At 34.9% G+C, this 72089-nt stretch overlaps 1 long non-coding RNA gene across 1 annotated transcript; it reads left to right on the top strand.

Annotated features, from left to right (window-relative positions):
* Positions 1–28413: 28413 nt before the first annotated feature.
* On the top strand, positions 28414–66768 carry LOC307185680. Its single transcript, XR_013828144.1, has 3 exons — positions 28414–28473; positions 60267–60504; positions 66454–66768. It is a non-coding gene; the product is annotated as an uncharacterized lncRNA (long non-coding RNA).
* Positions 66769–72089: the final 5321 nt, after the last annotated feature.

Raw genomic sequence — 72089 nt, 5'->3', positions numbered from 1 at the left:
ACTTTTATTTGACACTTACAAATTTATGATTGGTGTTATTTCCTTTCTGCAAATGAAGAAACCAAAATTCATAGAGTTAAGCAACTTGTTCAAAGTTAACCAGAGTATTAAATGGAAGAACCAAAATTTGAACACAATCTCTCTCACTCTAAAGCCCTTAATAATGTCCTCAGTGTCATCAATTTAGCCAAACAGAGAACCCAACACAAATTAGTTGTCATCTGGAATTTCTATTAAATATTTTTGTGATAAGAACAATATTCCGTTACCCATTTGGGGGGAACTAAAGCGCACTCACCTTCTGTGGCAAAAATGATAGCACGATTATATTATCCACATTTTACTGCAATAATGTTGTGAAACAAGCAAACCTCAACATTTCAGCAGCTTATATCAACAAACATTTACTTCTCACTCACACTAGCTTTTTTAAATTTAAAAGAGTGGTATGGATTGGCTGAAGCAGCTCTGTTCTCATGTTGATGCAGATATACTTTACCTATCTCACTTTCTGGGGCCAGCAGCCGCATGGAGCATGCATGCTCTTCCCCAGGCAGGTGGCAGAAGCACAAGGCCTCCAAGGAAACCATCATGCCTTTTAAAGCCTGCAGTTAGAATAGGCATACTGGTGCATTAATTGGCCAGAACAAATCACATGGAAGCTTACATCAGTGGATCAGGGGCCTGTACAACTTTTGTGGTGGTGGCAGAGGGGAAGGGAAGAGTATTTACAGAACACTCACATAATCTACCATAAATATCAGCATATTTTATATATTAGCTATTATATCTGAAAACATGGCTCTTTTGCATTTTAAGTATAGTAATTTCTTACAATTATTATTACTGAAAAAGATATGTTTGGATTTTTAGAAAACATGGAATCCTCAAAGGCTGTAAAAAGCTACCCACATCCCCATTTTGCTGAAGAAAGCACTGAATTTTGTTCATATTTACTTACTCTCATGAATTTATGTTTTGTTTTGTTTTTTTGCGGTACGCGGGCCTCTCACCGCCGCAGCCTCTCCCGCTGCGGAGCACAGGCTCCGGACGCACAGGCTCAGCCGCTCCGCGGCACGCGGGATCCTCCCAGACCGGGGCACGAACCCGCGTCCCCTGCATCGGCAGGCGGACTGCCAACCACTGCGCCACCTGAATTTAACTTACACATTTATACAACTATCTAATCTATTTAAAAATTTGATGTAGTATCTTTTAATCCGCAGCCATGAAAAGCAAGACATGTGGACACACACAGCTCCATCTCTCCTATTCCTTGTCTTTTAATTTGAACAATAACAACCACAGAAAACCAATTACATTTTATACACACATAATTATCTGAGCTTAATAACTTGCAATTATGCAATTTAAGTGTAGGTTTAACTCACACAGTCAGCTCTTCTTATATAAGAGTCCTCTGGTCAGAAAAGCCAGGGTGGCTTCTCAGTTCTATTGTCTGGCTGCCTTATTCTCCTCTTTTACTCCTGCATGTCCAGAACTCTCTTCTGTCATTTCCTGTCACAGAGTACAGTCAGAGGGTTTGATCTTCCTGAAGACTCTTCCACTTGTCTTGGAATCCTCACCACTTTGGCACTCTGGTGACAGAGGAGAGTCAAGGGTCCCCTTCTTAAGCAAGCATAGGTGTGATAGGTGATTGTCCCCCAGTGAAGCCTCACAGTGAACAATAATAAAAGAACTCTGAAGCACAGTAGCAAAAGAGTCATTTTCTCAGGAAACATTCTTTTCACAGTTCCTACCATGATCAGAAATGAATCTGTATACCCAGAGGAAGAAGAAATCGACAAGATATATTAACATTTTCATGTTACCTGTAATTCGTGCTAAGGATTTTTTTAGTTGTGGTATGGATAAAGAAACTTTTTTCTATTGTCTCAGACCAAATTGATTAAATAAGAATGATTGGAGGAAATGAACATATAAAGGAAATGATTTTAGCTTACTAACTTGCATGTGATTTCACCTGAAATTCTAAAGGAATGATTCCAAAGCAGCAGGGCCTATGTGTACATCTGTTTTTCCCACCCAGGTTTCATTGAAAAACAATAGAAAAAGATAACTGTGTAGTCTTCTTTGCAAGTAGATGAAATGTTGGTGAATTTTGTGATAAATTTCTCAATGGTTTGCTGAATAGTTCCATATTCAACATCTGGCTCATTAAATATAAATATACTATATGATAGAATATAATTAGTGGATTATTCTGCATAAACCAATTAGATTCATTGTGCCTAGTATGTATCTAAATACTTGTATTTATTTTCAAATTTCATCTTTATGTTTGTGCCATAGAAAGATTTTTTAAAACAAAATATGACAAGTAAATACAAGGTTTTCAGATGGGTAAATATAAAACAACCTTTGCCAATATTCCTTGATAGAATTTTTATGGTAAACAATAAACAATTGCTTATGTATTCACATTCATGCTTCTACTAAATTCATTAAGCAACTTCTCTTAATCCTTTGTAGATATGAGAATTCCCTTAATTAAAAAAAATAATATATCAGACACTAATTAAATCATATTGTATTTTTGTTTGTACAAAGTTAAACAACACAACTATTTATTTTTTTCATCTTTTCCCAGTTTTATAATGTTGGGTTGGCCAAAGAGTTCATTTGGGTTTTCTGTAAGCTGTAACAATCCAATATTTTGTATATGATATATAAGTTAAAACCATAACAATGGAGAGAATCATTTGGGGATAATTGTGGCACAGTAGGGATAGATTTCAAAGGAATAAAAGTCTTGACATAAGGAGTTTTTGGTTGATAAAATACTTCCACACAGAAAATAATTAATAGAGATATGTTCTTTTTTTTTTTTTTTTTTTGGAATAACAGACTACTCCTATCTAGAGCCACATATAAACCAATATTTCCACAGTGGCAGTATTAGAGCTTCTACTTCAAGCTATAGGACTCAAACTGTTAGTTTAGGATTTTCTGATAAAAGCAAAGGTCACAGCCAATAAAATAAATCCTCATTAATTGATGAATTAATGATCTGACTTCTCAGTAGTCTGTTCAAGTTCATGAATTTGTCTCAGCATTACTGCCAAGATTTTTGACAGGAACTACTGATTGCTGTAAAACCTCCCTTATTAGGAACTCATAAATTATAGAATAGAGGAGATGAGATATTAGAAATAATTTAATTGGAATTCTAGCAAATACACTTTTTAAGCGAGGTAGTCTAAATGTAACTATCCTACGCAGTACTCCAGTGTGTATCTAATTATCTCTACAATGATTATTTCCCAGTTTCTACTCACAATATGGATTTTAATGTATTTCATACTGTATTTTTTATGTCAGCACTGTATAACCCATACATATTCAAGCATGGATCTACCACGTCTTTTTCTCTTTTCTTCTGTGATAGTGCTTGTTTGACTTTAATATTTTCTGTTCCAATGTATCAGGAATGAGGTTACTATCAACATTATGGGCAGATGATTGCTGTAGGGAGCTTTCTGATCCACTATAGAATGTTTAGCAGTATCTCTGCTTTCTACCCATTAGATGCCAGTGTTAAGACTCCACCCCACCCCACCCCCAATTTTTTTTAACATCTTTATTGGGGTGTAATTGCTTTACAATGGTGTGTTAGTTTCTGCTTTATAACAAAGTGAATCAGTTATACATACACATACGTTCCCATATCTCTTCCCTCTTGCGTCTCCCTCCCTCCCACCCTCCCTATCCCACCCCTCTAGGCAGTCACAAAGCACCGAGCTGATATCCCTGTGCCATGCGGCTGCTTCCCACTAGCTATCTACCTTACGTTTGTTAGTGTATATATGTCCATGCCTCTCTCTCGCCCTGCCACAGCTCACCCTTCCCCCTCCCCATATCCTCAAGTCCGTTCTCCAGTAGGTCTGTGTCTTTATTCCTGTCTTACCCCTAGGTTCTTCATGACATTTTTTTTTCTTAAATTCCATATATATGTGTTAGCATACGGTATTTGTCTTTCTCTTTCTGACTTACTTCACTCTGTATGACAGACTCTAGGTCTATCCACCTCATTACAAATAGCTCAATTTCATTTCTTTTTATGGCTGAGAAATGTATATATGTGCCACATCTTCTTTATCCATTCATCTGATGATGGGCATTTAGGTTGTTTCCATCTCTGGGCTATTGTAAATAGAGCTGCAATGAACATTTTGGTACATGACTCTTTTTGAATTTTGGTTTTCTCAGGGTATAGGCCCAGTAGTGGGATTGCTGGGTCATATGGTAGTTCTGTTTGTAGTTTTTTAAGGAACCTCCATACTGTTCTCCAAAGTGGCTGAACCAATTCACATTCCCACCAGCAGTGCAAGAGTGTTCCCTTTTCTCCACACCCTCTCCAGCATTTATTGTTTCTAGATTTTTTGATGATGACCATTCTGACTGGTGTGAGATGATATCTCATTGTAGTTTTGATTTGCATTTCTCTAATGATTAATGATGTTGAGCATTCTTTCATGTGTTTGTTGTCAATCTGTATATCTTCTTTGGAGAAATGTCTATTTAGGTCTTCTGCCCATTTTTGGATTGGGTTGTTTCTTTCTTACTGAGCTGCATGAGCTGCTTGTAAATTAATCCTTTGTCAGTTGCTTCATTTGCAAATATTTTCTCCCATTCTGAGGGTTGTCTTTTGGTCTTGTTTATGGTTTCCTTTGCTGTGCAAAAGCTTTGAAGTTTCATTAGGTCCCATTTGTTTATTTTTGTTTTTATTTCCATTTCTCTAGGAGGTGGGTCAGAAAGGATCTTGCTGTGATTTATGTCATAGAGTGTTCTGCCTATGTTTTCCTCTAAGAGTTTGATAGTTTCTGGCCTTACATTTAGGTCTTTAATCCATTTGGAGTTTATTTTTGTGTATGGTGTTAGGGAGTGATCTAATCTCATACTTTTACATGTACCTGTCCAGTTTTCCCAGCACCACTTATTGAAGAGGCTGTCCTTTCTCCACTGTACATTCCTGCCACCTTTATCAAAGATAAGATGTCCATATGTGCGTGGGTTTATCTCTGGGCTTTCTATCCTGTCCCCACCCACAATTATGACAAAAAAAAGTGTCTTTCCAGACATTGCCAAATATTCTCCGGGGGGAGGGGCAAAATTGCCCTTGTTTAGAATCACTGCTACATACAGATTTTCATATTTGCCCTGATGCATATCATTTCCTTCCTTTCTCTACATTTATCAAACAAGTAGCTCATTGGTCACACACTCTATATACATAAAATGTTTGGCTGATATACTTGACTCTGATGTGACAGAGCCAGGTGAAGGGGAAGTTGACCAATTTTTATCTACCCTTTTTTCTTACCATTAAATTTCATTTTTTGCATATTATAGAATAAAGAGACTGAATATTACAAAGCCAAATTATGTAAGCTTCCATTGGGATAAAAGTCAAGTCATTAATTAGTCACATTCTTCATCACTACATCTGAGAAATGCAAGTAAAGAAGAGAAAATTATTCTACCATGTTTAGAAAGTTTATAACCTTAGGCCTCAGTGCAAAGCTTACTTCAAGCATTGCATACCATTGATTTCAATGAATTTAATCCCTACCGGTTACAGGCTTCATGAGTGCATTTCCATCTTTACAGGTGCTTCTCAGAATTAATTGCTACTTTATAGGTAATCACCATTTATATAATTAGATTAGAAAAGTTAGTAATTTAAAAGATGGCTAGAATTGAGGAGTGTCATTATGAAGAGTGATACTACCATCACGCTTCTTACATTTTCTTAAACCTCTTTAAGGAGTGTGAAAAAATGGTGAGCAAAGAAGTTATTAAAATAGTAGTCTGATTTCAAAGAGTTTCAACTTTAAGATAAAAGTCTAGTAAAATTTTACTTTTTAATTTCCTGATAATTAAACACTGTCTCTCATATGCTGGAACCACTTCTTTTCAAAGAAGTCTGTGGTATATATTAGTACTGTGATTTTATTTCTTTAAGGAGTTAATTGATGGGCACTATATACAGTAATAGCACCCCTGTCCATTATTGCCTCTGCACTGGCTCCTGTCTGATGGAACTTCCCTGTTGTCTTATCCACCTGTTCTAAACTGACATCCAAATGCTCTTTCCCCTAGGGCTTCTTTTCAAAATATTTGCTTAGAAAAAAATTGATGCTTACTCCCAGTTTTGATATTCTAGTGATATTCTTACTGAGATTTGGGGACATTACAATGTACTTTCAGAAGTGATTGAGCTTGTCTTACTTCCAGGATTTACTGTTAATACACCAACCTGGAATATATAATATGGAAAGATATTAGTTGATCTGAGGATGAATTAAAATCTATTGATATATGTATATATTTTTAACAGAAAATATATGAAATTATACCAATTAAAGTTTCAGAGTCCTTGTGCTTTTTCAAAGAGTAGGCTACCTCTATAAATCTAGGGATATACAAGTACAATAGTGAATAAATAAATGAAGAGGGGACTATAATATTTAAATTTCAGTAAATGAGATACTTGCCATTCTAACTGAACTGCTTAAACTGCTTTTATGTCTAATTTGTATTGAATTTTGCATCTATTGCTATCAGCCTGAACATATATTCTTTTTAAAATTTAGGAGAGAAATAACACTGAGATAAATAGGCTTTATGGACCTAGCAGTATTTTTATAATATATATTCATGATATATATATATAACTGTTTTTTTAGCTAATCAGTTAAAATATTGTTTTAGCAATTCAATTAATTCTTTGCTTTAGTCAGTCATCTTTTGAGATGTCAAACTTATCTTGCCCTGTATTTTGTAGGCTACTAACTTTATTCACCAGTAAGACCAATTTCACATGGGATTCAATGTACAGCCAAAGATGGAGTATGATTAAAGAAATAGGAAATTTTCCAAGTGTGTTACAGTATCATCCTCATCTATGAATAAGGTGCCAAAAATCACAACCATGAGTTATTTATCTGTTTAAAGTTCAATCTACTGAACACAACATTGAAAGACAAAAAGATATAATAAAATAGGGCTATATATTAACTTAGTAGTGTTCATTCTTGAATAAGCAGGTATAAGTGATCTATCGTGATAATAATCCTCCTGAAGTGTAGGAGAGGGCCATTTTGATGGTAATTTTAAATTGTTTGAAAATAGGAAAGGATAGATATTGCAGTGGAGTACCAAGGATAAATAGAAAGCAGAATGAGGCCTTTGTTGGTAGATTTAATGAAAAGAAAGTCAATGTTGTCTAAACAAGATGACTTTCTATTTACGATCTGATGTAGGACACAGTTCAAGCTGCTTATAATGGAATACAGGGCCCTCTATAAAAACCATTCTTCCTGGCTTTCTATTAGTTGAAGGGCACCAGGGAATCTACATCTTAACCTTATTTTGTACACCCCTCCGCCAACTTCAACTAACAGGGAGTTAATTCCTGAACGAGGAGTAGATATTTCCATGATAAAATGTACCTCAATTATCTTCTTTTTATTATATTTTCCAATTAATTTTTCTTTAATAATCTTGCAGAACAACTGAGATAATTTAGGATTTCACAATTTGGATAGGTGATTTTATACATCAATGTTTTAGATTATTACACTAACTTTTTGCTTCTGGCTCAAGCTGCGACATATGTATATACCTTACCTTATATAAAAATATAATTATTTACTTATATTTATTAAATTTTACTTATTTAATATTTCACACTTTGCAGTATTGCCTTCTTTGCCTTTGCCACATTTAAACAGTCAGGCATTCTTACTCATTATCTCAAGGAAAGAATATGAGAGGAAAAAGAAGCTAAAAGATGAGTTACTGTTGAAACTTTAATTTGTAAAAGCCTGTACCCAAAAAAGGATAAAAAGTATATAAAAATTTTTTTAAAAAATTAAGAGCTGTTATTCCTAACAAGGAGCTCCCTCCTCACACTGTCTTTCCACATAACCTAGAAGAGAATAGGAGTCCGTGAGCAGAAACAACATAGAATGAAGCAAGTGGTATTGAATGTTAGAGAAAAAGACTCTGTGCTCTTTTCTTTGGCCAAATCCCAGGTAAACTTTTGATATTCAAGCATAAAAGAGACCTGTTTCTCATTTCCTGTGAAGAGCCCTTGGGAGATGGTAGGAATGCAGACATCAGAAAAGCATGTGTAATGTCTGTCGCTGTATAAGACCTAAAAAGATTCAGAGATTATCCCAAAATTTTGCCTGCAGATACCTTGAAAATAGTAATTTCTACACAAATAATGGAGAACCAGTAAGAACAATGGTCATCTCAGGAGATGTTAGCATACACATTATCAATTGTACAATTATCTATTGAACCTCTATTATGTGCCAAACATTTTTACAGATTGTGAGACATAGCAGCAGTGATCAAAGCACTCAAAATCTCTGCCTTTGCAGAAATTGCATTCTAGTAACAGCTGGGTGACATTAAGAACCAGATATTCATACCTAACTCCTCAGCATGATGTAAACCTTCCTGAACTTGAATTGAACTCTCAGGGAAACAAGAATCTGTGCAAGTGAACACAGAGGATGGACTATGATAAAAATGACACCACACTTGGAGAAGTATGGGAATTAAATTGTAATTGAAAATCAAGAAAAAATTTAATTAATTATAATTAAATAATAATTATAGTTAATTAAATACTGGAGTTTTTGGACTGAGCATTATATCTATTTCTCATTATATACAGTAACTTTTGTGCTAGAAAATGTGTAAGACACTTCTATTATACATTATTTTATGATACTGCTGTTGTGATCATTTATTGAGCACATTCAACAAACAGTGCACGGGGTAGAGAAAGTACAATACATTCTTTCCAAATTTATAAACTTCTTTAACTTTTTCAAAAAATAAATGTGAACATTCAGGGCTTTCCTGGTGGCACAGAGGTAGAGAGTCCGCCTGCCGATGCAGGGGACACGGGTTCGTGCCCCGGTCCGGGGGGCTCCCGCGTGCCGCAGAGCAGCTGGGCCCGTGAGTCATGGCCGCTGGGCCTGCGCATCCGGAGCCTGTGCTCCGTAACGGGAGAGGCCATGGCAGTGAGAGGCCCGTGTACTGCCAAAAAAAAAAAAAAAAAGTCATTCATATTCAATCAAAGTAAAGAGATACAACATTCTTCAGGATCACTCAAACCCAAAGTACTAAGTATATGTACCATTAAGACACATTGCAGTGTAATAAAGCTTTCATATATACATTTTTAGATCAGCATAAGTTTGTAATCTGGAAACACTATCTTGTTCTGGAAAATGCTTCTAATTTGGTGAGATCAAATTTTATTTTAACCGTGGAAAGCATGTTAGTGACACTCTTTATCAAGAGTTGATATAACATAAAATGAAAAATTACTTCTTTTAACTGAGATATAATTCACAAACCATAAAAATTTTTAGTATATATTATAGATTGTGAAACCATCACCTTTATCTAATTCCAGAATATTTTATTAACACTACCAAAAAACCCAGATCTGTATCAATAGCAGTCACTCTCCATTCTGCCCTATGCCTATCCCCAGGCCACCACTAATCTACTTTGTCTCAATGGACTTTGTCTATTCTGGATATTTTATATAAATTGAATTATTCAATATGTGGACTTTTGTGACTAGCTTTTTTCACTTAGGATAATGTTTTCTAGGTTCATCCATATTATAACATGTATTAGTACTTCATTGCTTTTTATTTCATTAAGTGCATTTATTCCATTGTACTGATACCATGAGTTACTTATTATTCATCAGTTGATGAGCATTTGCATTCTTTCTATTTTTGAGCTATTATAAATCATGCTGCTGTAAACATCTGTGTACAAGTTTTTATATGGGCATATTTTGAATTCTCTTGGGTATATACCTTAGAGTAGAATTTCTGAGTCATAGGACAACTCTATGTTTAACTTTTTGAGGAATTGCCAAATTGTTTTCTATGGAAGCTGCACCATTTTACATTTCTATCAGCTATAGGTCAGAGTTTCAATTTTCCTACATGCTCATCCACATTTGTCATTTTCCATTTATTTGACTATAGCCATCCTAATGGGTATAAAAGGGTATCTCACTGTAATTTTGATTTGCATTTTGCTAATGGTTAAGTGTTTACTGACCATTTGTATATCTTTTTTGTAGAAATACCTTTCTAAATCTTTTGCCTATTTTTAAGTGCGTTATTTGCCTTTTCGTTTTGAGATGTAAGAGGTGTTTATATATTCTGGCAACTAGGCCCTTATCAGATATAGATTTGTCTTTTGACTTTCTTAATAATGCACTTTGATGCACAAAAGCTTTTAATTTCAATGAAGTCCAATTTATCTACTTTTATGTTGTTGCTTATGCTTTTGATGTCATATCTAAGAAACCATCAACCAATTAAGATCACCAAGATTGACAGGTATATTTTCTCCTGAGAGTTTTATAGTTTTAGCAATGTTTGTGGTTTTTTTGATCAACTTTAAGTTAATGTTTGTATATAGTGTGAGGTAGGGATCCAAATTCATTGTATTGCATGCTGATATCCAGATGTCCTAGAAACATACGTTGAAAAGACTATACTATCTTTATTGAATGATTTTGGCACCTTTGTTGAAATCAACTGACCACAGGTTTATCTCTGGAATCTCAATTCTATTTCATTGATTTTTTTTGTCTAACCTTATGCTGGTACCATGCTATCTTGATTACTCTAGTTTGTTAAGTTTTGAAATTGAAAAGTACGAGTCCTCCAGCTTTCTTCTGCAAAATTTATTTTTGTGAACCTGGGTTCCTTGAATTTTCAGGATCAGCTTTTCTATTTCTGGGGAAAATTAAAAGTGGGTAGCTGGAATTCTGAGTAGGATTGCATTAAATCTATAGATCAATATTTGGAGTATTGCTCTCTTAATTACATTGTGCCTTCTAATCCATAATCAAGGGATTTTTAAAAATTTATTTTGTTGGTATTTATTTTAACAATATTTTGTTTTAGTTTTCACTATATAAGTATTGCACTTGTGTTAAATTTATTCCTAAGTATTTTATTCTTTTTAATGCTAATGCAAGTGGAATTTTCATAATTTCATTTTCAGATTGTTTATTGCAAGTGTATCAAAATGTAGCATTTTATTATTGAGCTTGTGTCCTGCAATTTTGCTGAACTTGTTTGTTAGTTCTAATAGATTTTTATGAATTTGGGGAAGTTCCTATATATAAGACCATGCCACCTGCAAAAGGTATAATTTTACTTCTTTCTTTACAATCCAGGTACCTTTTATTACTTTTCCTTGCCTAACTGTCCTTGTTAAAACCTATAGTACATTGTTGAAAAGAGATGCTAAGAGTACTCAGCCTTGTCTTGTTTCTGATCTTCAGGGGAAAGCTTTCATTTTTTCACCAGTAAGTATGACTTAGCATTGAGGAAATTCCATTCCAGTTTCTTTTCTTTTTTTTTTTTTTTTAGTGTTTTTATCATTAAAGGGTTTGGATTTTGTCAAAATTTTGTATCTGTATCTATTGAGATAATCATGTTTTTTTTCCTCTTCATTCTACTAATATGTTGTATTTCAGTGATTCATTTTCTTACACTGAATCAACCTTACATTCCCTGGGTAAATATTAGTCAAGGTGTGTAAACCTTTTCATATGCTGCAGGATTTATGTTGCTGATTTGTATTGATCTGTTGGGAAGTTTTACTTTTACATTAATAGGGGATACTGGTCTCTAGTTTCTCTAATTGTAATGTCCTTATCTAATTTAGGTATTATGGTAATACTGACTTTTGAAATAGGTTAGGATGTGTTCTATTCTCTTCTATTTCTTAGAAGAGTGTAAAAAGGATTAAGATAATTCTTCATTAAATATTTGGTAGAATTCACCAGTAAAATCATCTGTCCTTCTAATTTTAAAAAAATGTATACATTAAGATTTACTCTTTGTGCTATAAATTTCCGAGTTTTGACAAATATGGAGTGTCATGTATCCACCACTAAATTATTATACAGAATAGTTTTATTGTTCTCAAAAATCCCTTTTCTTCACTTGTTCAACCCCCTTTCCTCATTCTCCTCAGCCACTGATATTTTTACTATTTATATAGCTATGCCTTTTGCAAAATTTTATATAAACAGCGTGTTGCCTTTTCAGATTGGCAATATACATTTAAATTGCATCCAGGTTTTGGTATAGTTTTATAGATCTTTTTTTTTTTTTTTTTTTTGCGGTATGCAGGCCTCTCACTGCTGTGGTCTCCCCCCGCCGCAGAGCACCGGCTCCGGACGCGCAGGCTCAGCGGCCATGGCTCACGGGCGCAGCCGCTCCGCAGCATGTGGGATCCTCCTGGACCCGGGCACGAACCCGTGTCCCCTGCATCGGCAGGCGGACTCTCTACTGCGCCACCAGGGAAGCCCAGGTCCTTTGTTTTTATCACTAAATATTATTTAATTGTATGGATGCAGCACAGTTTGTTTGTCCATTCACATTGAAGGATATCTTGGTTCCTTCCAGTTTTTGATGCTTTTGAATAAAATTGCTATAGCTACTCATGTGCAGGTTTTTCTGTGGCTATCAATTTTTAAGTAAGTTTGGTACTACCTAGGAGTGTGATTGCTTGATCCTATGGTACAATTATGTTTAGCTTTATATTTTTTTTACTAAAGTGGATGTACCAGGCTTAATTCCCACTATTAGTGAGAGTTTCTATTGTTCCACAATCACACTGGCAATTGGTATTGTTAGTTTGTTGTTGTTGTTGTTCTGATTTGGATTTTAGCCATTCTAATATGCATGTAGTAGTATTCATTGTGCTTTAATTTGCAGTTCCCTAATCATAAATGATGCTGAGTATTTTTTTTTGATGCTGAGTATTTTAATATGTTTATTTATTTATTTTTATATGTTCATGGTGATTTATAAATTCAGGTCTTTTGCCCATCTTAACTTTTTTCCCACTTTTTTTTGAATTTTAAGAGTTCTTCTATATTTTAGATATGTGCTTTGGTTTTATTATCCATAAAATTGGGATTGATAATTATAATCTCCTCATTGATTGGTTTAGTTGAGAAAATGCAAAGATTTAGTGGAGACACTATATACTGTAAGTGCCAAATAAATCTATTTGTCTGGGAACAGCTTTGTTCACATCTTACCTTTCCAAAGCCTACCACAGAAACATAAATAAAAATGGGTCAAATTAATTAAAATGCATGTCTAAAATAGGTGGGATTCAGGCTTATTTGTTTGGTCAGAACCTTTATATACACTCTACATTCACATCAACTGCTTCTAGCTTAAACACAGTAAAATGTAAAACAAAATGTATGATCATGCACACATGCAAACATGTTTTCTCCTAATAGTCTTATACAAACCATTTGTTTTCATTCTTCTATTATACCATTTATTTATCATTCTATAATACAAACATTCTAAAATATTGATGGAAGAAATTTTCACACATTGAGGTACAGGGAAGTCATTCTGGCTTGTATCTGCTTTGGCTTGAATTTCATGCTAACTAGAATAGCCTGTCTTATGGCCTGTCAAACAGGTATTGCACATCTTTAACCATTAAAAAAAAAAAATGTTTTTACCAGATTTTGTGGAATGTCCACATTGAAGATAGGGATAAATGCCCCCCTTTCCTATGATGTCAGTGGTAGTACTCCTTCGAACATGAGGTTCCCTTCCCAGACACTAAGGTCATGCTGGCTCACTGTGTATATGCTAATCTATCTCTTCTGAAACCTTAAAGGAACGTACTCCTGTCATGTTTGATATTTGTTCTTTGTTCTGACAAGTTGTAAAACTATGGTTCATGCATCCAAAATGGAGCCCGGTGGCCATTTTGGTTATGGTTTCAGACACATATCTGCATCACTGAGAACTTGAATTTTCTAGACTGTATCAATCAAGGACTCTCCCAACCGATTTTCCAAACAATATCTGCTAGAAGCTGCTAGCTGTAACCTTATGGTCTCAAGCTCTCCCGTTGTAATTATGCAACAGTTTTAGACTCCAACCAATCCTTGCTTAGCAAGCATCCTTAAATTCTTGCCAGCTCCAGTCTTAATTCTTGACCAACAAATTGTATAACTTTGTGGTTTTTGCCTCCCCCATTTTGCAACCGGATAGAACACAATTCAAATGCTTCTTGATTCCATGTCTCCTGGGCTATAGTTCTCAGTTTGGTTTGAATACAACTCTTTTCTAGTCCTAGTATAGATTGCTTGTTGATTATTTGCATTGACAATATGCAATGGTTTCCTCTGTGTAAGTATAATTTCCAGCAAATAGTATGTTTTAGTATATGTTCTTATACTAAAATTCATAATATCATTGTGAAAAAATATTTGAGAAATACCCTGAATTCCTGAACTTTCAAAAACATATTTCTAAACACTATTTTTCTAATAAAAAGTTGCTAATAAACATTAGTTATTCCTTAGCTCTATGCTGTTTTGCAAATCTTGAATCTTAATATTTAAGCATATCTTGAACCAATTACACATAAATTATTTTAGAAGTTTTAATGTACATAGTTGTCTCCCCAATAAATTAGGTACAATCACAAGGTTAGAACTCAATAAAAAGAAGCATTATAGATCAAAGAAAATACACAATTAAATCAAGTATCTGATTCCTAGCCTGTATTGGCACTATAGTAAATAAATATTTGGCAAAAAATAATTTGAATCGGTTTGGTGAGGCTGCTGGTTCTTAACTAAACAAGTAGTTTGTGTGAAATCCTTCATGAAAGCATGTTAAAACACACATATTAGGGCTGAAAAGATACTGGGAGGTAATCTAACATAGTATCTTCATTTTGGATATTTAGACATATGGAATCTGTGAATTAAATAATTTCAAAGGCTTAGTCCATGTCCAAAATTAAAGAATTAATTGCGGAAATGGTAGTAGATCTATAATCTCCTCTTACTCATTTTGTCCTTGGAAAGATGACTTCACAACTCAAATACTCTTACTAGCTTATACTTTCAGGCTAATAAGAAAGAAGATGTACTCACCCAACAGGTAATTATGTTGCTTTGCTTGATATAGATGGTATTCTAAAAAATAAAAGTGAAGAAAAATTTTTCTTCAGTTAAAGCAAAAACAGAAACTTTTGATTTTCCTTTTGAAAGATGAAATCTAATAAAAATAGAAGGAGCATAGGACCAACTGCAGAGTGGTGTACAGGTTGTGAGTATAGATTCTAGAATCAGAAATATTTCTGAAAAAATATTGAGCTGCCAATAGCTCTGAGAATTTGCTCATAACTTAATCACATTAAGCTTCTGTGTCCTCACCTGTAAAATGTGGTTAATAATAGTATGATTATGTAGGATTTTGTGAATATACAGTGAGAAAAAATGCATACATATCTAGAGCATAGTTCATGCTTTAAGTGAATGCTGCTTCTTAATGTGTTTTAAGTTAAGCAATCTTTCTTACATCTTACATAAAGGAGGAAACTCAAGAACTTATTTCTGATGTGTGCATGTGTATGCATGTGTACATAAATAGAAATAGAGGCCAAGAATAATTTTCAGTGTTGACCTACTCAGCATAGTAAGAGAGTTGACTGCATTGAAGATTACAGAGGAAACATATTTTGGACAGATTGCTAAGAAGTGGAAGAAATGGGGATAAGTTTTAGGTGAAAAATAATAAATTCTAGATATAATTTGGAAACCTTTGTTTGATAGAGTGTTTCCACAGACAGAAAAAACACATAAGTTTAGTAAAGGTGGTACATAAAAAGGAAGCTTGAATTAAACTCTAAGTGGATCAATCTTTATTTTTCTGTTAAATGTAGTATGTGTATGGGAATCTATTTTGTTCCAGAAAGCTGCTGAATATATAGCAGTTATCAGAGCAAATATGGTCCGTGTCCTCAAGATCTTTTTAATTTATGAAAGAAGAATACACTAAACAAGTACTGTAATATAAATATCCTGAAATTTAGAGAGGGAAGTGTTTTCAAGCTGTGTAATGGACATACCCCAAAATATTCTTTAAACACTAATTTATTTCCTGTTTCATATAAATATATTTATATCAGTAAGTTTGTATTTATTCTGTCAATTTTGAAAATATTTATAGCAAGATGCCCTACTGAAGATTTAACTTCTGTTGTTACTGTTTGAATGTTTTACCATTACCACAAGCACATAGCAAGAAAGTTACCTTGGATATATTTGGGAAGGTAAAAGAGAAGTGATGCTGTTCCAAGTTTAGAGGTCAGTCTCCTTGCTGGAAAGGTAAAAATGCTTTGGGGTAAAAGACTTATGCAGAAACCACATAGACAGCATCCCTAGGACCACCAGCATCTTATAGACATGTACACGGGATTAAAAGGAGCTAAAAGAGCACAGAAATGTGAATAGGAGAGGGACACTGTGGGAAGAACTTAACCAAGGAATCAGATATATAAAGAGACTCAGCAGATCTGTACAACCCCTCAGGTCAACTCCTCTGAGCATCAGTGGTGAGATCTTTGCAGCCTCGACAAGACCAGTAGAGCCCACTGAACAGACTTCAGAGGATCCCCATTTAAGTCCTCAGGACTGGCTTCTTTTCAGCCCTTCATATGTTTCCACATTATGAGGAAATCTAAGAAGGCCAAAAGCAAAGAGAGTGATAGTAGAATTTCAGCTCTTCAGACCCATTAGAGGGAGCTTCAGTTTGTGTAGTAAAAAAAAAAAGCATATGTGATATTATTAGAATGCAGCATTCACTGTGCAGATCATTTATGATATATTTTTCTCAAGGTGTTTTACCACAGGTTCATTTTATTCAAATGTCCACAGTTCACAATTGGTGGACTTAGATATCCAAAAAGAAATATCTCTATTTACTACAAACTACTTCAAAATGAATCCAGAAGCCTCAGTCCTTAGAAAGTGGCTAAGCCATTAGACACAAAAGACTAATACTTGTAAAAGTGCCTTCCTTTTGTCATATATGTTTACAGTTCTCTGCCACTTTCTTTCAAAAAAAGAAAAATGACATCATAAATAATTTACTGTTCTTGGAGCCAGAATAGTCCTTAAAAGAATCATCTGATACAATCACTTGCTTTATTCTGTCTGATAAACAAATATTTATTGAGCTTCTTCAAGATTCTGAGCACCCTGCTATAGACACATAGCAGACAAAATTTTTTAGCTCTGAAAATATTTTCTTATCCCATTTCATAGGTAAGGAAACTGAGGTTTGGATAAATTTAGTGACTTTATCAAGTCTGAGAGGCTACAAATAATTGAATAGAGACTAGAACCCAGTTCTTACTCCTAGTGCTGTGTGATTGTCAATACACTACTCTGCTTTGCAAATGTAATCTTAAAATAAGTTCAGTGTTTCATTCAGTGATTTTGATATTGCCTAATACTGTTTATTGATTATACTGAATTAACTCCTATATATAAAAGGATAATGTCTTGCTATTTTTTTAAAACTTCTCAAAGTCAACAGAACAGTGTGCATATGTATACATTATATATATGCATCTATTTGTATGTATATACACACACATTGCAACACATATATCCATCCTATGATATGATAGAGTGAAATTTCAGGAGAGTATACAAAGACCTTCTTTCACTACTGTGGATGATAAATGGTAGAAATCTTATCAAATCACAGGTATGCAGGAGCATTTTACCACAAACAGCTACTAAATGGGACAGAAGAATTGTTATGGACGTTGAGAGAGTAGCAACACTAATAAATATTATACATTAAACCTCTAAAAGGTAATGAAGCTAAACATTGCCTGTTATTCTCTTCAGGCAAGATTCAAGTTGGAAGCTACTACCTTATCATTTAAATGCCTTGTGCTGTATACTCTAAACCATAGGCAATCTCCAACAGTGAGATCATTTTTAGGCAATAAAAATTATTTGAATAAAATTACTTAAGCAAGTGAGCATCTGTGCCTTTATCTAAATGACCAAATGCTAGAAATTGAGGAAAGGAGCCAAGATGCTTTTTCTTAAAAAGAGGCAAAACAGACAAAAAAACACAACATAGCATTTAGACACAGAAAACTGGCTTGTTACTTTTACGTTCCTTGGAAGTTTTTTTTTTTCTTTTTCAGCTCATTTGTATCTCTGTCTCTTGCTTCTGAAATAATTTGCTACTGTAAAGTTATTTTTGTCTTAATAAGATAATCTTCAAATATTATGTAAGAACAGTATGTTTAATCATATTTTCTGTAAAAGTGTGCTCTTTTCCTTTATAAAATCTTTGTACATATACTTCTTGACTTTCATATTCAAAAAGTATACACACATATTTTAGGGTACGTACTATTTTAATTAATAGTGATTTACTTTAATGTATTTTTCTCAGAAAATATTCTCACAGTACCAGAAAACTGAAAAAAATACTTTTTACTTATTAGTGATATCTAAACCTGATACTTCTTTGCATTCTCTTGTAGGTAAATGATGTCAAACTAAGATTATTCATAAACTAAGATTATTTATAAACTAAGCTTGTGTCTAAATAACAGAGAAAGATAGAAGACACATAACCTACAAATAGTAGACATTAAATTATATTCTAAGACCACAAAATTACACAATGATAGAAATTTTTTGCACCTTGAACTTCAATTTGATACCTCATTATATAGGGCAAACAGTAGGGAATTATAAGGCCAAAACTCAAAATACAACATTTCATTAAAATTGTTAGAAAAATAAAAGTTAAAATATTTTTTAAAAATAAAAGAAGAACCCTAATTTGCCCTTTCTTAGCTAACTTGCTGGGATGTTTTGGATGTAAATGAAATAACCAAAAGTCAATGCAAAACATAGTTATTTTATTCTCAAATCATTTTATACTGCCTGGAGAAAGTACTTCTGAAAGACTTTTTTTTAAATTGTAGATGAACATTTTTAATAACCTAAAAAGAAATGCATCATATGTGGGACCTGATCAGCAGAAGAGAGGGTCAGAGCATGTCCAGACAATAGTTAGAAAAAGATTAGCCCAGAAAGAGAATATGGCTGTTTCAAAGATATCCAAGAAGTAAATAACTGATGGGAATTCAAGCAATGGGTGCTCAGCATGAAAAATTATAACGACTGTTGAAAAGTAGAGCAAGAAATTCACATATCTCATAATTGGCACAAAGGAAGATCCTGTTAAGCCACAGACTAGCATTCTATCTACTACCATGGAGACTTTGGGAATCATATTCTGGGTCAGAATTTTTAACTTTTGTCTCAAGTACATTTGTTACCATGCACCAGTTCTGATAGAAATCATAGTTCTTAGTAGGCAGTCATGTTGTATACTACATGATTTTTTTCCTGGGACTTACTAATTAGCCCTGATGTTACCCGGGACATGTCCTGGACTCATGGGCTGACAACCCACTGAATGGAAAGTTAATTTGACATGGCCTGCCTTAGAAGGATAGGCCAGACAAGTTCCCTCTTTGATATCTAAATTAAGGTATACCAAATTAATAATACAGCTTTCAGGGTATGCTATAACTGAAAAGAGATAAGCAGAATAGCCATGAGATCCCATAAGGAATTCATAATAAGAGAACACTCATTTTCACATATCCAGATATACAAGAAAGGAGACTATGTGGCTTTCAAAAGAGTAAGAGACTCACAGAGAAACTAGGTCATCCCTAGAATGTATAGATTGAAACCTTATGTACCTTAAAATTAGTCTTCCTTTGGTCTTGAGGCAATGTGAAGAACCTCTGTTTCTTTATATAAAAATCCTAGAGAAGAGTTCATGATCCAGACATTTGGGGGCAAAAGGTAATACAAATGATGAGTCTCCTGGGGACATAAAAATGACAGGAGCCAAGTACCAAGAGGCAGGGTATCCAGTCCCTGAGCTTCTAGGCAGTGACCTGCTCCTGGGGAACCCAGGCCAGGAACAAGTCAAAATTCAGAAAGGAGATAGGTTTAAGATTATTTTTATATAAATCTCAGGACTATTAGAATTATTTACTTACCTATAAGCCTTGCCCTCTAAACTCGAGGAATTAAATACATGCTAAAGAATGGAGCTGAATCCATCATCAAGTTTGTAAGTTGTACAGGATGCCTACATAATTTGTGGGGTCAAACTGAAAATGAAAATGCAGGGCCCCTTTTACCAAAAGCATTAAGGATTTCAAGAGGGAAGCAGATGTGCACTGAACCAAGAGGGGGACCCTTCTTACACAGGTTCCTATACAACTGTGTAAGCTGGCCTTGAAGGGGTGGGGCAATCATACCAGTTTACCCTGAATAAATCATTTTTCTGGGATAGCATTCATTTATGCCCAGTCTTCTTGACCTATTATCTGTCTTGTAATTATAAGGTGACTTTAGGTTTAGGAATACTTGCTTTTTTTGCTTATTAGGTATCTGTTTTCTAACTCAAAAAGTGGCACAATACAATTAGGAACAATGTCCAGAATATTCTCATCAGATTGAAAATTCTATGCATCAGGTTTCATGAAGTTCTCAAATTCAAGTGGATAACAGCCTGAGCTGAACTCAAAAGAGCACATGATTGAAGTAAAATTTTGTTATAGACTCTGAAGGAAAATTAGGAATTTCCCTCAGGCATGTATTGTCTAAGGAAAAGCTCCCCTAATTTTGTAGGGAAAAAAACCCACTTATTATTTCATTACTCCTGTTCTTCAAAGTTAAGTTCAAAATCACTATATGTGGCTTAAATACTTGGGAACAAATTATCCTATAATTTGTGAAGTCTAACTCTTTGATAAAACTTCATTTCTGATTAGGAGGTCTTCCAGGTCTATGTAAATTTCAGGCCCCCCTATATCTGATCTTTAGGTTCAAGTGGAAAGTTAATGTATATCGTTTCATGCCAATTTATTTTGTGAGAGAGGTTTCTAGTTTGCAATTTCCATTGATTTTGCAGAACTGAGTTTTCATTTCCCATGCCCTGGCCCCTAAGGATGAAAACCATCTTAGTCAAAGATACCTAGAGGGCTTCCCTGGTGGCGCAGTGGTTGAGAGTCCGCCTGCCGATGCAGGGTACACGGGTTCGTGCCCCAGTCCGGGAAGATCCCACATGCCGTGAAGCGGCTAGGCCCGTGAGCCATGGTCACTGAGCCTGCGCGTCCGGAGCCTGTGCTCCTCAACGGGAGAGGCCACAACAGTGAGAGCCCCGCCTACCGCAAAAAAAAAAAAAAGATACCTAGAAAACAGCCTGAGGCAAATGTCAATTGCCAACTCTACTATGAGGAGTAGAATCCCAGGAAAATTAGGGTAAGAGAAAAAAGAGAGTGAACCTGGGGAGGGGGAAAAAATACAAAGTGGTACATTACAGCAGCTCCAAAACTTCACTAAATAAACTAGACTGAATGCTTATTCACCTGGGACATCTCCAAATAGGAAGGGCAAGGAATTTAAGTATGTGCCATCTCCTGTCTCTCATTGGTCAAATATAATCTCAAGATACATGAATTCCTACACAATCCCTTCTAGTTGTACTCTTTTTGAGCCCTGAGATGTCTCAAAACACAATGCTTCATCTGGGCCCAGGTGTGGAGGGAAGGGTCAGAGACATACAGAGCTAAGAGCAAATCTAAGAAGATGAATAAATCAGGTATGAAACTTCAAGGTTACATTAGCCACAGACTTATTGCTTAGGAAAGAGGGATACAGCCTTGGTCCATTTTTCTTTGTAGGCAAAGTCACCTTTTTACCTGTAATCTGAGTGTAATGTAATTGGTAGTAAATACATTTCACCACGAATATACCTGAGTCAGTTTTAATTTATTCATTTAACAAGATACTCTCGACCTTCTGCTATGTGCACTGGATTATGGAAGGGATATAAAGATGAATAAGTCATGGGCCCTACTCCAAATTCTAATTAGTCCATTTTAGATTTGCTGTTGAAAGATTCACAGGTGCAAGTTTATCCTTATTCCACTGGCTTTTTATAACAGAATCATAAGGTGAAGGCAAGGAAGAGGTGACAATTTTATCATTCCTTGTTTTTTTTTTCTTTCTTGCTTCTGATTTTTAAACAGTTTTAGGAGGGATATTCATTTAACTTTAATGGCTAAGACGAGCTCTATTCTACATAAATCTCAAAAGTTAAACAATATCATGCTTTGATATTCTTTGTGAATCCATTGTTCTCACCTCTATAATCTAAGATAAGATCCCCATTTCATGATCCTTAATTTTTCCACATCTGCAAAGTTCCTTTCTGTTATATAACAAAATACTCACAGGTTCTGGGGATTGAAATATGGCCATTTTGGGGGCCATTATTCAGTTTACAATATTAGGCAAATTCAGAAGAACAAATAATAACTCACAAGATACACAATAAGCTCTTCTCACATCTGAATAAAGTTGCAAGATTTTAGGTATCTTCCTATAACCTCTACTTACGTTCTGAGTTGTAAGTAGTCAGCTCTTACCAGACTTCCCTTTCACACATCTATGAGCTGGTTACGCAGAATATCTTTTTTTACTGCATTCATTAGCTGAAGGAGAATCAATAAAACAATCTGTAGAGTATGCTTCACTAATGGGAAAATACAGTTAGTTCTGTCATAGAATATTCTTAAGCTAAGAATTATAAATGTAATTATAAGTTTCTACTTCTTTGAACTATAAATAAAAATAACTAAATCTACAAAGCACAATCCCATTAAATTGGAATCACAACTCACTCTATTATATACTTTACCTGCTACCTATCTTTCTGTCTTTTAACCAACCATTCCTCTGTTATCTTTTCTTTAGTGATAAAAGAGGAATTTTTTCATATAAATTGCCTTTCCAAACTTGCATCTTCTAGAACAACACACTGTGAGATGCTCCACAAACAGCAAGAGTTTCAAAATAGAATTTGTTTCAGAAACATTACATAAGTTATATATCTTTGGGAAATCAACATGCAGGTCTGTGAAATCCTGCATTAAAAAATTTATCTTTTTTTTTTTTTCTGCGGTACGCAGGCCTCTCACTGTTGTGGCCTCTCCCGTTGCGGAGCACAGGATCCGAACGCACAGGCTCAGCGGCCATGGCTCACGGGCCCAGCCTCTCTGCGGCATGTGGGATCTTCCTGGACTGGGACACAAACCCGTGTCCCCTTCATCAGCAGGCGGACCCCCAACCAGTGCGCCACCAGGGAAGCCCAAAAAAATTATCTTTTTTAAACCTGAGTTTTACAATTTATCTAATGATAGAACACTTTTTCACATAATGTTAGTTAACATCCTGTAAAATTAGTGTTTTTATAGAGCACACAATGTTTTAAAAAGACCACTCTATATTAATTGGATATTTATTTCAGTTTCATCAGTAGGTTTTTAATGAAACCCTGATCCTCTATTTATGTTTACTTTTATCGAATACTAACTTTGTGTATTGTTCTTTAGATGTGTTAATATTAACTAGCAGATTAAAACTATTAGCATGTTAGCATATTGTTCATAATCCTATGAGGAATTATTATTTTCTTCACTTGACAGATAAGCAACTTGAAAGAGAGAGGTTAAGTAATCAGCTAGAGAATTGCAGCATGAAAATCCAAGGCAATCTGTCTCCAGTGCCCATTCTTTTGATCTCTAATTTTACTACCTCTCAATGTAACCTTTGACTATAGGTGCCTTATTAAAAAAACTAATCAACAAAGGTTTTAGAGCAAACATTGAAAAAGAACCCATTTCTAAGCATTGTGGACAATGACATAAAAGAAGGAGTTTGAATTAACTGGACAGTAAAATGTCTTTCAAGTAAAAGTAAAGCAAGATCTGGTAGTATACATACATGGAAAGAGATAGTTGTTAACGGATGACTGAAAAATAGCAAAAACAAGTAAGGAGCGTGATTCTTTTTCTTCTTGAAAAAATGTGGTAGAGGAGACTCTAGTTAAAATAGTCCCCTCATATGTTATTGGAACATGGACTACACAGAACTCAGAAAACCTGGGAGATCAAAGAGCAGGTTTATTCTACCTGCCCGGAAGACGGGCCAAGTAGTATGTAAGGATAGACTCTGAGGAATGCTGGGCTTATAGCAGCCATTCAAGACCTCGTTGTGAAAATGTTGAAAGTTTTCATTGAGGTTCTCAGGTGAATCCACAATCAGCTTACTCCGGGAACTTCTGAGAAACTGTGAAAACTGATCCAAAGGGCAACAAACACCAGAGTTTTTGCACATGGAACCTGAAGAGAAAACTATGTATAACAAATTGTCATTTGAGTAATGGAAGTACCTAGGAATTCATAGAGCTGCTTTTATAATGCATGCTCAAAATTTTAATATTTTTAAATATGTTGTGTTTTGTTAAAATATTTTAGTTTATTATTAAACATATATATTACAGTTTTCATATTCCTTAGTGTGCTGGTATAGCACAATAAGCCATCTAGCAGTCAGAATGTTAAAATATATAATTTTAGTACACAGTATACTTAACACACATATTTACATATATATTATTTGAAATATTATATATTGCTTAAAGTTACAATAGTTTTTGCTATATACTTTCAAGCTTTATACTATCCAAAAAATTAACCTAAATTATGCTCTATCTTAACAACTCTTATAATTAAAGTCCAGTTATTAAAATATACTATTTTTCCTCAAGCTCCATTTTTTTAACTATTTAAAGTAAACCAATTCAATGTTTATTTACTTCAGGAAGCTCAAGTTTTATTATGTCAAGTATTATGGGTCTGCCAGTGACATTCTTGAGAATATTTTCAATGTTGCTAAATGATTTTTCTATCACTTTTCTCATAAAAGGATAATGTCTCAGAAATATCATTCATCTTTTCTTCACAGATAAATTCAGTATGTGATTATAAGTTTGGTGTGAAATTAGCAGTTTTAGACAAATATACAAAAGATGAAACTTTCTATGTAAAATCTTATCAAAATTAAACGATTGTCTTTCCTGCATATATCTAAAACCTCTTTAAATCAATGAAAATTAGTTCTAACGATAGCAATGATAATACAAAATAACTGTCACAACTAAACTAACAATTATTGAACTCTTATCCTGTGCCAGATTGTTCTAAGCACTTTATCTCATTTAATATTTGTAAAAGCCTGAAAACACTGATGGGGAAATGGGAGCAAAGAAAGACAAGAACCGCTTTCTTATAGGAGAAGAAAACAGAATGGAGATAGGATGAGAAACTGGAGTAAACTAAGGAAAAGAATATGTAAGAAAATACATACATCTCAGTGCTTAGTGAAGCTGGCCTTCTTTAGTCTTGAAATGAAGAACGGCTGCCACAGCTCTGATACAGCGCTCAAGGCTGTGGATTTTTTATAGCATCCTCCTTCTCTGCTTAGGCCTGCAGGCCTCTGCTGCTAGCTGTGCTCACCAAGCCAAGCACAGCAGGAAAGAGCCATCAATTACTCCCCACTCAGCGTGCAGGGCCACAGCCTGCCCTCCTGAATGTGTGTCTAACTCCCTGCAACTTGAGTGAAAGTTAGGTGTGTGTAATTGAGGGCGGAAAGTTAGGTGCATGTAATTGAGGGTGGAATTTGATCCTATGAGGTTGAGTGAGAAATGATTGATTGGTTTGAACTACAGGAGTTCTTCCTGAACTAATGGACTTCAACAGGGCCCAACTGGCCCTTTAGGGATTTTGATTCTTATTCTCTCCAATTTTGGCTACTTTGTGCAACATTTTCCCTCTTCTTTCTTATTTACTGTCCCTCAATGTTCTGGTCAATTGAGTTGTTCAATTGGCTGAGTGTTTATAAAAAGACCCATCTCTTCTTAATAATTCTTGAATTTAAAAATCTTGCTTAGCAAACCAGAAAATAAAAAAGTATTATATGGTCTACATATAGTACTTAGTACTCAACGGATTGAGAACAATAATTATTGCTACTCAAAATGTAAAGCTATAAATATCTCTCTGATCAGGAGTAGAGCTCATTTTTCAAATACCATAAAAAGCTAAAGAAACTGAGCATGGAAAGTATTTTTAAATATTTGCTAATTGTTCCATATTGGAAAAGTAATTATTATTGTTTTTAAAACATTAACACAAAGTATATATTTTTTACACTTATAATCTCTAAATTACTCTTTTAAATAAAAAACATATTAATTTATCATTTTAAAAGGAACTATCTTTGACATATATTTTACTCATAGTTTGATGAAGATCTGTCTTCCTCATTAATGTGCAAGTCCCAGGAAGGCAAGGATTGTGTCTATTTATACTTACCACTGGCTCTCTGGTACTTATTTCTGGTACTTTCTGGATTTCTGCTATTTATTTCTAGTACTTATTCCTGACCCATAAGAAATGCTCATTTTCCAAAATTAAATTAAGCACTGAATAATGCATTATTTCAGAATCTTTACTATATACAAACCAACTGCTAATAGATTTTTTTTTAATTTTAAAGGTCTTATTGCATTCATATCATCGTTTGGAGACAGATGAAATTCTGTGGAAACACAACATCTGAAGTTGTTAGTTTAAAAAGGACAAGGGTTAGATCTATTTTTTCTCTAAATGACAGCCATTCTTTCAGACAAAGATTCATTTATATCAGCAAAGTGAGCTACTAGATGTCCAGTCAAAGATATGGCACTCTGTTCTAATTAATGAAGTCCAAAATCATTAGATGTGCCAGGGTTCAAATTTCAAAAACAAAATAAATTGTGTTCCCTTATCTTTGAAATATAAATGCTGTTTCAGAGCATGAGGAGATTCTTCCATGGCTTACACAAGCATGAGTCAATTCTATGAGTGTCTAGGAAACAATGGCCACATTACTTTTCAAACTTTAGTAATGTTAGTAAATTGAAGCAAGGTTAAAAAATTGTTTTTGTTTTTTCTGTTCTTTATATTTTTTCCCAGGATTAAGCCTTTCTGCTAGTACCCAAAGACACCAGGTAAGTGTATTTTTATTCTATTTTTGCTCTTTATAACTTTTGAAAAGTTATATTCTCATTGTCTTTCTGACACTGGGCACTCTTCCAGGTGTCTCTTTATTCCCCCTTACAAGTTTTGTGCAGGCTCAGTTTCCATAGACACCGTGAGTGCATAAAATATCCCTAGCAACTGTTCTTAGATTTTTCATTTAACAAGATAATGTCACCATTTGCAAATAAAGTTATGTTCCATTGTTTCAGGAAATGTATAACAGGTGCTTCTTTCTTTAAATTTTTATATTGAAAAATTCAAGAGCTGTATTGATTGTGCCAAGTTGCTGCACTTTACTGCACTATACATCCTTTTATTTTTAAATAGCACTTCCAATTTGTAGAGTGTTTTGCACAGCATGAACTTCTTTGGAGCTATGCAAATATTAATAAATGTCACTCTCCAATCCACTTAGATGGATGTAAGTTAAGGGTATATCAGCTTTCAAGTACAGCAAAAACTGAGACAAATGTTGCAATTCAAGAGCAAAGAGTTCTGAACAGTAAAGAAACAACGTGTAGCAACCTTGAGCTAATTCAGTTTGTCTCATTTCAGTGTAATCCTAAAAATATTTATTATCTACTTTTGGAAAGACACTGCTTGGCAGTATTATGTATATAGAAATAAACAAGATATGGTCATTGACCTTAAAATTTCTACTACCCATCAGGAGAAACAGGCATGGACACAAATTTATAATATTGGACAGGTACTAAAAATACAAACAAAATGCTATGTAACAGAGAAGGGAGTGATATTAATGCTGAATAAAGACATTCGTTCATTGGGAAGCTGACATTGGAGCTGTATCTTGAAGGATGGGTAAGGTTTAAACTGATGAAGATGATACCTGTTAATGACAGAAATGCATCTGATAATGAGAACAATGGGATCACGGGCAAGATGGCAGCAAATAAAAGGAAGAAAGCAACAGGGAGAGGTTGAATGGTGTGACTTTGTTATAAGGTAAAGGCATGATGAAGGGATGAGATAGATGGCAAAGATGTATTTGAGGTCAGATCACAGTATCTATAAATGGTATGCAAAGAACATTGGAGAGTCCATCTTGTATATTTAAAAAATCTTTTTTAGAATAGAGTTTTATTAAATTAGCTATAGGTACATATCTTGACAGATTATGTATTTACACACATACAGGCACACAACTAAGATCACTCTTTCTTATATAAGCACTTTATAGCTACTCTGCAATGATTATGTTCATTTATAAATAAACACAACACCTTTATTTCTGTAAAAGATCGTACAACACCTCACCTATTTGAAATTTATGAATCTGAAAATCTCCTTTATGAATGCAGTTAAGCACCAATCAATAAAGAAAATATAAGTAGGTTAAGAAATATTAATGTCACACAGTCAATGAATGAAATTGCCTATTCTTTTTCACAAGGGGTACTTTCTGGATATTGCTTGTGGACTGTTTATTTTATATACAGTTCTTATATGTATGACTGTTTGGCCTTTCAGCCCAAGAAGCAACACGTTAACAGAGGGAAGAAGAGGCATGTTAAGAAATCACTCAAGGTTAGTGGGAAGTGGCAACAGTTGAAAATTAAAATTATACAAATAATTTAAAAGAACTCAAATTTGATAGGTAATTTTGTTAGGCAAATAGCTGGAATAATTTTAAAATGTCTGATATCACATGGTATAATTAATGTGTATATAGAGCTCTATATTCCCTAAAATAATTTAGGTCTCTGTGATCATTAGAAAACTATTCTTTTCATTAAATGTTTAAAAGAAAAGTAAAAGCATGTAATAAGTATAAAGCTAAACACTTAGATATTGAAACCATATCTGTCTACTTCCAAATAAAAACTGTTTTAACAAACAACTCTAAAAAATTTGAACCATGTGTTTCTAGTCATATACACATAAACCAGAAATTGTACTGATATTTTTACTGTTGGTTTGAATTTATCTGTTTTCATCTCACATTGTGTCCTCCAACTACTTATCTTAGTATCCAATTTCACCATCACCACATATTTCCAAACTATGATTAGCATGGTGCAAAGGCACATAGTAGGCTCCAGTAAATATAAAATGAATGAGTGAGGGGATGGGTACCACCAGCCTCTGCTTTGTGGCATTGCGCTGTGTTCAGGTCATTAACTCTATTAAGGAGAGAAATGCACAGCTATAATATATAGCGCCTGGGTCTAAATGCATCCTGTCTTACGGACATTCAGAAGTAAGTGATAATAGGGGGAACTGTTAACATGGGAACCCCATCTATTACTGGAAATATCTATGACAAAACATGATTGGCTTGATTAGTCTACTAACCGTATTTTTCCAACATCAATGATATAATGAATTGTAATTTCTCCACAAAGAAGTTAGAATCCCTGTGTTTGACGTTCTTTTATTATTTTTTTCCTACTACAACACATTTTTAGGGAAAAAAATTTATAACAGACGATAGGAGGAAAAAACAAATCTTTGTTACGTTTAAAAAATTTACTTTGTTTCCTTTGTTAATATTTTGCAATTTCAATGTTTTATATTTTTAGAAAATGAAAATAAGTATTTAAAATTATTTATAGTGCCCTTGGATCATGTAAACTAGGGTAGATGAGCAACTGAAGCAATTGGAAGACCACACATGAAGAGGATATGTGAAATATAGTGATTTTGTTTATTTTTTTTATATCATCACAAAATAGTAGTGAATATTGGGCGAAAAAAGAAAAGTCAGTGTCAGCCTATACATGCCTTACATGAATGACTTGAATTTTCAGCTTATCGAAGTCTGAATCTAAATTTGCATACTTGATAACGAAGGAAAATAGATAGGGTCAAATTATAAATAACAGGAAAAGGGAAGCATATTTAGACCATACTTTCTTTTCTCATCATAGGTGGAGCTTCATGATATTAAATCCTATGCATTTACTAACACATGGACCTTCACACAGTTTGAATCCCTGGCACTACATAGGCCATGGCCTTTGCAAAAAATCTAAATATCCTTAAGCGTCTTTAGAGGTTTCTGGAAGATTGTGCACATAACCAAGTTTTCCACAATATTTTCTTTTTAAATCAAACTCTGTCTACGTGACACACAATGTGTGAATTCTAAACTGATTTCTGCTCATGTTTTATTAGGATATTTGTGCTTTGACTGAGTGGCTTTAAATGACAGTTTTAGTTTCTTTATGTTTCTAACATGCGTGTTTTGAGAAAGCAGAGAACTGTATGGTTCAACCTCCTCAAAAGCACCTCACTAACTTCTTATTGAACTGATTACAGGCATATGTTTTGCTGACAGGTGACATTTGGTACATTAAACAAAAAATACATAATCTTCCACGTATTCTCTCTTGTATTGTCAGCTCATATTATGAGGGCTAGGTGCTGCAATGTCTACTTTATAAACCACCAAGGGATTGAAAATCATTCGAAAGGCAGCAAAGAGTTAGTGCTGATATAATCATCACTTAGATTCAGAAGCTCTGGACTTAGATAATTTTCTAGTATTCTGTAGAGTTAATCTAATAACAAACAGAAGGAAAATGTGCCCCTGGAGGTAGGCTAGGTTCCTGCTCTCAATTATCCTCCTCAGGGCCAGTTCCAGATCAACCTCATTTTGCAGCTTTCTTTTATTTAAAAGAAAAAAAAATGTATCTACATATATATACATATGAGCTCCAGATATTTTCCTCATTTTACCTTTCTTTCCTAATTTCCACTTTCTTCTTTTGTACTTGAACCTCTGACCCCTGCCTAGATGCGGACAGGCTGCTAAACAATAGGAAACAGGATATATCTATTTCTCCCCTAATGGCTATTCTGAAAAATAGAAATTCAAACTTTTGTATTTTTAAGAGGGTTTAATGCTGGTAACTAAAAGAAATGACAAATAGTGAATAAAGCAAGAATCACTTGAAGAATTATTTAGTCCAAAAAATATTTTAAAAAATAACTAGCTGGTCATTCCTGATTTTTATTTAGATTTGTTTTAAGTGAATTTAGGTGTTATAGGCCCTGTCTGTCATGCTTCCCTCTGTATTTATAGCACTAAAGCAACATCTTACACATACTAGGTGCTAAGCAAATATTTTCTTAATAGCTAAATGAAAACCTGCATGAATGATTTACCTTCTCATAACTCTGTGTCTTGCCTTACTTTCTACACGTCTAGATTTGTGCTCCTTTAACAGTCAGCACACCGAACCACATTTAAGAGAATATATATTTATTCTTTACGTCTATGTTGAATGTAAATCTCTGTAATTCTATCATTTGTCCATCTATCTTTGTACCATTTTGCTTTCCTGAAAGGCTTTGATTAACCATTATTTTAAAGTCTACTCCTACTTTGAGGTAAAACATTATTCTCCTGTTGTTCCAAGTAAAAGCTTTACAAACTGTGCTCTTTAGAACATTAGTTGCCAATGATGCTTTATGTAATGGGATTCTGTGGCCTAGTCAAGATTAACACTAACATAATTATAGTTCTGAAAAGCCCTGCAATGAAGGAACCTATTTAATTATGTTTAAACTGATTCTCTATCTTTATTTGACCAAAGACAACTTTTTTTCCAAACAAACCCAATATTCCATCCAAATGAAAATATTGTTTCACAGGATACACATTGTCATACCCTGTTCTCAGGTAATACGAGGAAGATTATTTCACAAAGAGTTATGTTCCACATACACTTTGAGGGAGAAATTTGTTCAAAACCTACAAGCTATAACAAAACTGTCTCCATTTTTCACCTCATCCCCAAGTTTCTGAGGACCTCCAATCCTGATTTCACTGGCAAAAGAGAGATGAAGGCCACCCTTATTACACAAATGATTCAAACCACCTATGGTCACCAGCCACAGTTACTTCCATAGGTTCTCAATATCATGGATGTCTCTACCTACAGCTCTTTACATATAGATCTTAGATTTAAGTAATTACAGCCTGATAATAAACCTACAGTTAAAATAACATGTACAATTCACCTAGAACAAAGGAGGTCTGTTCTCTCACAGTGTCTTAATATATTTATTCTCAAATAGAATTTGTCCAGAGTTAGTTCAAGGTCAGTGTGAAGAACACAGAGCTCATAAGTAAATTCGTATTCCATGGGTGTATACAGGAGATTCAGAAAGGATTGACATATTTGAATTCTGAAGTATAGGACCGATTTAAATGTTTTCTGATGAGTCATGGTTCTACTTATTTTACTGTGCAAGTATGAGTAGAATAATATACATTTATATATTTGTACTACAAGCTGAGTTATAAAATTTAGATAATTTTTCAAATAGATAGAATTTAGGTAGAATTCTTACTTTTGATTCTCTACTGTTTTACTCAATGAACTGGAGGCAATTAGAAAAATCTGAAAACAATTTCTAAGAATGAGTTCTAATAAAGCATGCCTCATAGTTAGCATTTCTTATATTAACACCTATCATTTTCTAAATTAGAACTTTGAACAGTGTTCACAGAAGGCAAGTGCAGTTTCAAAAATGTTTTTAAAGATTTGCTATTGGAACTGCCCTGGAAAAAAATAAGGAACATAGCTATTGTGTCATAAAGTATAAACATAATGGTGAGGTATACAATTTGCTGTAGGAATTACTCTCATTAAAATTTAGCTACATCCTTCAGTATTTGACCACTTCTTTGGACTTTTTTCCATTAATAATTTAAAAATTGATGATGATTTTGTATCTAAATATAAAATATTAACCACTCTCTACTCATTGGGAATTCCTTTTTAGTAGGAAACCATTCTGATTGGCTTAAAAAGTCATTTAAGGACTTAGCATAGCTCTGACATCTTTGCCTAGCTGCCTGTGCAGGGAGGTTTTGGCTAGTAATCCTAATTATCTATTCAGGAAGTTGGCCACCAGCTTAGCTGCAGCTATTGTAAAGTATCAAGGATTCCACCCTCAAAAAGGACTTTTCTATGTTATTGTGTGTATGTGTGTGTGTTTACTGACAAACCTGTTTGGTATCTTTTAGTCCTTGTAAGACTTTCTGCCCCACTGGAGCTTACAATCTGTTGTAGTGTATAGGCAATAACATCATATGTATGCGTGTTTGTGTGTGTGAGTATAGTAATGTGTAGTAATGGCAAATCCAGTGAAAGGGGCTGCTACCCGTGAGGTAATCAACCAAATCTTCTCTGAAGTGACACTAAAAAAAAAAAAAAATCAATCAATGAAAGTGAAGGAGAAAACTATGTTAGGATTGAGGACAATGGTGCTCAAGTGTGGGGAACAGCAAATAAAAAGCCATTGAGAAAAAAGCATATGTGAGGCACAGCTAGAGACTCATGTAGCATTTTCATTTCCTTAGAGAAATGAAATGGTCACTGCCAGTCTCCTATGGAAATTATAACACAGTTAAATCTCCAAAAAGTGTTTAGGTCTTTAAAGGAACAGCTTTGCTTTTAAAGTGAGAGACAACAGTCCTGGCAGAGTCTGTTTTATGGGTTTGAATATTTTAAATTGACTTACTTAATGCCAGCATAAGAGACAGGAACAACTTCATTATTTTACTGAGACATTTGCAAATAGCAAAATGTTACCAATGCTATTTTCAGTATAGAAAATAGGATTTTTGCTCAGAATGTTTCCAGTCTTCAATGTATATCTTTTAATTTGTTGTATGCAGTGTTTATAATAAAAAATTATTCTAAAATAAAAGAATGAATGGCGTTTCAAAATATAATTATGAAAATAACCAGGGTAGAGAGGGGAAAGAAAGCTAAATGGCTTATGGATTTGTAATGTAAAGGTATTACTTGTTGTTTCAATGGCTCCCTGAGTGTTGGCACCCACCTTGCTTGTTTTGAACTTTTACCTAGTTATTGCCTATCTCTCGGCATTCATTTCCAACATGTATGAACAATAAATACCCTGACGATTTCCCATTATTCCTCTCCTTTTCATTTTCACCCAGTTACACTCAAATTACCCAGTGAGAATGCTTCTCACATGCCACAGCTACCCCACCCAAACATTTGCTCATGAATCCTTGCTCTGCTCTTTCCTTTCCTGCCATGACCAAACTTCGAGCTTTTGGTGACTTTGTGTGGCCCTCTGAGCATGCCATGCCTTCCTCTCTAGAACCTGTGAGGATAATAAATAATTCAATATCACATGCCCCTTCTAGTGTAATTTCCACAGTCATTTTGGAGTGATCCTTAAAGACCCCACTAGGGGACTTACTCTCCCATTTACAATACAATATTGGACCTCGTTATGTAAATGAAGTGCTGAAATTGAAATGATTTCTTTATTTTTATAAAATAAATGTTTACTCTACCTTTGGATATACAAACCAGACTACCATATTTGAGAACCCTCAAACAGTACATGTACATTTTGTGATTAAATAAGCAACTCCCTTTAGATCTACAAAAAAATGACTATAACTAGTCAAAACAGGCATGGGCAAGAGTGTTGTTCACAGGGAGAGAATAGCTGGAGAGACAGGAAAAGTCCAGGAAAAGCGAGCAATGAAAGATCCCAAGCAGCCTTGATCTCAGACATCTCAGACCCAGAGCCCCGTGGTCTGGGCAGAGTTGAAAGAGAAATCAAGTGACAAAATAAATGACAAGGCCATGGGGAACAAGCTTTATAAGAATTTAAGGGGGATTCCCTGGTGGCGCAGTGGTTGAGAGTCCACCTGCCGATGCAGGGGACACGGGTTCGTGCCCCGGTCCGGGAGGATCCCACATGCTGCAGAGCGGCTGGGCCCGTGAGCCATGGCCGCTGAGCCTGCACGTCCGGAGCCTGTGCTCCGCAACGGGAGAGGCCACAACAGTGAGAGGCCCACGTACCGCAAAAAAGGAAAGAAAAAAAAAAAAAAAAGAATTTATGGAACCGGGCCATACATGATATTAGAGACCCAGGCAAGGTGAGATATCAGAAATGAGACAAACAGTTAGGAAAGCAGAAGGGAGTCAGCAGTGACAGTGAAAAGTTGAAAGAGAGTGATGTTTACCTCAGACAGAAAATTTGCAAAGAATTCCTATGATAACAAAAGTCAGTCCTAGGAAATAGTCTGATTGTGGCCTTAACATAGGAGTCAGTGAGTTACTATAGGGCTATAGCTACCTGGTTGGATTGGGCAATGTGTTGCAAAGAGTAGTTCTGACAGGAAGTGAACAGGCATGGATTTATGGATCATTTCCTGTGGCTACAGGTACTTGAGTTGCGGTCATAATGTACAGCCTGCTGTACAACTTGTTTGAATCCGATGTTTACCAGTCACATTCCCTTTGGGGTCTCTTTAGAGGAGTCAGGATGTGGCGCTATTAATTTAAATGAGAGAAGACATATATTTGAAAAGGCTCCTATAAGCATTTCTCTGTGACTTTAAAACAATCTGCTTTGTCTCCCCCCCACATGGAATGAAATTAGACTTTAAATCTCATTACTGAGATTGAATGTTTCACGTGGATTATTTCTGCTGAAAGGAATATAAATTCTTCACTCCCTTACTGGGTTTTGGAAAGCCTGGCTAAGGAGACATACCTGTGGAAATGAGGAGGTTCTAACCTCATCAGTTTAAGTGGAGACCATTTAAATAATTACCTTGCACCAAGTAATATATTCTGCTGTCCTATGAATCAATGCCACTTTTTAATGTTTTTCCTTTTCATTTGTATTAATAACCTCAATATCCCCTTATTAAAGGTGACCCCCAAATATATCAAAGATTAATAATGTCATCCCAGTATACATTGATTTTGATTGAGTTATTAATATAATTTATATCCACAAAGAATACATACTACCTAAGACAGCATTTTCCTCTTTATTCTCATTATTCATCTTTAGAATATACACTTTGGGGATATATATGGTGGGAAAAAATCCATGAAAATATCCTCAAGAAAATCATAAACCTTAGAATAATATATAAAAACTTGTTTACTCTTTTATTTTACTCTGCAGGCCAAATATTTCTGCACTTAAAAATCGTAAGCTTACTCCTTTGTGAACGGTTCTGGGCTTTGTTTTTGAGACAAGATATCCTATAATGAAAAAAAATCATTTCAAGAAAGCCATGGGGGTAGAATGAATTGATAAGTATTAAGCACCTACTGTATAATAGCACTCCCTTGAGCTATTTACAATCTCTAAATCCTCACAACAGACCTATGAGGTACGGACCATTAAACTCATTTTTTCAAGATAAGGAAACGGAGAGGATAAATTATCAGTGTAGGCTCACTCAGTGGGACAGTGGCTGGGTTTCACATCCAGGTCTCTCTAAATACAAAGTTCATGCTCTTACAGCCTTTGTAGCCAACAATAACTGTGTGGCCTCTGGATTCTCAGGGAAGTGTGTGAAATGGAGCAGATCAAATATGAACACTTCAGCAGTGGGGCTAGCAGCAGGAGAGGAATAGCTGTCATCTGGAATAGATTGTAGAGTAGTGTTTTCTGTTCTCTTCTGATATACAGTCTGTATATAAGGGCAAGATGTTAAGTTCATTTTGGCACAAGACTAGTCTAATAAATTTTTTTAAAAAAAGACACAAACAAAAAAACCAACAAAGCTAGCACAGTCTGTGAAATTATTGGCAAACTGTTGTGGTATACTATTTGCAAAAATTACCTCAAATCTTCACCCACTGCTGTATCCACATCTTTGCAATGCTATTCTTCCAATAGTTTCATCAGAAATTAGAATCTATTTACCTTTTCTATATGGGCTGGTCTTATAATTTGCTTTGTTTAATAAAATGTAGAAAAAGTAATGGTGTGCCAGTTCCAAGATTTGACCTCAGAGAGCTTGTACTCTTCTACTTGTTCTCTTGGATCCCACCATTCACCACTATGTGAATAAGCCCAGGCTAAGCTTTTCCATCTAACAGCCAGATAGCCAGTTAAACCTGAATCTGACTGTCCTAGAGTCACCACCTCCACTCAAACTTCCAGCTGATAGCAAATCCAAAAGTAAACCCAGCTACAAACAGCCAACCCTGAAACTTATCATCAGATGTGTCCAACCAATCTATGACAATAATAAACACTTTTTTATAGTTTTAGGGTAGTTTGTTATATAGCAATAATTAACTTGTATAGCTGGTAAATCATATGGCTTTAAAATAAAAACAAACACATACTCAGGTACTTCACTTTAGGCAAGTAAATGAATGTCAGTGGTTATTGATGAAAGCCAAGATGGCTCAGGAATTCTGTCTTCCTCTGTGAAAAACATACACATAATGTTTGACATGGCACTATGCAGTATTTTCTGATTGCTGTAATTTCTAACATGGCTCAGAAATAAGAATAATTATCTGATACTTTAGTCTTTCTCAGAAGTCAAGAATTGGAGGAGGCAATGGAGTTTAGTACTTATCCCATTTGGAAACATTACATGGAAACTAATATCCAGGAGAATATATGTATAAATGCAAAGATATGAGGATTGTATGTAAATTTTTAAATTTCACTGTACAACTCAATAAGATGTCTCTCACATCATATAAAAATGATTAAATCTCAGGTATTCTGTGATTTTAATGACTAAAAAAGAAAGCACATTCTCAGCCTTCCATTTATGTCCTACCGTTATAGACTTGCCACTCTGATTGGGTTGAACCTGTCAGAAGTGTTACAAATTTTGAAATGAAAAGTCTGGCCAGAGAAAATAGATTCAGTTTTTGCTGAATGGAAACATCTGAGGAAGCAGAAAACCAGTGTTCCTATTGTTTATCATGTAGACATTTGAATTTAATGAACTGTTATACAGACTTGCATCAGTTAGAATCATTTTGATTTTCTAAATATCTGGTATCATTTTGATTTTCTAAATATCTGGTACATAAAACATTCTGCAAAATGTACACTATTGAGTAAAGTTTCATATTTACTTAAATATTTTTAACGCTGCTTATTTCCCTCAACAATTTTAAGATATTTGTGTTATTAAAAAACACGTAGGGCTTCCCTGGTGGCTCAGTGGTTGAGAGTCTGCCTGCTGATGCAGGCGGGTTTGTGTCCCATTCCGGGAGGACATGGGTTTGTGTCCCATTCCGGGAAGATCCCACATGCCGCGGAGTGGCTAGGCCCGTGAGCCATGGCCGCTGAGCCTGCGCGTCCAGAGCCTGTGCTCCGCAACGGGAGAGGCCACAACAGTGAGAGACCTGCGTACCAAAAAAACAAAAACAAACAAGCAAAAAAACACGTAAAACAGGATTGTTGAAATATATAATTGAATGTAACACAAACACAATTTAAAAGGAGGAAAAAATAAAATTACTCTAGAGATAGGGTGATCTGATTATTATAACTGAGTACAAATTTGAGTTTTCAGCTTTCTGAGAGCTTAGGCATAATAAGAGTTATTGGAGACTTATTAAGATTCTACTATATGTTAGTCAATAGTTTAAGCAATTTATCTGTTTTATTTCACTTAATCTACAATACAATAATCCTATAATAAATAAGGCTGTATATTATGTTTTGTAGCAGAAGAAGTACAGGATTTATAGCCAGATGCTCTAGTTCATATCCTGGCTTTGCCATTTACAAGCCATATAACATTCTCAGGCTTCAATTTCCTAATCATTAAAATGGAAGTAATAAATAACTCATTCACTTTTTATTTATTCATTCATGCAATTAGCATACATAGAATAGTATTTTGCTACAAGAAATAGCTCGTGTGTGTGTGTGTGTTTGTGTGTGACAAGGCAGATTCAGAATAAATAAGTGTGCCAAACATTTTGTACTCATCTTCTAAATAGAGAGGAATAATTAACAAACCTATAGGTAGCTCACAGCCTAGTGTCAAAGAGAGGTAGCTAGACAAATATTTAAGGGGCAAAAGAAAGTGTTTTGAATAGTGTATTAGTTTGATATTGTTGTAAAACAAATTACTAGGAAAGTATTGGCTTAACCAATCACATCTACTGTCTTGGAATTTCTGTGGGTCAGGACTCCAGACATGGTTTAGGTGGGTCCTCCGCTCAGGGTCTCATAAAACTGCACTCTAGGTGTTGGCCAGGCTGCTTTCACATTTGGAGTCTCAAGTGGGAAAGAATCCACTTCTAAATCCATCTGTAGTTAACAAAATTCATTTCCTTGTAGCTGCATGACTGAGGACCTTGGATTTTTCCTGTTTCTTGTCATGTGGGATTCTTCAACCTGGCTGTTTATTTCATCATGCCCACAAGAAAATCCTCTAGCTCTAGTTTGCTAAGAATTTGTCTTACATGACATAATGTAATCACAAAGTGACATCATTTTATCTTTACCTTACTTAATTGATCAAAAGCAAGTCATGGGTCCTTCCAACACTCAAGAGAGGGGGGGTTACCCCGAAGTATAAACACCAGGAAGTGGGACTCATTGAGGATCACATGATCACACTAAGTTCTATTCTCACACTAGGGTCTATTTATTACAAGTGCACAGAGAAGGGAAGAAGAAATTTGATTCTAAAGTATGTCAGAGAAAGGCTTATAAGTAAAATGACATTTGCAGCTTTAAAATATTTATGAAATTTCACCTTGTGAAGTAGAATGACAGGAAGGGGAGGTGAAAGTATTCCAGGTAATTCTTGAGAAAGCTTATTAAGAGTAGGGATAGGGGCTTCCCTGGTGGCGCAGTGGTTGAGAGTCCGCCTGCCGATGCAGGGGACACGGGTTCGTGCCCCAGTCCGGGAAGATCCCACATGCCGCGGAGCGGCTGGGCCCGTGAGCCATGGCTGATGAGCCTGTGCGTCTGGAGCCTGTGTTCCACAACGGGAGAGACCACAACAGTGAGAGGCCCGCGTACAGCAAAAAAAAAACAAAACAAACAAACAAAAAAAAACAAAAAAAAAGAGTAGGGATAATGTATCATAGATCTTATTATCCCTCACATACCCTTTCATAGTACCCTGCAGATTAGCATGATTAATAAATATTATTTTAATCTATTGATTTCATTTATGTTCACATTATCTTCTTACTTGACATTTGACATAAAGTAAAATTTACAACTAAACACAATTAAAAATAAAATTATTTAAAAATGACTAGTCTGCTGATATCTTCATTTTAAAGAAAGTTCTTAAATTTACCAATGAATTGACGTATATCAGTATTATTTATATTTTTAACTCCACTTTTGTTTCCTAGTTTGTATTATTTTGTGTTCATGTTTTGTGTTTGTCTCAATTTGTGAAACTTCTTGATATTATCTATGTCTAAATCACATGAGTATCTTATTCAACTGTTCAACTCAAACCTTTTTTACACAATATATTATGTATTAATACTGTTCTTACTGAACCAACTAAATGAAGTGACAAGAACAAATTTAGCTTTAGCGTCTATGATGCTGTGTTTGCCAATCACAAACTTTAGCCACTTTACAGAAATGGACAATTTGGACTTTTCTTGTCTTTGACAGTTGGATTTGAACTCATTCTATCTAACAGTCAAATCAATTTATATAGATATAAATTTAAAATTAAAGCACAAAATAGAAATAATATTTTTAATCATTTAGGTGGTAACAGTAATGTGGTATATACTTTGAAGAAGCATTATAAACCTAGGGTTACTACAACAATAAAACTTTTGATTGATAGAGAGTTGCCAATTACAAACTGATAAAAATATCAATAAATATAAACTATATTATTATTACCTTTTTCTTAATCATATGAATTTAGTGTTTGCTGATAAAGACTTGCCTGTACTTCCTCCTCATCTAAGGTATTGAAATATAATTATTGCAATTTAATTAAATGTATATAGAAACGCAGTCTTTCTGTAAGTAAAATCCAAGCTCTGGGTCTGTGTCCTTAAATACAAACCCTTACTCCACCATTATGAGTTGTGGGACCTTAAGTAAATTAATAAAACCTCCTGTTCTTCAATTTCTTTATTATAAATTTAAGATAAAAATAATATCTATCCCATGTGGTTATTTTGAGGTTTAAATAAATTACTACACATAAAGAATTTAAATAAGTGAATACTTAAAGTTTCATGAGTATACAATAATGTTATTATTATTTTGTGAAATTTTGAAGATACAGAAAGCCGATATATTTTTATTTCTAGAGGTACAGATTATTTATTTTTAGGAAGTTCAAAAAGATAACTGATTTTAACATTGCTAAAATATGACTAAAATTAATTAAAGGTACATTTGGAGCATGCTACTATGGATGTGATCTAAAAAACACATTTATCTCTATGATTTTTTTTTGATTTAGTAATCTATCATTTGAGTAACAATAGTGCTTTATGGTCTTATCTTCCAACATATTTTTGAGAGATGTTTCTAAAAACTACATAGTTAACCAAAGTAAGTATTTCTATTATCAAAATAATGTATGTTTCTAGGATTTTAGTTTGCAAAAGTCATAGTATTTGCAAAATTATTTTAAATTATGGAACATCCTAAATATTTATTTTGAACATAGTATGTTCACTATATGAAAAAAGTATAATTCAAAAACTTATATATACCTTGAAAATCACGTTAAATTTTTTGCTTTATGTTGCAAATGTTAATCTCCTTATTTATTTATTCATTTGTCTTTTATAGTATGCTGCTGTTTTGCAGGAGGCAATAGATATGGTGACTTGTTTCTGTGTTTCTCATTGGGGGCAGTTAAAATTGATTTTGCACTTTCTCTAGATATTGATTGGAAAGGAAACCTTGTAAATTTCTACAGTCTGTTAATTTACCAAAGTTATTTATTAAACATAAGTGATCCTTAGTATTTAATTCACGCAGATGACTAAACCCAGTCACAACAAGCAAGAGTAAAATTCATATTAGTTTTATAACATTAGTTTTACCTATATGTGTATATACACACACACGTGTGTGTGTGTGTGTGTGTGTGTGTGTGTGGTGTGTGTGTGGAGAGAGAGAGAGAGAGAGATTATATCAGATATATTTTAGATGAATAAAAGTAGACTGTTAATAAATAATAATTGTAAGTGCTTATAGAAATATAATTATAATTTATATAAATTTTTCATAGATCATGCAACCAATATTAGACTAAGGTGATTAATGATATGACTAAATGTTTTCCTTTTTAATTCAGGAATTCTTTTAATCCCTTAGAGAAGTTTAACTTGATTTCTGAGATTAGGAGAAATACCTATTTTATGCTCTCATAGTCCCATGTTTCTTTTCTTATAATTTTTTCAGTCACAGATATATTCTTCTTTGCATACATTTTTGATTGCTATCTTCCTCTTCCCCTGCTTCTAAGAGGGCAGAAAACATGTCTGTTTTGTTCCACATGGAATCCCAGCAATCAGCACGTTTTTGACACATAGTAGCTGCTCAATAATTGACTGACTGAATGAATGAATGAATGAGTTAGGCTGTGGAATTTCTTATGTTTGAGACTTGGACAGAAGCACTGCATTATCAGCACTAATGCTTATGCTGATTAATTTGGAAGAAAGATATAGGCACATATATAAACATTTAAAAAATGATTTGGAAACAAAACTGAAAGAATGTCATACAAATACCACTGAAATTGGCTCTAATTTCACCAAGAATATTTACTGAATATTTACTGAAGTAAAATATTTCTTTCCGAAAGATATTTTTGTCAATAAAAATGTTTGATTTTGGGCTTCCCCGGTGGCGCAGTGGTTGAGGGTCCGCCTGCCCATGCAGGGGACACGGGGTCGTGCCCCGGTCCGGGAGGATTCCACATGCCGTGGAGCGGCTGGGCCCGTGGGCCATGGCCGCTGAGCCTGCGCGTCCGGAGCCTGTGCTCCACAGCGGGAGAGGCCACAACAGTGAGAGGCCCGCGCACCGCAAAAAAAAAAAAAAAAAAGTTTGATTTTTAAAAATGTGTGTATTTTAAAATTTACAATAAATCTATTATAAATCATAATCTCCTCCCTAATGGTTCTTTTTTATAAGCCATTCTCCCTACAACCTAATCTGTAACATACAAATTTTTATTGCACTGAGTACCAATGTGAAGAGCGTAATTTTTTGTTTTTTTCTTATGGAAGGGAATTACTTAAAGGGTAGGATCAGAGTATTAAATTACCGTCTAATTGCCCTTAGGCTCTTGCCGCAAGCTAGTGTTTTCCTACAGAGACATGAACTTTATAACCCTACAAGAAATGGAGAGACCAAGATCAGCCAGGGTAAAGTAGACCTTCTACTACTACCATGTTCTTGCAAAGAATCATCCAAGGTCCTGGCTTGCCAATTTTTAATATTGTATTAGGAACACTCACTTTTATAACAAGTCAAACTAATGCTTCTTTTAAGTTCAGATCCAGAAGTTTATTTCCAAATAATAAGAAACCTGTACCTATTTTACACTTGAAAGAAGTTAAATAATAAATGGAAGTTTTGTTCAATTTCTATTGTTTTACCATACCATTGTTCCAGTACTTTTCTGTCCTAAAACATGAAAAAAAATTCAGTTGAATTCTCCAATTCATAACTTGCTATATATTCTTTGATTCAGTAACTGAATGTTTCCCTCTTTTCTCTTAAATTTTCAGGGAGGCAAAAACAAAATAATACTTATTTGAGAGTGAAATAAGTAATACATGGAGAAGCATAACGGTAAACATGTTGTTTTTATTCACTCACACATGCACAATTATTTATTGAATTTTTGAGTGCTGGGGCAGCTGGTGGTGCTGGATATGGGGCAGGGGATTGCATATAAAAACACACACACACACACACACCCCCCACACTGTTACCAAACACTGACACCACTGACACCCAATTAGGTGAAAAACATGTTTACTTAAATATCTATTATGCCAGTGCCCAAATGATATATGTCTTAAGGGGAATAAGAAATACTTTAAGTAATGTATACTATTAGATACTAAGTTTTTTGACTGTACTGGTTTTTAACTCTAACAAAAGCTCTGTGTGGTAGGTGATATTATTAACCCCACTTTACAAATGAGAAAGCTGAAGTGCAGGGAAGGTAAACATATAGTTCAAGGCCACACAACCAAGTGAGGAGCCAGGATTGGACCAGACAGGTAGACTCTGGAATCAGTGTGCCTAGTCACATTTAGATTGCTTTAAGCATGCTGATGGGATATGGTGAGTATTTGACTCCTTGTATCCTATGTTCTAAACAACCCCCCAACCATATGACATTCAAGACCATGCTTGTGTAGAACTATTCCATTATCTGCAGAGGTAGTTCTCCTATATCCAGATGCAGAAAGTAAAGAAAGGAATAGGTATGATAGATGTGGAAGAAGTGAGTAGTTCTAGAAGATGACTAAGAGGTAATCTATAAATAAAAATAAAATTAGATATTGACACCAAGATTCTGAATGAATAAACATTCACAGTCTTTTAAAATCTTATTTTTAAGGTGGTGACTTTTAGGGTAATGGCTACAGTCAAAGTCCATGGACTATCTGAATTCAAATTAGCTGGTTAGCTAGGTGGCCCTCTTATTAGCTTTGTGGCCTTGGACAAGTTGATTAACCTCTCTGGCAACAACAGTATATACTATTGTGAGGATTAAATCCTTAATGTTTGCAATGTGATTAGAGCATCTCCTGGCACTAGTAAAATAATAATAAACTCTTCTCAAATATAACACAAGACTGAGTATAAAGAAAAGAAAAAGAACAGGCTGAATGGACAAACGTATTTCACATATGGCTACTTGTATTCACACCAAGTAGGGACTTATTATCTCCTATCCTAAAATCTGTATTTCTCAAATAGTTCACAGATTATTTTTACCAATTATTTAAAAAAAATTTTAATTTAATTTTATTTTTGGCTACATTGGGTCTTCATTCCTGTGTGCGGGCTTTCTTCTAGTTGTGGGGAGCGGGGGCTGCTCTTCGTTGTGGTGCGTGGGCTTCTCATTGCAGTGGCTTCTCTTGTTGTGGAGCATGGGCTCTAGGTGTGCAGGCTTCAGTAGTTGTGGCACGCAGGCTCAGTAGTTGTGGCAAACAGGCTTACTTGCTCCGTGGCATGAGGGATCTTCCCGGACCAGGGATCGAACCCGTGTTCCCTGCATTGGCAGGCGGATTCTTAACCACTGCACCACCAGGGAAGCCCCACCAATTATTTAAAGGAAGCAACAATTTCTATTCTATACAAATTATGCCAGCAATCAGATATAAAGAGAGAAAGGCTTAATATTCTTATGAGGCTAACATATTCTTGATATAAATAATGCCATCATAGGAAAATATTATAGCTCTAATTTATATAGAAACATACATTTCAAATGTCTGAAGAAAAAATTAATGAATCTAATAGTTTATTAAAATGAATTCTAATCAAGTGCCTCTTTTTACCTCATAAAGGTAAAAAGAGTTATAAGTTAAAATATCTAGCAATGCAATTCATCATGTTAATTAAAAAAGTCTTAAAATTAACAAAATTTTTAAAATTACATAATTCAACCCTGTTTATGGCTAAAAATAAAAAAGAACACTTAGACAAAATAAGTAGAATAAAAAATGCTTATATACCTGATGGAGAATCTTTAGATGTATTCCTTTAATAATAAATGCACCATAAGGATGTCACTATTGTGTCTACATTTTATTTTAGTACTGAAAGTTGTGACCAATGCTACATGAAAAGAAAAGCATCAGATATGTAAATACAAGAAAAAAAGAGAAAAATGTCATTATATGTGGATTACATAATTATTCCTTTAATAAGCTACAATAGAATGAGGCAACAAAAATCTTGCAACCAAGATCAGCAAGTCTTAATAAGTTCTTGCACATGCAATATTTAAAGTTAAACTTCCTTATATCAACACTTCTGAAATAGAAATTGAATTATTTCTCACTATTAAGGCAAATTACAAGTATAAAATAATCACCCTGAAAATCATGGAAAATATCTTTATGGTTAAAAGATTTTTAATCATATTAAGGGACATGAAATATTTGAATTAACTTGATCATTATACAATATTTCTTACTGGGACACATCTTTGTAATGGTAATTATTTTTGCAATTATATCCTCAAATTAAAAACCCTCCAGTAAAAAATATCAGCTTGATTTTTTTTTAGGACTTCTATAGTCATTCTCATATTTATATAGTATAATAAAAGTTAAGAAAGATCTATTAGACTTTGGAAAAGAAGATAACAGAAAGAGGATTACCTTAATGTAGTGTTATATTAAGAGATTATAGAAATAAAACCAGTCCATTTCTTGAAAGGATAGGCCTCAGATCAATGCAAAAAAAAAGAAAATGTTGAGAAGCAATTCCATGTCTATATTAGTACCTGATATATGATAATCATGGTGCTACATAGGGAGAAATGCCAGATAGTTTAGCAGATAGAGCTGGGAAAACTAAATTTCTATGGAGAAAAACAATAAGCCCAGGCCTAGATTTTGCACCATATATAAAAGAGGATTCAAAAAAATGAATAAAAATAATGGAGAAGAAAAATATTTGTATCCTAGAGGAAGAGAAAAACTTATTACCAAAAGAACAGATCTTATAAGATTAGAATTGGTAAGCTAAATTTTATCCAAATAAAGATTTCTGATAAGAGAAGAGCAGCACTGATTAGGAAGATATTTTCAATGTTTCTGGAGATCACTAGGTATCCATTAGCAGGTGAATGGTTAAATGAAATATGGGGAATTCATGTGATAGAGGGAATGTAACAATAATTTGCAACAAATATGCAGCAACAGATAGCTCAAATTGTTGAATGAGAAAAATAGGAAAAAATAATGCAAACCCTTAATATTATTTGTAAACATACAAACATGCAAAATGTTACTGCTTATATTGCAAAGATACATATAAGTTAAGAACATATATTAAATATTTTAGAGTACCTGCTTTGTAGGGGTGATAGCAGAAATGGAAAAAGAAACTCAAGAAGGGATTTACATGTACCATGATAACAAGAGTGTGGTCCCTGAACAACCTACATCACTTTTTAAAAACAGAAATGTACAAAATCTGCTGTGGAAGGATTTATTCCCTGAATAGAATACATCACCCAACATTTTCCTAGGACATTACTGCAAAATAATGGTGATGATGATGATGATAATAATAATAATAATGATAATAATAAAGCATTCATTGAGAACTTACTATGTTCATTTTTCCTACACATAGTGAGAAACTGTAATTCCCATTTTTTAATGCATATAAAGTAATACACTGTACAGATAATATAATGGTACATTCATCTCAGTTTATTCTCTAAGTAGAGAATTGTCTTCCCATCAAGAAAACACTGTCTTTTCTTATTGTAAACAACAGCAGAATATGCTACTCTCACAAACAGAAAGCATCCACCAGAAAAAACAAGGCACCGAATACTCAGAATATGAAAAATGAAGGACTGCATCGTCAATTGGCCATTTTCTTTTTTTTTTAAATAAATTTATTTATTTTTATTTTAGGCTGTGTTGGGTCTTCGTTGTGGTGTGCGGGCTTCTCTTGCTGCCAAGCACGGGCTCTAGGCACGTGGGCTTCAGTAGCTGTGGCACTCGGAGTCAGTAGTTGTGGCTCACGGGCTCTAGAGCGCAGGCTCAGTAGTTGTGGCACACAGGCTTAGTTGCTCCACGGCATGTGGGATCTTCCTGGACCAGGGCTCAAACCCGTGTCCCCTGCATTGGCAGGCGGATTCTCAACCACTGCACCACCAGGGAAGCCCCAATTGGCCATTTTCATTATCCAGTAAACAGGTGGCAATTTGAAGAGCATAATCATGAAGAGCCATTCACAGAAATAAACTTACGGCACTCTGATACTAAAGACAAGTCTTTAAGCAGTCCAAGATTGGTGATAAGTGTTGGAAGTAAAAATGCACTCAACAAACACAGAGCAGTATTCCCAGGAGAAAATCTAGACAAAAATGTCTCTTTAAACACACTAATTAGGGTTTGTTATCATCTTTAATGGGGAGGTACTGAAGACCTGCACAAGAGCACACTGCATCATTTTATCCTTACTAAAGTCTGTGATTGTGCCCATGTCGACTGTTCATAGTTTTACTCTAATTCTGATGACTGATATTAATTTATTTGTTAAATATGCAGTATATCATTCTTGAAAATGAATTTTTGACAGTCTTATGAATTTTTAAAAAATATTAGTATATTTCTACCTTTATAAGACGTTTGTTTAATGTATATAAAGTCATCTCATTCCATGGAAAATAACTACTGTATTTTTTTGTCTCATTTTTCACTTTTGCCTTAAATTCTCTATCATTTATATACTTTTGTATTCATTTCTACACAGCTAGAGTTCTTCTTAATGGTTTTCCATATCAAGAAGTTTAATTTTGTTTTTCTGGTCAAATATGAAGCATATGTTGAAGAGGAGCAGAATTACTACCACAAAATATGTCTCTTTGGTATAAGGATCATTTCAGTCTAATTATTTTTAAGAAACAGCAGACTCAGGAGAAATTCTAAAAACCCAGTAGAAGTTACCCTTTTGTAAGAGACATTTACATTTAAAAAGAAAATCTCTATTTATAAAGGTGTCTCCCTTGCTATACTAGGCAGAGAGGGTAGAAACTCTTATCAGTGGAGAAGGCTGAGACTTAAATCCACATAACAACCATACCCTAGTTTACTGTGGTTTGACTAAAGTCCTTTCATAACTGCCCACCACCACCACCACCCCCATGGCCACACACACACCTCAACATCTTCTTCTGTCTTTATCTGGATATATTATTTAAAGTGAAAGCTTGGACTATTTCAGAACTCTTGCCAAACCAAACTTGGGTCCACTCGCCCACCATGCAGCAAAGCTAATCTACTGACCATGAACTGTGGTGAAGGAAAGTACAGTGTTTATTGCAGGAAGCCAAGCAAGGAGAATGAGCAGCTCATGTTCAAAAGACTCAAACTGCCAATAGCTTTCAGGAAAGGGTTTTTAAAGGCAACATTAGGGTGAGGGTTGCAGGGTGTGTCATCAGTTTGTGGACTTTCTTCTGATTGGTGAGTGGTGAGGTAACAGTGTGATGTTTCTGAATCTAAATCATCAACCTTCTGGTTCCAACCAGACTGGGGTCCATTGCTTGTGCTCAGCCTGTAGTCACTATCCTCCACCTGGGTGGATCCTAATCTCTGCAGAACAGTTCAAAGATATGCATCAGATTGGTATGTATATCCTTTGAGGAGGAACTAAGACTCTTTTATCAGGGAACTGCTGTTTAAGCTATCTTTACTTTTCTTAATTGACAGCTTTTCCTTTGTTTCTGCATTCCCTCATGTCTCTAATTGTTAACTGTTTTGCCTGCTCTTTGGAACTTAGGGAAGGCCTAGAAGACTAAAGTTTTTTTTTTCCTACAGAAAAGAAATGGGGAACACAGAGGGGCTTTTGTACCTGAGAAGGCCCTGCAGGGTACTGCTTGGTTTCTGGAGTTACTGTTTTCTGGGTATCCCCCATGTATACAGAGGTTATATAGGTTATCAAACTTCTGCCTGTTCTTCTTCTAGTAAATCTGTCCTTATTGCAAGGCAGGTCTCAGCCAAGGACCTAAAAGGGTAGAAAAAAATTATTTTTCCTCCCCTACAGTGTTTTGCTATATGGGATTTGTTTAGCATTAGGCTTGATTCCAGAATACTTATATTTAAATTTTAAATATCCTAATATTATGTAAAAAACAAAATTCAACCAAGTAAATTTGAAAATCTATTTGGATGGGCTTTATTCAACCATTCATGAATCCAGCAGCATCCCATCTAGCAAGTGGAAGGGTGCTCCACGGGGTTGTACAAAATGAAAAGTTTTCACTGGCAGGAGGGTGGGGCAAAAGTGCTGTGAGCAAAAGAAAAGATAGGCTTATTTTTAGGCCAGGAGATGTTTTTTGAAGGGAAGGGAATGGCATGGGTTTTATCATGCAGATTGCAGTTTCTTCCTTGGGGCAATGGAGAGGACCTGAGTGACAGATTACTTCATTGGTACTGACCAGAAAAGTCCAGATGGGATGATTAAGATTACATTTCTGAGGAAAGTGGAAACTGCAATTAAGTCAGGTATTAAGTGTAGGTTTGGTATCATGGGCACAAGTGATACAAGTGAGGCCATTTGGGGCCTGGGGTTTTCTATTTAATACTTAGTACTTTTTGTTGCTTTATTTCCTTTAACCACATGTTAATTTACTTACTGATTCATTATAGTGTTAAATTGTGTAAAATTTTGTAAAACCTCTTTAAATATAAAAAAGATCATATATATTTATTTGACATTTATTGTGTACTTAATATCATTTTGTATAAGTTTACCATTTTATATTATTATGAAATTAAAAGCGTTTTAGTATATGTTATTCTCATAAGTAAAAAATGTTGGATAATCTTTTGAAAAATATATAACTTTGGAAATTTATATAATAGAAACTTGAAGAGTTATTTTCATTTTTTTCAGATATATTTATACTGAACTTTAATCAGAACTTCTGTTTCTCAGTTATATATTCCTTATCTTTTATTCATAATTTTCTTATTTATAATTATGTCCATACATATAAATACAAATATATATTTTAGTTCTTTGTCCAGTTGCTCATTGTTCATGGTCTGTCTTCTCAATAGGAATATAAATTCCACAAGGGAATAGCAATTACTGTTGTATAATTTTTTGTTTACAACATAAGTAGCATACTGTTGTAGCAAGTGGTATTTGCTTAATAAGTATTTGTTGAATTTAAAAAATGACAAGAAAACATCTTCATAATTTAATGTTAAATGAAAAAAGGAGACAACAAAACTGAATGTGTGGAATGGTATTGTGTGTGTGTGTGTGTGTGTAGAAAGTCTGGAAGAAGATTCAGTGAATATTATTCATACTTTTTTACCTTTGAGTGATGGTATTATTGGCAAATTTATTTTATTTCTATTTTTCTATTAAAAAACCTTCATATTATATACTTATATAAAATGTGTTATATAATAGCAAATTTTAAAACAATTAAATTTAATTTTTTCTAATTAAAATAATTTTATTATAAAATTGGAATTTTTGTTTCATATTACTTTCATACTTTTGATGCCTTGTGTGCCAGATGAGTCTGAATTCTAAATTCTTATGGTTTATTTTTGCTGAAGCCTTCTATCTTTCTACAGCATACAGGTAACTCATGCTAGGGTTTTATGTAAATTAAAGCTAATTTTTAGGTTTGATCAATATAGTAGTTTTCTTTGGGGATGCATCCAGGTAGTTGTATAAACCGTAGACAAAATTAATACCCATATTGCCCTTAGCATTACACTTTCTCCTTCTGCTCTTTAGTAAAAATGGGTCACATAGATGTTAAATTTGTGCTGTTCTGCTGACAGTGAAACTTAAGGAAAGCCCCCAGTGCTATTAGGCTAAAGTTAAAAGAGTAGAGCTGAAGAAATTTCTCTACTGTAAGAGAAATGTGAGCTTTGCAGAAAGTAAATTGGCTAGGAGAAATTCAATGAGGTGCCATCTAAAATGTGTAGATAAAGTAAAGAGAGTGCTTTGTAGAACCTGTGAGAAAGCAATTTAGATATTCCTGGTGATAGCTCACATGCTTGGATGCCTAGAAGTAATCTAAATCTGAAACTACTTGAAGGATATTGAACAGGAACACTGTGTCTTGCATCATTTTTGTGTTTATCTTTGCTTGTTGATCTGCCATCACTGTTAACCTTTCATTATTTATTGAATCATTCCATTAAAAAGAGTAGAACAAAGACTTTAAACACCAAAGTCCAAAGTAGCTTCCATGCACAGGAAGTTTCTCTATGTATCCAGTATTCGTGAGCACTGCTTAATTCGACATTCTCTTCCAAATGGAACTAAAAACATTTTGATGAAATTAATTTCAAGCCCACATGCATATATATTTTGACAGTAGCTATCTCTTAACTATCCAAATAATTAAATTTCTATATCTAAATAAATCTTTGGTAAATTATAGATGTTTTGGTCTATATATATATTATGTATACCTACATATATTCTTTTTAAGTATGAATCCATGTCGTCCTCATCATTATTTATTATTTACTATCAGCAGGAAGTCTGTTGAACCATTTATATGCATTATCTAATTAAATCGCTACAAGCACCTAATGAACTAAATACTATCAACCTCCTTTTAGAAGTGAGAAAGTGAGACTCAAAGATCACTGAAGTTGTCCAAACTTTGAACTAACAATGGACAAATCTGATATTTGAACCCAGTTTTCCTTAGGCTGAAGGCCAATGAGTTAGTGATTTAAGTGTTAAAAATAACATCATAACTGTATTAGAATATAAATGAATACTTTTAAGTTTTATGTTTAAGATGGCTTTCTAAAGAACGAAACGTTGCAAGGAAATGCAATGATGGATTTGACTACAAAAATAATGTTAAATGACTTGGCAAAAAACAAAACTGCAAAGAAAATTAGTGTCATATGTGATGAATAGCAACATATTAAATGTAAAAGAAACCAAAGTAATCAATTAAAAAAGCACACAATAGAAATAAAGTCAGAGATATGTATAAGACACTTACAAAAGTAGAACTACAAATGGAGCATTAATCTATAAAAGGATGTTGACATACCTAGTAATTAAATATGTAAGCTGCTTTAAAATTTAAAAATCATTTTATAACCTATGGGTTGGGTAAACATCTCTGAAAGAAAGATAGACCAAAACATTTAAAAAAGAAGTTTGCTTTCAAAGAACTGGAAAAAAGTCCAGGCTTTCAAAGAACTGGTTATCAAATTTAAAACACAAAACCAAAAACAGTTATTGATTTTTTTTTAAGCACAACAGAATTATCAAATTTACTGAGTGTACGGTTAGCCTGTTTATGGTGAAAAAACAATTTTCTTATGTTGTTATCATTTTATCCACAAAGATAAGGTCTTATCCTTAGATGAAAGCTGTGCAAAAATCAAGGATAGAATTTTTTCATTAGGGAACTAGGAAATTATAGAAAATGCCATGGACTTTATTGAGATTGGAGCCTAGAACTAAACAAAGAGACCCGATTATTTATGGTTTATCTCTCAGTGCAAAGTGTTTTGTTTCATTTTGCTTTCTGGCTGTAGGACATAATGTACATACTTTTCCTAATGGATTCAGAACTGTGTCTATATTGTTTCCACAATTTAAACAATTGAAACATGCTTGTGTTGTAAAAGATGTAGGAATATGGGCAAAATCATGCACAACTAATACAAGAGCGAATCAATATAATTTTGCAACTTAAAAAGAAATTTCCAAAGTAAGAACGCCTTTTAACCTGGGAATCTCCTTCCAGAAATATATAATAAAGATTTGAACAAATAAACCACAATTTATATATCATGGCAGTGATATTGATGTTGTCTATTTTATTCAAATATTGGCCACAACTTCTATATGTCATTCTTAAAGAGATGGGTTAAATTTTGATATATCCTTTAAGTGGAATAAAATTTACTGATTCAAATTTATGACAGTCTCTTTACTGGAAATTGGCCAATAAATATAAGGAGGTAATGAAGTTATCAAAATGTGTTGATCACAGTTTTGAAAATATTTATGTATCAGTATAGATATGAAAGCCTATATACCAAATGGTAACCATAATTAATACTGGATACTTTTCTGACTATTTTATATTGAACACCTGTTTATTCCTTAAACATAAATAGGTGAAATATGTATACAAAAAATATTCTGTTAGAAGTGTGACAGTAGACTGAAATAACACTAGATTCTCTAATCTTGCTAAAATTTAAGCTAAAATTTAATTTCCAACAGTTTAAATAATGAAACCTATATTTCAAGTATTCCTTATTTTATTCAAACGATTGTTTGAAGATTTCAGACTGAATATGAAAGTATCATTTACAGGTTAAATAATCCTTGCCAAAATTACTTTCTCTTAAAGAAAATGTAAAAACTTCAAATTTTCTTATGCTGCATAAAATATGCTGTTTTGGTTCTTGTTAGCCTAATGATAATAAAAACAGTTTTTAAAAAAGCTTTAGTTTTCTTTTATATGCTTACAGGGAAAATAGTGAATTGGCATGCAAAAATTGTAGGTTTTTGACAAACAATATCCTGCATTTACCATTAGAAGGAGGAAACGTGAAGCTCAAGTGCCTAATAAGGACTTGATAGAAGAGTATTTTATTATAGCAGAAACATCCTGTGTGAGAGCATGAGGACAGGCTCTCCCAATACGCTCTCAAGAATAATCATATGCTTTCACTCTGCTCTAACTGCAAACTTTTTCCTCTCCAGCTGTCCACACATTTTTTTGTTGATTATTTTCATTTAACCTAACTGGGCAAATAAATGCATTGTACCATAATATCAAAAATGGAGCACATTTTCTCTATAAAAAATATTAAAGTATATTTTGTCCTTGATTTTCCATATTATGTGCCTAAAATTGTATAGACCTTCCAAAAAAGAAACTAATTATATTTCCGAACATTGTTAGTGATGGGTAGCTAAAATTAATATGTTTTCTGACTCCTAATTCTCCAAACCTGCTGCTTCTTTTATGTTTTCCAGAATAGTTGGAGTGACCCTTGATAAAAATCTAACTCATTCCCCCAGAAGGTCATCAAAACCTTTACCATTTGGTTTCCTTCTATTTCCACTGTCATGTCTTTAGCTGAGATGCTCTTCATTTCACATTGAAATACTCTATGTGTGTATATGTGTCTATATATATACACGAGTCTATATATCTCCACCATTTATTTTTCAAGCATGTAAATCTGGTATCATCACCTCCCTATGTAAAAGCCTATATTATTCCTAGTAGAGAGTAAAATACACCCTTTCATTCTGATTCAAATATCTTACCCCCTCCCTCAAACTCTGTAACCAATAGATCACCATTTTATGGTTGAGGTTCATAGTATCCTTTAACTATTACTCCAGTCCCCCTCTTTAGTGTATCCCCTTTACCACTATCTTAGATCAGTGTTCTTAAAGGGAAGAAGAAGGTAGGAGATGCAATGGGGTGAAGGGAGGTGTTTGCCCCCAGGGGATATTTAACAAAGACTGGAGACATTTTTGGTTGTCAAAACTTAGGGTGGGGATGATACTGGCATCTAGTGAGTAGTAGCCATGGATTCTGCCAAACATCCTTCAATGCATGGGACAGCCCCCCACAGCAAAGAGTTATCCAGTCCAGGATATCAATAGTGCTGAGGTTGAGAAACTCTGCCTTAGATCAAGCCATTATTAACTGTCATCTAGGTAACTACAACAATCTGTTAATTGATCTTTCTCCATCAATCTTGCTTTTATCCACGTCATTTTTAACACTGCAACTAAAATGTCCTCTCTATAACTTAATATGAGCCTGTATTTTGCACTTAAGATGTTAATTGTTCCGGAGCATAACGTCTGAAAAGACTTACAAGATTCTTCATGATTTGATTCCCGATTTATTCACTTTCTTCTGTCATTCTTTTCCTTTCTCATACTAAGCTTCAGCCCTACTGAAGTACAGGTACTTTCCATTCTTTGAACATCTATCCTTTCTCTTCCCTGTCTGGTTTCCAGCATTTTAACATGCTGTTCCCTCAGACTTATACTAGGACACTCAAGTGTCAAGCCTTGTTCCCTTAGGACAAGTGCCTGCCTCTGAGGGAAAGTGGACTGTAATCAAGAATAGGCACAATAACCACTGTAATGCCACTGAAGTTTCTGAGACAACAGGTTGGGCTTTTTTGAGATCTAAAGCTTAGTCCATTTGCTACTTTTAAGTGTTCAGTAGATGTTTGGTTTCATTGTTGTTTCTGCTACTATTACTGCTTTGTTTAACATACTGTAAAAACATTTAGTACAGTTTTCTTCCCATCTGTTTTGGCACTGGAACCTGGAGTTATCCCACTGGGGCAGAATAGCTGAGGAAGATGCACTTCCCCTTCATTTGCAGGCTCCCTGGGGATCAGTGTGGGTGCCAAGCGGCAAACAAATGTGGAGAGGCATGTGCACATTGGAAATATTCCATCTATTTAATCGCCAGAATGTCACAAAATAATAGAGAAAAAGAAGACGGGTTTAGAGACACAGGGAATTCCTCCTGGCAAACTTTGAGCCAGAGGGAAAAACCAATATGAACAAAATTTGTGGTGATATTAACTGGAATAGGAAAGGTAGGGAATACATTTTTTTCTTTATCTTTTTTGACTTCAAGATGCTGGCATGAGAAACATATCACTTAAATATCAATGTTTCTATTTTTAATTTTATAGTATTTTTATGACAAAGAAAAATCAATTATTTTGTCAATCTGAAGAACAGTGCTTTCTTATTAAGAATAAAAACATTCCACTGACTGCAAAAATAGAACCCAGGTTTTTCTTACATCACACTGCTTGATTTTTATTGACACTACTGCCCAATTTCTCTTAGATTTACTTTTAAATCCTCTTATGCAGTCAATCCAAGTAACTTCACAGCAAGTTGGACACACTTTTTTTTGTGATACTGTGGAAATAAAAATCATGAAAATATGCATCGGAAATTTCCATGCCAATTTTTAATAATTATCATTTTCATGTTTAATTTGCAAAAAAAGAAAACTCAAACAGATGTTATTCTTTAGAAAAGTCTTCCCTCATAGGAAATTTGAATTTCAAGGATTCTGATTTTTCTTTCAGTTATCCACCATAAAAATCGTTGTTCTAAAGGGGAGAAATAAATAAGCTTTTATCTTATTGACAAATTGTAAGTAGGAAATGAAATGAGTTCAGCTTGGTAAAAAAGTCATTTTCAGAAAATGTGTAAATTCGATTTTTTTTAAACACTAAAACCAAGCATCTCTAAATGATTGTGTTTAACTCTTCTATCTTGTAAAAATATTCCCCAGATAAAAGTAGGCACCTCTAAAGCACTCTCAAAATTCACAGAAGCATTTTTTTCTCTCTTATAAAACTCAAGTACTTTGTATTTTTTTCTTTTGTTTTATTGTCTATTAGAGAGGGGTGGAGATGCTAGCTTTAAGAAACAAGGAACTATTAGATATATATTATGTGCAGCAGAAGTATTTAAAATTGCATCTCTGCCTGTCTTAAAAATTGTCAATTAAAAAAAACCCAAGTGAACTTCATTCTAATTTTATTCTATTCAAAAATGGAATTTATTCAAGGATATTCAGAAATTTATCTAATGGAAGGTTAGATCATTTTGGGTAAGAAATAGAATATATTACAGGGAAAAATCAGTGTTTTTTTAAAGTTGTGTGCGCCTGAAATGTGGAGTCACACAAAAATAATTCATTGTCAGACATGTATTACAAGATAAAAAATGAATATGATAGTTTTGATCTTAGATATGATATAGAGTAAAGGAACTACTTGGGAGCTTTAGATTTCAAAATATTCTTTCATTCCTTCTTTTATATATTAGATGTTGAGGATACAAAGAAAGACAATGTAATTCTCATCATCATCTCACTATGATATGAAGTTCATATCATAGTGAAGAAAATGTCAATCAGTAAAAACTGGTATACTGGAACTTAGAAGAGACGGAGGAACTATTGGGCCATATCGGCAGAGGTTAAGCATGAGCAGGGGCAGAAAAGTAATGGAAATACAGAGATAGAAACTGAGAGACGCATAGAGTATATCATAGATGGAAATGTGTTGGTGGGGCAGAGTTTGTTACTAGATAGAAGTTGGAAATTTGTTTGAGTTCATGTTTGAATAGGTTTTAGGGGTCATATAAATATTTTGGAGCTTATTGCATGAATAATAGAGTGTAGTGCTACCTTTTTAAGTAGTGTGTGAAATGAATAAATGCTTGTTTAGAAATTAACTCTTGTGGGATAGGAGTGAGATGCAATATTGGGCAGAGAGACTAATATCAAGGAAAATAGCTAGGAGTCAGTCACTGTTATTTAGGCCAAAGGTAGAGAAAGACTGAGGGGAAGCCCTGGCAATAGTTAATAAAAGGAGAACATATTTGGAAAGCAGAAAAAGCAAAATATGATGGCTTGTTGATGGGGGAGACTGATGTGTGAAAGAGGAGAAGGAATCAAAGATAGCACTAAATATGTCAGTTTTTCTGACATCTGGTCCTGGAAAACTATGTATTCTTCTAATCTCACATACCACCTGTGAAGAAATTTGGATGACTTCACAGTTTTTACAAACAATTTAATTTCTCCTTCTTCTGGGTTGTGTCTACACTTTATAGATGCTTCTGATATTCAAATCACATTGTAATGCACTTGTTTAGACCTCTCTCAGGAGGGATGGAGCTAAGAATAAATGAAAATAAGCAAATTACTGAAAAAGTCTAAGTGAAATTATTTAAACTATCAAGTAAAAAATTGCTATGGATGCTGTTAAATTAAAAGTTAAATAAAGGCTAAATTTACATATGACATTTAGCTTCTAAATCTGCCAGGCATAGAAAGCAGAAAGAATTAGTGGTAGAAATTTTATTTTTATAGAGTATATTATAGCTATGAAAAAATTTTCTTTTCAATGGTATCTGTTGAATGTACAGAGATTAAATTGTCATAAGACTATTTTATTTTTTCTCTTTCCTCAGACATATTAATGTCTTTACTATTTAAGCATATAACCTCTTCTATTTAATCATGAAACAAGTCTTTAAAAGTAATGTTTATGTTTATGACAATAAAAGTAATACATGCTTACTATAGAAAATTTTAAAAACTGAAAAATATATGAAAGAAAATAGAATTGAAATATAATCCTACCACAATACATGGCCATTATTAACATTGCATTAATGAGTCTTACTGATCCTTCTATTTGTGCCTTCTGTCTTCTTCCATGTGTGTATATACATGCCTCTTTATTGATAAATTAGTAATAATTTGTTGATTGTCTTGGACTACATATCACCAAAATATTGCCGCTTTTCTTAAGATTTCACATTATGTTACAAAAGTATGCTGTGATTTAGAAATTTCTTAGGTTTTTAAAAAGAGTTATAGACAAAAATGCCACAAATATCATAGGGGCTGTTTATGTAAGGCTCTTTGTCAGAATCTATACTTGGTTGTATTTGTGGGTAATATTTATAACAGATAAGAAAAGGAGAATCAAACTAAAAGAAAATTTGGGTAATGGAAATATTTTAAACTTTAGTTTGTAAGTTAGTAGATGTCAATTTAACATTTATTAAAACATATAAGTGTTGTGACGTCTGAATTTGAAAAATAAAAAACCTAAAAATGGATTGTGTGTAATTTTCAAATTGTTCTGATAAGTGGGAAAATTGCCATTGAAATTTATAGTCAAGAATTGGTTCCCTAGAGAGAGGATCTTGTAATTACAGGGGTTTTTTTCTCTTTAACAAACTGAGCAAGAAATAGCCCTATTAGAACATAATTTTTTTTATTATTGTTTCCATAAATTGGAAAATGTAACGATATTTAACTTTTTGTGGCAATTCTATTAAAACTCATTAGTATTGTTGATTTTGATTATTAAGTGAACAGAAGTATAATCTTTTCTTAGCTCATGAGCAAAATGTAAAAGAAAGTATCTACTTTTATCCCCTCATCTTGTTTTTCTCCAGTCAATTTTCACCTAATTGAATTATTCAAAAATGTTGAATGATATTATTTATATTATGCTTAAATATCTAAGTGAATTTAATTGTACATCAATTTTTATTCTTATTATTTTTAAATTTCTCATTATTTCCGTTAGACTGATTTCAATATTAACAGCATTAGCAAGTTAAATGTGAGAAATGTCAGGTATTAGAAAGGTTGGTTTAGAAAAATGGTGTGGGGAGAAAAAACTTCCTTTACCATAGAATTTCTAAATAGAACCTACCAGCTTGTGCTTTAATTAAATTGCAAATGTGTTTTTCCTTTGAGTATTAAGTATTAACAGCTGGTGAGTTGTTGAATTAGCAAAGCTGAATATGGGGGAACGGGGAGAGAAGGTAGCCATTTTTCCATGTTTCATTAATTTTCAATTCTTTTTAGGCCACTTAACACACATACACATATACATACATACATAAGAGTACTCTTATACTCTTATTTCTTTTGGAAGAGGAGTACTAGATAGACATTTTGAAATTGCCCAGAGTTACATCTCATGTAGAAAATGGCCAATAGTTCGTAGGACCTCCCTGAGGCTTTTATTAACACACTGCTAGATCTCTGTAACTGCATGGGGAGATGTTGCTTGTGGTCCAGCTGGCCAATTTATTGAAACCAGGACAAAACCCCAGTTCCTATTTAATTATCTGTGACATTGCTTCAACCCTAAGAAATTGGGTTGCCTAGTAATTTTGCCTCATTGCTGAATCTGTTACAAGATAAAAATGGTAAATTCAAGAAATTCATTGGGTTACAGGCCTAGAATGAAACTTTAATGCCTACTTCATTCATCTCCCTGCCTTAATCCTAGGTTGGCAGTAAAGTGATACCAAGAAGATAGACATCTTATTTTTATCTTTAAGGAATGAGAATCTACAATCTTACTTGGAACCCAAGTCTCACGTCTCTTCATCATCTCAGCCAGAAAGTTCTTCCAAGCATCTGTGCAAGGTTTAGCCAAATTACTATTTGCTACTTCTCATTGAAAATGGATTGAACTTTTACGTATATAACATCTTGAAGATGTGATGTCTATTACCAGAATAAAGGTAAATGTGTCTATTAAATTTTTCTTATAGTCTTGCTATTTAAACTCCTATATTTGTGATGTGGGGATATTCCGAACACCACTGATTGTCTCCTGAACCCTCTGTTTTAACCAAAGGCTGTTTATTATTGACATGGAGAATTATGTGAATAATTCTAGGCAACATTTCAGTGCTAGTCTTCTCTTGAAACACTACCAGATGATTCAGTTGTTGAAATATTTACCTAAACACTATTCATAATTATATCTATCTTTTAAATTCATCAAACTATTTGAACTTTAATTGAATTCCCTTAAGCGCATTGCCCTGCTCAAACTGGGCTCAATTTATAAATATAGTGTACACATCTATTTATCTATTTAAAAATTATTTATTTGTATGTTTTGCATTGAATTGAGACCTGATATTTGAACTAGAAAAACGGATAACTTAATAATAGCTACTACTTTCTATTTCATAGAAAGGGGAACTAAAACTCAGAGTGATTAAGTAGATTGCTGAGTGTCTATGTGAGGAGTACACAATTACCTTACCCTTATATCACAGTAATGTTTTCTACAATTTAGAAATTTAATGAGACATACCATTCTAACTAAGGGGGTCTTTATTTCACTGTTTGAAAATACTTGTATCTATTAAGACAAAATGAGAGATAACCAAGGAAAAAATTGATATACCTCTATTATTTCCCCTGAAAGTTCACACACACAATGATACTCATAAAAAAATTATCTTTTGTGGAACAGATTCTGTGGCATCACTGGATTCTCTGGCCATGGAAATTAAAATGTGTAGAATCCACAACAGTGTTCAGGGGCTTAGAAAACATAACTAAAACAATAGCAACAACAGAAACAACATAAAATAATGAACTAAAACCAGATAAATAAAAATGAAAATTGTGACCTGGCAAACATGCGACAGCAGCACAGTTACTTCTTTTCATGCCACTGAATATGGGTTAAGAAGCTAATTGAATTAAGAGAGGAGCTTGAGGGGCTTGCAACTATCATGAAGGAAGGAAACCACTCAGCCTTGTGTTGTTGTTTGTTTTAAGCAGTGTTTGCTCCAATGTTGTTCAGTTTCATCTAGAGCTCTAGAATGTTGCATAGAAGAGCTCTTTCTTGGAAGCCAGAAATTAAGATGGAGAGTCACAAATCACTGAAAGAAAAACTGAGCACATGCTCTGGTTTCCTGCTCATTCATAGGAAAGCAGCCATGCTGAATCCAGGTAAAGCCAACAAATGGAGAGTCCAGGGTCTGTAAATATTCTCTAACAGAAAGAGGTTGAAGAAGTTGTCTATGTAAACCGTTGAATAATATTGTGAATTATGAGGGAAGGGGTAGAAATCAATAACTCCCTGCAAAATTAAAACTTCTTCACCAAGGCAGGACCCTGACTTGTGTGATGACATCATAGAGAATTACACAAGCTTTGCTAGGGAATCTGGCGGTTGGGTCTAAAAAGGTTGTGACGAGGTATGCTGTATCATCTCCTGCTCTGTGGAGCCACCACATGGATGCTAAATTTCTGTATCTTTGGCTAATTAATTGAGAGTGTGTAATCTGGAGTGTATTCTTTTTACTAATCTATTGCACAACAATACTACACATGCTAAATAAGAATCTGTATAGATGTGGCACATGCTGCATATTAAGAAAATTATACATATACTATAAAAAATATAAAACTAACATTTTAAACATTAGGAAATGTATGCGAGTCATGTGTCTGTATGAGAGTGTGTGTGTGTGTGTGTGTGTGTGTGCGCTTAAAACTGTGTACTTAAAATAATAACCCAGTGCTAAAGACACAATCATTTGATGTGATAAACTATGCGTGAAAGATTTTCAAACTCCTTGGAAGAAAAGCACAAATTTCTTGTAATCATAAGGAAGATATTTTATAACATTAGTCATTTTTCCTTTTGTTCAATTTACACTTTTAAAAGTCCACTGAAATAGTTTTGCTTGATTGGTTTATGCCTTTGGTAATAGTGGCAAAGTTAATAAATACTATAAAGGCAAAAGAGAGTTTTTTACCTGTTATGTCAAATGCTTTTATGAAAGTGCAAATAATAATTCAAAATTATAATTGCCAATATTTATATTGCACTGACCTAGAGGATTTAGTCATCAATTCACTTAATTCTAACTATAACCTCATTAGATGAGGTCCTCAAGAGGGTGTGACCACTTGTTGACCCACAGGCTGGACCCAGACAGTGGAGGCTCCTCACCCCCCTCTCCTGTCCTTGGAATGTACGTTCTTCCCACCGTACCCACAGCTGTAGCCATTTTCAAGGATGCAGCCTTGAAAGAGCAACGAGTTATTGAAACCATCTGGACTGGATATGTGACTGAATCCAGTTAAGGTCTCTGTATGTACTTTTAAGATTCTGGCGTGTGGGTACCGAGATGTACTCGTCTTGCAGCTGCCCAAGGCAAGCCCCTATGTAAGTTCCCTTGCTTATTAAACCCACCACCTACCAATCTGAAGTGGTCTGCCTCTCTCTTTGGTCTCACCTTGCCCTTATGTACTGGGGCAAATTTATGAATCAACAAGCCCTATGTGATGTGTACTATTATTATCTCCATTTTACAGACAAGGATACTTGCCCTGTGAGGATAAGTAGTTTTGTTCAACAGTCAATAAATGTAGAGCTGTTTCCGACCAGGGTTCTTGGACTCCTTAATCACTAGAAATTGATAAAAGGACAGACGAGAAATTCAGGCAAGGCTTTATTGGGACTCATGCTACCACATGAGGGAGCAAAAACAACTAACAGGTGTCCTTGCTTGTTCTCTGAAGGGGGGTGAGCTGGTCCCTTAAATGGGGTGAGGGCAGGGGCAGATACATGGGTTGGGCTGAAAGGGGGTTTAGGTGGTTAGCCCACCCCCTTGATGATGCTGTGTGTAGGGATCACGTGCAGTACCCTGCTTTTGCCCCTCAGAAGCGGCAGTTGGGTTTTTGGTCTTTTTGTATCTTGTTATTCATCATTTGCCCCAACTGCACATGAGTGAAGTTACTTTTAGTTCCTTACAGTTTCTTTGTATTCCGTTGCTCTGAGGAGACATTTGTCCAGGTGCAAGCACTGCAGCAAAGGGTCCCAGGTCCCAGCCTGTTTTAGAGCCAGCATAAAATTCTAGGCAGTTTGGCTGCGATGTCTATTAACCACTACACAATAATTTGTCCCACTGGTGAAAAAAATCATGCCTCTGCATAGACTGGAAACACTATAACTATAATATGTAATTAAAACTGGGCATTTAACCTTGCCAGGAAAATCTGTATGGAACTGTTACATTGAAAAGAAAAATACAAGAGAATGTAATGATAAAGTAACTATATTCCTCCTATAACTGTCCTTTTAAACCTATTATGTTTGGCTAGTTCCTCCCTGTCCCTTGGATGATATCTCGGGCAGGATCTATGATTTTTCTGCTCACTCTCTGAGGTAATAAAATGTTCCATGATTACTTTAGTCACAATTAAGTTTTATTTTCGTATGACACAGTTCAGGACATAATACTCCAAAATACGGTGCCTTGGCATACTGAATATTTTCAGCTGAAGAAATTTGAGAAATGGCAGGTGCAAGAAGGACTCTCTGACATTTTCCCCAACTCCCCAAGTTTGATCATAAGACCCTCATATGAGAGGTGCCTACCCAGACCCAAAGGAAAGGACAGTCCCTATTTCTGAAGACTGAGGAAAGCAGGGAGGAATGGAAATGAAACAAACCTTGCTGAGTTCCCCCAGTTTATCACACTTAGCTCATATCCTTTGGTCCTATCACATTTTTCCATGGCACACTTCATCAAGCCTAGCATTAGAATACTCAGGCTTAACAGCTTCTTCCCATCTTGACTTTCTCAGGAAAACTCCCACATGGCATAATACATGAATCTGTATATTTGTTTTCTTGGTAATCTCTTTTGTTACAGACCCCCAGCAAGAACCTAGAAGGGTAGAAGAGAAGATTTTTTTTTCCTCCCTATGGTTATTAGAATATCTATTCTTATGTAATAGTGAGAACTGTAAACTTCTAAAAAACTTATACTTCCTCCATTTTGCCATTTCAGTTAGAGACCTGCAGTGGTTTGAGAAAGTGTTCAGTCTTTACCTCGTATACTGTTTTTTTTCAATTTTCATTATGAAAACTTTAAAACATGTACCAAAGTTGAAAAAATGTAAACACTCATATTCACTCCCCTAGATTATACCACAAATCTTTTGGTGTTCTTGCTTCATCAGGAGTCCATTCCTTTACCCATCCTCTATTCTTCCAACCATCCATCTTATTTTTGGGTCGATTTCAGAATAAATCAGAGACATCAGAACATTTCTAAATATTTCAGCGTGCAGATCTTAAATAGAATTCAATATTTATATACAGGTCTTTTTTCTGATGTCAAATTTACACACAATTTGTGTGTAATGCATTTCACAAATTTTAGTGTATGCTTTCTGAGTGCAAATTTTAGCGTATGCTTTCTAGTGTACAAGAATGCACAAATTTTAGTGTATGCTTTCTAGTATACAAGAATGCACACACTCTTGTAAACCAAATCAAGATACAGAATATCACCATCATCCCCAAAAGTTTGGACATGCCCTTCCCACTCAACTCATGCCTCTCACAAGAGGCAACTATTGTTCTGATATTTTTAGAACACATATTACTTGTGTCTGTTTCAGAACTTGAAATTAAGTCAAATAGTATTATTTCTTTTTATTGGTGAGCGGCATTGCTTTGTATGGATAAACATCAATTCATTTAATACATTCACCGGCTAGTGCACTCAGCTGTTTCCTGTTTTTAATTATTATGTATAAAACGGCTGTGCAACATTTTAGTACACGTTTCTTCTGTACATATACTTTTATTTGGGGGTTAAATACCTAGTAATGAAATTACAGGATAGTTGAATAAATGATGTTTACTTATATGTGATATTGCCAGAACTTTATCCAGAGTGAGCCTACAAGTTGAGAGTTATGGGTGATCTACATTCTTGCCAATTTTGGTGATATCAGTCAGTTTAATTTATCATACAGGAGGGTAGGTAATGGTAGTTCATTATAGTTTTATTTTTTATTTCCCTAATGATTAGTAATGTCAAACACCTTTTCATGGGCTCACAATGGGCTCACAGTGTGTTTTGCTTTTGTAGATTAGAATGTTCTATAAATGTCAACTGGGACAAGCTGCTTGATTGTTTTTAACATCTGTCTCATATCAGAGTCTGGCTCTGATGATTACTTTTTGTCTTCTCAGAATTTGTTTTTCCTCGCCCCTTTGAATACCTCATGAATTTTTATCAGAAGCCTGAAATGTTGTTGTGTAGGACAGTAGATATGAGTTAAATATTTTGTTTTGCTGGTAAAATTGAACTCCTTTCCTTCTGCCAGACCTGTGATGTGTAGGCTTCTGAAAGTATAATGAGGAATTGAACTGGGTTCTAGGCCCCTTATTGCTGTGATTACTCTCATTACACTCTAGCCATTAAATTCTTCTGGCTAAACTTTCTTTGAGATGTGGGTTAATTTGCAGAACTTTTTTGTCAGTTTCCTCAATATCTGCTCCCTTCTTGGCCTTGCATTTCCCTTTTGTGCTGAGGCCTGGAGAGGCTCATGCTCTTGCAGTTCTCCCAGCTGTATTCCATCATTGCCTTCACTCAATGCTTATTAGCCTGGGGGGCAGGTGCTGGGGGAAGGGTGCATTCTTTGCTCTGATTTAACCTCAGTCTTGGCCTGAACTCCATGGTATAGACTTCACAAATCCTACCTGTCCTTTTGCAGCTGGAATACTGGGCCTAGTATGTATTCCTGCATCTTTTCCTAGGAGCAGTGCTGGTCTTTGTTTTTGTTCTTTTCTAAGTTGCATTGGATTTCCCCCAATCTACAGCCTGCACATAACAGTTTTTATTGCTTTTTCCTTGCAGATTAAGGTTTGTTATCTGAAGGGAAGATGGGGGAGACCCTTCTCTGAAAATTTCCCCAGCAGCTGGTTTTCCCCTCTACCACAACAAGAAAAGCTTCTTCTGAATTTTCCTCAATCTTCTGTGAGCGCCGGGTAAGGTTTGTGGAGGAAAAGTCTGCAAAAGGTATGACCTTGCTTCCGTATATCTGTCACTTCTAAGGGTTTCATGTTTCTGTTTTTGTGTACACTTGACTTTTAGATATTCTTTAAAATGTTATAGCTGTAACTTCTTACCAGTTGATACTTCATTCTACAACATCTTTTCCAGGTAGGCAAACACTGGAGTATTGTTTCTTATTTCAAGTGCTTGTGTTTCTACAGATTTTGGGTCACTTGTTTGTCCTGCAATTTCTGTTCTATGGTGGGTTAAAGAGGAGTTGTTAATTTGAATTATGTTCAGTTTTTGCCTTGTCATAATGATGGGAGGGATATTTATGTGTCTCTCTACAACTATGAACTGAACAAATTTTATTTTGATTAATTGTATTTTTCTCAGCCTGGTGTATTTTTCTCCATTATTTTGCTTTGAATCTGTTTGTGTCTTTATATATGAAGTAGGTTTCTTGTAGGTAGCATATAGTTGAGTCTTGCCCTTAGTTTGTGCCAATGTGTGTGTGTCTGTGTTTTTACTTGAGTTTAACCATTTACATATAACGTGATTATCGATATAGTTGGATTTAAATATACGAAGTTGTTAGTTGTTTTTCATGTGTACCATCTATTCTTGCTGTTACATTTTCCTCTTTCTGCCTTTTTTTGGATTAGTTGAATATTATTTATGATTCCATTTTCTCTGATTATTAGATACACATCTTTAGGGTTATAACTGTTTATGTTGACTTAAGGTTTATAATATAAATTTTAAAATTATCACAGTCAGGGACCTTCAAGATGGCAGAGGAGTAAGATGTCAGGAACACCTTCCTCCCCACAAATACCTCAAAAATACCTCTACATGAGGAACAGCTCCTATAGAACCCCTACTGAACGCTGGCAGAAGACCTCAGACTTGCCAAAAGGCAAGAAACTCCCCATGTACCTGGGTAGGGCAAAAGAAAAAACAGAGACAAAAGAACAGAGACGGGACTTGCACCTCTGGGAGGGAGCTGTGAAGTGGGAAAAGTTTCCACACACTAGGAAGCCCCTTCACTGGTGGAAACGGTGGGGGAGGGGGCAGGGAGGAAGCTTCAGAGCCATGGAGGAGAGCACAGCAACAAGGGTGCAGAGAGCAAAGTGTAGAGATTCACACACAGAGGATCAGTGCCGACCAGAACTCACCAGCCTGAGAGGCTTGTCTGCTCACCTGCCAGGGAGGGTTGGGGCTGGGAGCTGAGGCTCCAGCTTCAAAGGTCAGATCCCAGGGAGAGAACTGGGGTTGGCTACCTAGACACAGCCTGAAGGGGGCTAGTGAGCCACAGCTAGCTGGGAGGCAGTCCGGGAAATTGTCTGGAACTGCCTAAGAGGCAAGAGACCATTGTTTCTGGGTGCATGAGGAGAGGCGATTCAGAGCACTGCCTAAATGAGCTCCAGAGATGGGAGGAAGCCGCAGCCATCAGTGTGGACACCAGAGATGGGCATGAAATGCTAAGGCTGCTGCTGCAGCCACCAAGAAGCCTGTGTGCAAGCACAGGTCACTATCCATACCTCCCTCCCCTGGGAGCCTGTGCAGCCCGCCACTGCCAGGGTCCCGTGATCCAGGGATGACAACTTCCCTGAGAGAACACTTGGTGCGCCTCAGGCTGTGACAATGTCATGCTGGCCTCTGCCAGTGCAGACTCGCCCTGCTTTACAATTATAACTACTGTAACCCTCCCTCTCCCTGGCATGAGTGAGCAAGAGCCCCCTAATCAGCCGCTGCTTTAACCCCCTCCTGTAAGAGAAGAGACCAGATGCCTGAGGGTGATATACAAGCAGAGGTGGGGCCAAAACCACAGCTGAACCCCAGGAGCTGTGCAAACAAAAAAGAGAAAGGGAAATTACTCCGTGCAACCTCAGGAGCAGGGTATTAAATCCTTACAATCAACTTGATGTACCCTGCATCCATGGAATACCTGAATAGACAATGAAACATCCCAAAATTGAGGCAGTGGACTTTGGGAACAACTGTAGATTTGGCGTTTGCTGTCTGTGACTGATTTGTTTCTGATTTTTATATTCATCTTACTCTAGTTTTTAGTATTTCTTCTGAGCCATGTGGCTGAAAGGGTCTTGGTGCTCCGACCTGGTGTCGGGTCTAAGTCTCTGAGGTGGGAAAGCCAAGTTAAGGATATTGGACCACCAGAGACTTCCAGGCCCCACATAATATCAACTGGCGAGAGCTCTCCCAGAGATCTCTGTCTCAACCATAAGACCCAGCTCCACCCAACAGCCAGCAAGCTCCAGTGCTGGATGCCCCATGCCAAACAACTAGCAAGACAGGAACACAACCCTACCCATTAGAGAGGCTGTCTAAAATCATACTAAGTTCACAGACAACCCAAAACACACCACCGGATGTGGTCCTGCCCAGCAGAAAGACAAGATCCAGCCCCATCCACCAGAATACATGCACCAGTCCCCTCCATCAGTAAGCTTACACAAGCCACTGAACCACATTACCCATTGGGAGCAGACACCAAAAACAACGGGAACTACAAATCTGCAGCCTGCAGAAAGGAGACCCCAAACACAGTAAGTTAAACAAAATGAGAAGACAGAGAAATATGCAGCACATGAAGGAGCAAGGTAAAAACTCACAAGACCTAACAAATGAAGAGAAAATAGGCAGTCTACTTGAAAAAGAATTCAGAGTATTGATAGAAAAGATGATACGAAATCTTGGAAATAGAATGGAGAAAATAGAAGAAACATTTAACAAGGACCTAGAAGAACTAAAGAGCAAACAAACAATGATGACCAACACATTAAATGAAATTAAAAATTATCTAGAAGGAAGCAATAGCAGAATAACTGAGGCAGAAGAATGGATAAGTGACCTGGAAGATAAAATAGGGTAAATAATTACCACAGAGCAGAATAAAGTAAAAAGAATGAAAAGAATTGAAGACAGTCTCAGAGACCTCTGGACCAACATTACATGCACCAACATTTGAATTATAGGGGTCCTAGAATAAGAGAAAAAGAAAGGGTCTGAGAAAATATTTGAACATATAATAGTTGAAAACTTCCCTAACATGGGAAAGGAAATAGTCAATCAAGTCCAGGAAGAACAGAGAGTCCCATACAGGATAAATCCAAGGCGAAACACACCAAGACACATATTCAAACTATCAAAAATTAAATACAAAGAAAAAATATTAAAAGCAGCAAGGGAAATGCAATGAATAACATACAAGGGAATCCCCATAAGGTTAACAACTGACTGTTCAGCAGAAACTCTGCAAGCTAGAAAGGAGTGGCAGGACATATTTAAAGTGATGAAGGGGAAAAACCTACAATCAAGATTATTCTACCCAGCAAGGATCTCATTCAGATTCAACAGAGAAATTAAAACCTTTACAGACAAGCAAAAGCTAAGAAAATTCAGCACTACCAAACCAGCTTTACAACAAATGCTAAAGGAACTTCTCTAGGCAGGAAAAACAAGGAAAAGACCTACAATAACAAGTCCCAAACAGTTAAGAAAATGGTAATAGGAACATACATATTGATAATTACCTTAAATGTAAGTGGATTAAATGCTCCAAGCAAAAGACACAGACTGGCTGAATGGATACAAAAACAGGACCTGTATATATACTGTCTACAAGAGACACACTTCAGACCTAGGGACACATACAGACAGAAAATGAGGGGATGGAAAAAGATATTCCATGCAAATGGAAATCAAAAGAAAGCTGGAGGGCTTCCCTGGTGACACAATGGTTGAGAATCCACCTGCCAATGCAGGGGACATGGGTTTGTGCCCCAGTTCGGGAAGATCCCACATTCTGTGGAGCATCTGGCTCCATGAGCCATGGCCGCTGGGCCTGCGTGCCTGGAGCCTGTGCTCCACAACAGGAGAGGCCACAACGGTGAGAGGCCCGCGTACCGCAAAAAAAAAAAAAAAAAAAAAAAAGCTGTAGTAGCCATTCTCACTTCAGACAAAATAGACTTTAAAATAAAGACTATTGGGCTTCCCTGGTGGCGCAGTGGTTGAGAGTCTGCCTGCTGATGCAGGGGACGTGGGTTTGTGCCCCGGTCCGGGAAGATCCCACATGCCGCGGAGAGGCTGGGCCTGAGACCCATGACTGCTGAGCGTGCGCGTCCGGAGCCTGTGCTCCACAACAGGAGAGGCCACAACAGTGAGAGGCCCATGTACCACAAAAAAATAAAATAAAATAAAATAAAGACTATTATAAGAGACAAAGAAGGACACTACACAACGATCAAGGGATCAATCCAAGAAAAAGACATAACAATTGTAAATATTTATGCACTCTACATAGGAGCAACTCAATACATAGGCAAATGCTAACAGCCATAAAAGGGTAAATCAACAGTAACACAGTCATAATAGGGGACTTTAACACCCCACTTTCACCAATGGACAGATCACTCAAAATGAAAATAAGTAAGGAAACACAGGCTTTAAATGACATATTAAACAAGATGGACTTAATTAATATTGATAGGACATTCCATCCAAAAACAACAGAATACACTTTCTTCTCAAGCCCTCATGGAACATGCTACAGGATAGATCATATCTTGGGTCACAAATCAAGCCTTGGTAAATTTAAGAAAATTGAAATTGTATCAAATATCTTTTCCAACCACAGTGCTATGAGACTAGATATCAATTCCAGGAAACAAACTGTAAAAAATACAAACATGGAGGCTAAACAATACACTTCTAAATAACCAAGAGGTCACTGAAGAAATCAAAGAGGAAATCAAAAATTACCTAGATGCAAATGACAATGAAAACACGATGACCCAAACCCTGTGGGGTGTGGCAAAAGGAGCTCTAAGAGGGAAGTTTATAACAATACATTCATACCTCAAGAAACATCTCAAATAAACAACCTAACCTTACACCTAAAGAATTAGAGAGAGAAGAACAAAAATCCCCAAAGTTAGCAGAAGTAAAGTAATCACAAAGATCAGATCAGAAATAAATGAAAAAGAAATGAAGGAAATGATAGCACAGATCAATAAAACTAAAAGCTGGTTCTTTGAGAAGATAAACAAAATTGATAAACCATTAGCCAGACTCACCAAGAAAAAAAGGGAGAAGCCTTAAGTCAGTAGAATTAGAAATAAAAAAGGAGAAGTAACAACTGACATTACAGAAATACAAAGGATCATAAGAGATTACTCTAAGCAACTGTATGCCAATAAAATAGACAACGTGGAAGAAATGGACAAATTCTTAGAAAAGCACAACCTTCTGATACCGAAGCAGGAAGAAATAGAAAATATTAACAGACCAGTCACAAGCACTGAAACTGAAACTGTGATTAAAAATCTTCCAACAAAGGAAAGCCCAGGACCAGATGACTTCACAGGTGAGTTGTATCAAACATTTAGAGAACAGATAACAGCTATCCTTCTCAAACTCTTCTAAACTATAGCACAGGGAGGAACAGTCTCAAACTCATTCTACAAGGCCACCAT

This window comes from Stenella coeruleoalba (assembly GCF_951394435.1).
Source record: "Stenella coeruleoalba genome assembly, chromosome: 4".
Classification (NCBI taxonomy): Eukaryota; Metazoa; Chordata; class Mammalia; order Artiodactyla; family Delphinidae; genus Stenella; species Stenella coeruleoalba.
This window is presented reverse-complemented; position numbering and strand designations above follow the sequence as displayed.